At 53.2% G+C, this 69855-nt stretch overlaps 1 protein-coding gene across 2 annotated transcripts; it reads left to right on the forward strand.

Moving 5' to 3' along the window:
- Window positions 1-4465: 4465 nt before the first annotated feature.
- Aacs (acetoacetyl-CoA synthetase) lies at window positions 4466-42946 on the forward strand. Of its 2 annotated transcripts, XM_059249029.1 has the most exons (18): window positions 4466-4729; window positions 10651-10754; window positions 12130-12250; window positions 16374-16487; window positions 20455-20552; window positions 25621-25735; window positions 25807-25888; window positions 29213-29360; window positions 31361-31441; window positions 32300-32424; window positions 33248-33312; window positions 33431-33553; window positions 37843-37956; window positions 38351-38476; window positions 39118-39187; window positions 39371-39429; window positions 40106-40308; window positions 41785-42946. In XM_059249029.1, exons 1-18 carry the CDS (start codon window positions 4597-4599, stop codon window positions 41920-41922), a joined length of 2019 nt encoding a protein of 672 aa, XP_059105012.1. In that variant the 5' UTR covers window positions 4466-4596; the 3' UTR covers window positions 41923-42946. The 2 variants fall into 2 exon arrangements, with proteins under 2 accessions (XP_059105012.1, XP_059105013.1); XM_059249030.1 differs by lacking the exons at window positions 32300-32424; window positions 33248-33312; window positions 33431-33553; window positions 40106-40308.
- Window positions 42947-69855: the final 26909 nt, after the last annotated feature.

The raw sequence follows: 69855 nt of genomic DNA on the forward strand, positions 1-69855 counted from the left end.
TGTGATGCTGGACATCAAACCCAGGACTTCATGCCAACCACCCTAACAACAGAGCCACATCTCCAGGCCATCTGAAGCCTCTCCTGACTCTTCTTCCCTCTCTCTGTGTTAGGAAGGGTATGGTTGGAGAAGAAGAACCTGGAAGGCTCCTCCAGAAGCGGCGGCACCCCTGGGCAGGTAGTCCTGGGCTGTATGTGTGTCTGGGGCACATTCAAGAGGACGAATATGTAGGTCAGCATCTGGCTATTGTGGTTGTAGCTTATTTCTCCTGGGATTCTCTCACAGGGGCTGCATCAGGCTGGGTGGGCAAGATGGAGGAGTTATTAAAAAAAAAAAAAATGAAGAGCCTATTAGGCGGTTACCATTATCTTACCTCCATGAAGACTGGGAAAAGTTTCTGGACAATCCAGGCTTCCTCAGGGTCCCTGCATGCCACCCTGCAGTGAGCAGCCACTGGGCCCTACTTTTTTTTTTTTGGTTTTGGTTTTTTGAGACAGGGTTTCTCTGTGTAGCTTTGCACCTTTCCTGGATCTCACTCTGTAGACCAGGCTGGCCTTGAACTCACAGAGATCTGCCTGGCTCTGCCTCCCGAGTGCTGGGATTAAAGGCATGCGCCACCACCGCCCGGCTTCTGGGCCCTACTTGAAAGAAATATTTCTCAGTTCCCTCAGACTGTGGCTTTCAGTAGACCAGCCATGGCAGCTGTCTTGACCTAGCCGAACTAGGGTTTGGCTCTCACGGAACCTGCCTTCTGCTCATGAAGGCGTGAGGACCTCTTCCAGGTGAACTAACTTCTGGGTGAAAACATACTTCTCAGACCCCCACTGGAGACAGCGCAGGCACACAGACCCAGCGGTGGGCATGTGACTGGGGTGTGTGGATGTCTATCTGTCTGTGTCTGTCAGGGAGGGGATGCATCTGGAAGCCACTTGTGTGCAGCCTACACCCGGAATGAAGCTGGAATCTCTGTGCGTCTGTCATGATGGGCAGATGGAAACTGGTCACCATCTGCTGGCGTGAGAGCCGGAGAGATGGCTCAGTGGTTAGGAACTCTTGCTGTTCTTCGGGAGGACCTGCATTTGGTTCCCAGCATTGACATCTGGCAGCTCCCAACCATCTGTAACTCTAGTTCCAGGGGAGCTGACTCCCCCTTCTGGCCCACACACATGTGGCATTCACACACACACACACACTCTAGTTCCAGGGGATCTAACTCCCTCTTCTGGCCCACACACATGTGGCCTTCACACTCACACACACACACACACACACACACACACACACACACACAGATACATATACATAAAATCTTTTTTTTTAAAGATTTATTTATTACATATACATATACAGTGTTCTGTATTATGTATCCCTGCAGGTCAGATGAGGGCACCAGATCTCATTATAGATGGTTGTGAACCACCATGTGGTTGCTGGGAATTGAACTCAGGACCTCTGGAAGAGCAGTCAGTGCTCTTAAAACCGCTGAGCCATCTCTCCAGCCCCTTACACATAAAATCTTTTAAAAGATCCAATAGTGGAGGCAAAGGCTTGGTAGGACTCCAGTGAGGCTGACAGGATTGCTAAGAGATCAAGTTGGGATAAGAAATATGAGAGGGGAGGGTCTCAAAACTTGTATACTGTTTGGTTTAGTCCTGGGTTGTATAAGAAAGCAGGCCAGTGATTAAAAAAAAAAAAACAAAAAACAGCTTTTTTTCTTTTCTTTCTTTCTTTCTTCTTCTTTTTTTTTAACCTCAGCTCCTGTTTGGGTTCCTGCCCCGACTTCTCTCAGTGATGGACTGTGACCTAGACGTGCAAACCAAAGAAACCCTCTCCTCCCCAAGTTGCTTTCGGCTTACCACAGCAAACCAGAACAATACAGAACCAACTCACAGTTGGGGTGTATTTGACAGTCCTCTCCATGCCCAGATCCACTGCCCGGAGCCAGCTGCCTGTCTAGGAAGCATCATTGTCTCTTGTAACATTATTTACCTTCAGCCCTGGAATACATGTTGTTCATCTCCAGTGCCTAACAAGGAGATGAAGCCAGGTGTTTAGGTCTTGAGGGCTCTACCTGTGTGAACAGAGTAGCGCGGTTTGGTATGGCCACAGACCAGGGCTGGTTCTTTTTTTTTCTTTTTTTCCCTCGAGACAGGGTTTCTCTGTGTAGCTTTGCGCCTTTCCTGGATCTCACTCTGTAGACCAGGCTGGCCTCGAACTCACAAAGATTCGCCTGGTTCTGCCTCCCGAGTGCTGGGATTAAAGGTGTGCGCTACCACCACTCGGCTCAGTCCTGGTTCTTAAGAGGCTGTAGGCCTCTAGTTTGTCTGCTTTTTTCTTCCCTTCATGGCCCAGGTTCTCTCTTGCCCTCTCCCTCCCTGCAACCTGGGGGAAAGCAGGAAGATCTGCACCAGAGGAAATGTTTCCATTTGTCTTTTACACCCGAGTTCTAGAAGCAAAAGAAATCACCCCCTGGGGCTGGGAAGATGGCTAAGTAGGGCTAATGTCTGCTATACAAGCAAGAGAACCCGGGTTTGATCCTCAGAACTTGTGTGAAAAAAATCCAGGTGTGGTGGCACACATCTGTACTCTCAGTCTTGGAGAGGGGAGGTAAAGGCAGGTGGATTCTTGGTATTGTTGGTCAGCCACTCTGGCTTACTTGGTGAGCCTTGGACTGATGAGAGAGCCTGTCTAAAAAAACCAAAGCGTCGGGCGGTGGTGGCGCACGCCTTTAATCCCAGCACTAGGGAGGCAGAGCCAGGCGGATCTCTGTGAGTTCGAGGCCAGCCTGGTCTACAGAGTGAGTTCCAGGACAGGTTCCAAAAGCTACATAGAGACCTTGTCTCGAAAAACCAAAAACCAAAAACCAAACCAAACCAAACCAAAACAAAAAACACAGCAAGAGGCTGGGGAGATGGCTTAGTGGGTAAAAGCACTGGCTGCTCTTCCAGAAGACCCAGGTTTGATTCCCAAGACCCTCATGGTGGCTCACCACCAACTCTAACTCCAGTCTCAGGAAATCTGACACCCTCTTCTGTCCTCCATGGGCACCAGGTACACACGGGGTACACAGACATATATGCAGGCAAAACACCCACGCACACACCAAACAAACAAACACCCCTCCCCACAAACAAGGTGGGAGCCAGGCACAGTGGCACACACTTTTAATCTCATCAGTTGGGAGGCAGAGGCATGCAGATCTCTGTGAGTTCAAGGTCAGCCTGGTCTACATAGTGAGGCCCTGTTTAAAAAAACAAAAAACAAAATAAAACCAAAGTGCCAACTGAGGAATGAAACTCATGATCACACACACACACACACACACACACACACACACACACACACACACACTTGTTTTCAGGTACTTTAGATACCTGATAGGTAGCAAAACACAAAATAGACTAACATTTAGCATCCAGAAGGTTCCCACCACAGCGGAATCCTCCAAGCATACCTTCCCTCTGCTGGAAACTTCTGATGGCCTCATCCCACCCAGAGTCAAAGTCAACACCTCTGGTGCTCCCCAGGACCAACTTCATGGCGTTGTCTTCTACCCCAGGGCTGTGGTACCAAAGACTTGGGCCTTTTTAGAACATTGACTGTGCACAGTGTTTCTGCCTGGGGGCCTGGACACCAGCTGTTCCCTTTGCTTGCAAACCTCTGTAAGATTTCCCAAAGCTCCCTCCTCTCACTTTTAAGCCACTGGGAGAAGTCACACTGAGCCACATCACTAGCCCTCTATTTTTCTTTTTGTTTGGAGACAGGGCTTTATTTAAGGTTGCCCAGGCTGGTCTTGAACTCACTCAGTAGCAAGGATGACCTTGAAACCCAGACCCTCCTGCCTCTTCCTTCCAAGTGCTGGGATTACAGGGTCTTGCTTTGGGGTCCAGGCTGAAGTGAAACTTACCGTCATTCTCCTGCCTCAGTCTCCAGAGTGCTGGGTTTCAGGCTTGCCCCAGTATATGTCCTGTACTTACCGCTTTTATATTCGGTCCTGAGGATGCACCTGGGGTCTCACTTACTCAGTATCTTTTGTTACACTAATATACCCCCACACATCCATTACAACATCCCTGTGGGTGCGTACACACGACACTGCGCGTTTTGGAGAGGTCTTCCCTCCCCCGCAGGCATCTGCCTGCATGCGTTTCCCGCTTGAGACACCTCCGCGGCTAAGTGACTGCAGAAGGAGCAACTTAATCTTGAATAAATGAATGAATGACTGAATGAATGAACGACCCAACGCAAGGAGGGCAGCACCCAGCAGGTGGTTCTGCAACAGGTGAGGGCGTAGACCATGCTCACCGCGCCTGCGCAGGCGAGCACTTCTTTTTGGCAGCGAGCGCTCCCTGTGCAGGCGCGGCGGAGGGTTACAGCGAAGGGCGTGGTTTCAAGAGGCGTGGTTTTTTATGGAGGCGGGGCGAAGCCTGCGCGGGGGCGTGGCCAGGCCGGGTTCTCCGGCAGGCCCGCGCCGGCGCTGGCTCAGTCTCGCGCTGTCGTTCGTCCACGTTGTGCCCAGCCGCTCGGCGCCTTGCGCTCGACCGCCGTCCTCGGAGTCCCAGCCCGGCAAGGTCCCGGCCACGCAACTCCGCAACCATGTCCAAGCTGGCTCAGCTCGGGCGCGAGGAGATTATGGAGTGCCAGGTGATGTGGGAGCCTGACAGTAAGAAGGACACGCAGATGGACCGCTTCCGGGCGGCCGTGGGTGCCGCCTGCGGCCTGGCGCTGGGTGAGTGTGGGGCACGCGGCTAGTACACCCCCGTCCCGGGCCTTCCCGGAAGCGGTTCCCTCCAGAGAGGCCCGCTCTAGCAGTTTCCAGCCTTAGCAGTTGGGATAAGCCTCGGATGGATGGATGGATGGCCAGTGACCCTGTCTTGGGGTTGGAGAAGCCCCCTGGCCTGGGGATAACTTCTCTAGGGAGGTTCCTCTTTGGTCCCTTGATGAATGCCCAGTGTCCCTGTCCTGGAGTTGGAGGAGCCCCCCATTGTCTTGGGGTCCCTCTCTAGGGAGGTCCTTCCCTGTTGCCATGGGCCTCTGGTGGATGGATGGTCCTGGGGTTAGGAGAGCCCCCTGGCTCATGGCCCTCCTCTAGGAGGTGCTGATCTTTTGATGGTGTATCCTTCACTGTTTTGGGGCGCGTCACCTCATACAGAGGCCTCCCTCCTGGCTTCAGCACCTCCCTGCAGGTGAGGCTCGCCCTCTGGAAGTGGCAAACCCCACGCTGGTTCCTCTGATCTTTTGCTAGGTTTGCCTGTTTGGGAAGTGGCTCCTGGGGTCTTGGACTTCCAGCCTGTGGGGGCTTCTTTCTGGTCTGATGTGCAGTTCTTTTTGAGTTCAAGGGATTCATGTGACAGGCTCTCTCCATCTGCCTTTTCTAGGGACCACCTTGAAATCGTTTCTCCTCCCTCCTCCTTTAAGGTTATGGTAGAGTCCTTTCTTATGTTTAAACTCTCCCAGCCCCAGAGAGACCCTCCCTTCCAGCCACCACCCTGCTCTGTCTAGTTGTGGGTGGGGCAGAGGCCCGTCTCTTGGGTGAGGCTCTTTCCATATTCCCTTCCCAGGGATCCATAGGGCTTGGCTAGTTCTGCCTCCTGCTCTCTCAGGTGTCTGCAGAGAGTTTCCAGCTCAAGGTGGCTTTCTTCTTTATTTTCATCTCTTTTACACCCTGCTCCCCCAACCATAGGGACCCCCTTGTTTCTACTGGTTTCAATGTCTGTCTTGTTCCTAGGATCCCCACCCCCTCAGCTTTCCTGCTTTCTTCTGCATGGTTCACCCTGCTGGCTGGCTGGGGTAATCTTGAAGTGCAGGTCTTTTGTTGATGCTGGGTTCGCAGGCCCTCTACAGTCCCTTGTGGATCGTGGAATTGCAGACTTGCCTCTGGAGAGCCTGGAGATGGAAGTGGGGCCTCCACAGGGTCTCTTTTCTTCACTCACGCGGCTCCGCCCCTTCCCTCTCACCTGGAGACAGGTGTCTGCCTGGTCACCTGCAGGGCTTGCAAGCTGTGCGTGTGATCAGTGTGGGTGTGGGATCGGAGAAGCACCTTAACCCAACTCGATCAGTGTCAGGATTGCATCTGTTTCCTGCCCTCCATTCCGAGCCTGGATTTCATCTGTCAACTCTGCCAGCGCTGCTGATGAAGTACTGATGTGGTGCTCTGTGTGGGCCTGCCACTTCAGAACATCACTCCACTGAGGGCAGCCCTTTGAAGTGGGCCAAAACCTTTCTCCCGTAGCCAGAAAGCAGGAGGGAGCTGTAACCTGACACCCTGCGGGGACCTGGCTGCACCACTTCAGAGCTGTGTGACCAGGAACCAGTCATCCAGTTGCCCTAGGCTGTGGTTTCCTCATCTATAAAAGGAGCATAGTGAGAGGACCAGTGTACCCTGGTGGAGAGATGGCAGGCCCAGTCCTGAGCGTGGACCACTGTGCACTGTCCCCTGGCTGGAGCTTTGCTGAGGAATCCCTTAGTGTTAATATCTTCTCTCCAAGTCTCTGGTGGCTGGTGGGTCCAGGGTGGATCTTTAGAAGGCTCTGTTGACTGTCTTGTGTTTAAAAGTTGGGAGGCTGACCAGCCAGGGTGGCTCACACTCAGGTGCGTAGGCAGGAGGATTGCTATGAGTTCAAAGAGTGCCTGGACTACAGAGAGACCCTGTCTCTGAAACAGTTAGGACGAAATAAAGCTGAGAGGCTGGATATGGGAACCTAGAGCCCGTGGTCTGTCTGTCTGTGCAGTGTTGTCGTCCCAGCGTGCCCCCCCCCCCCCAAACAGCTAGGGGAGGGTGTATGGCACGGCTCCTCCCTTTACCCTTTCCTCCTTTCTCCTTCTTCCCTTTCACCTGCCTGGCCCCGACGTTTGGGGATCCTTCAGGTCTAACTCAAATGCCGTCTTCTGAATGTTGTGGCCTTTCTCCATGCGCTTTTTCGTATTGTTTTGCTCCTGCGTTGCTGGTTCGTGTATGGTGAACATTCTTGTGTAGAGTCAGAGCTCCCTAGCTCTCTCTCTCTCTCTCTCTCTCTCTCTCTCTCTCTTTCTTTTGAGACAGGGTCTCACTATGTAATCCTGGTTAGCTTTGAACTCTATATAGATCAGGCTGGCCTTAAGTTCTCAGAGATCCACTTGCCTCTGCCTCTCAAGCGCTGGGATTAAAAGCAGGCATGCACCAGTACATTTGACTGACTTTGAACTCACGATCCTCCAGCCTATACCTCTTGAGTGTTGAGAGTACAGTCATGCACCATCACATCCCAGTATTTCATTTAAAAACTAAGATTTTTGCCGGGCGGTGGTGGCGCACGCCTTTAATCCCAGCACTCGGGAGGCAGAGCCAGGCGGATCTCTGTGAGTTTGAGGCCAGCCTGGGCTACCAAGTGAGTTCCAGGAAAGGCGCAAAACTATACAGAGAAACCCTGCCTCGAAAAACCGGAAAAAAAACAAAACAAAAAAAAAAAAAACTAAGATTTTTAAATGCTAGCACCTGTTTCAGAGTCTCGGTTGAGTGTTAAACACACTGGACCAAATGTGCCTGTGGTCACCTGGGCCTCAGATTGGCCCCCCTGAGTGGATTCCCGGCTCACCCCCTGGTGTGGCTGAGGTAGGAGACAGCAGTGGAAAAGTTTCCACACAAGGTCCTCAGGTGTGGAGTGCCCTTGTGACTACCAGTTCCCCAGGTTTGTGGTGCTGGCCACACCCCTCAATGATGCTGTGCTGAGTGTACTTCTGTTCTCTCGAGGTCCTAGGGCTTGAACCCAGGGTCTCCCACATGCCAGACAGGGTCTCCTAGTGAGCTGCACTCTAACCCTCTTATTTTTATTTTTATTTCTATTTTTTTTATTTTTATTTTTATTTTTTGGTTTTTCAAGACAGGGTTTCTCTGTGTAGCTTTGCGCCTTTCCTGGGACTCACTTGGTAGTCCAGGCTGGCCTCGAACTCACAGAGATTCACCTGGCTCTGCCTCCCGAGTGCTGGGATTAAAGGTGTGCGCCACCACCACCCGGCTATTTTGTTTTTTTTTTTTTGAGACAGGGTCTCTTTACCTAGCCCTGACTGTCCTAGAAGTAACTATGTAGACCAGGCTGGCCTCGAACTCATGGAGATCAGTCTGCCTCTGCCTCCTGAGTGCTGGGATTAAAGATGTGCCTGGCCAGGGTCGTAAATATTATCCAGGCTGGCTTGGAACTTGCTCTGTAGACCAGGCTTGGCTCTTTTGATCCTCCTGCCTCAGCATCCTGAGTAGCTGGGATTACGGACCCCGAGCCACCAGGCCCAGCCTGAACCCACTTTTATGTTTAGAGTAGACCTCTAGTGTCTAGCCATTCTTAGCAACTTGGGAAGCGTTTTTTTTTTTTTTTTTTTTTTTTTTGCATCCAGAGCGTGCCATTTGTGAGGACCCAGCTGACGAAGCCTGAGGGAGGGAGAGGAGCTGTGGGGCCTGTGTGGCTAGTGTTTCCCACAGGTGCATAGAGCTGTCCCTGGGAGCTGCCCCAGCCCTCTGCCTGCCTGAGGTGCTCCACACTACTGCATATTAACTCTCGTGCTGACTAGCCGTGTATGTATGGACTCCGTATACGTCACCAAGGTGCCATGTGCGCTCTTCATGCAGGCGGAGGGGTGGCACCCATGGTGGACGCCTTTGGGTGCCTTTACTCTGCAGGAGCTGTTCTGGGGCACTTCCTAGGTCCTTACCGTGCCCCAGGGAGAAACTGAGGCTCAGAGGAGGTCAGTAATATCTGAGGTCACTCAGATGTAGGTGTTGGTGTTCTTATGTGTCCTATGGGTTTTCACAACAGCCACATCATTACCCCCATTCATCAGACAAGGGCTCAGAGGTAGGGCAGCTCGCCCCAGGCCATTTGCTCCGAAGTGGCAGAGTGGGTGCTGATCGGAGTCACCCAGCCTGACCTGGAGCCAGAGTGAATTCTTTCACTGGTGTGGGAGAATCTGTAGCCGCTTGTCCACAGTTTGAAGTGACCCATGAGGGAAACCGTCCTGGAGAGGCAGAGTGGCCTGTCTGAGCCTGACCGGCAAAGTCACTAGGTCAGCTCTGGCTTCACTGACCCTGCAGTTTCCCAGCATGCTAGATATCTACTTTGTATACATCCTGCCTGGGGCCCCGGAGGAGGTGAGATCTCGTTGCCATGACCCAGGTCCCTTCTTGGAGTCTGGAGCTGCAAAGTCCCACATCTAGCTCTGCTGTGGCTTTCCCACCTGTGAGCTGGCTCTCTCTGCATCTCCAGCCACTCTGCTTTCCTTATGGCATGTGCCGCCTCCCTCCTCCCTCCCCTCCTCCACCCCCCTCCACCCCCCCTCCCTGTTCTCTGCAGCTGTGCGCTCTTGTCCATTAAGCGCCTTAACCTCTGAGCTGGGGAGCAGCTGCCACACCCAGCTTTTAACTTAGCTGGGCAGGATCTGCAGAGGGGAGCTGCTTTGGATGGCTTTGGATATTTTGTAGCCCACCAGTGCCTGCTGCATTCTCTCTCTGACCTCCAGATATGTTTGTCTTGCAGAGGTTAACAGGGTCTCATAAGCACTGAATTTACTTGCATGTGTTGAAGAGTATTGTTTCAGGTAGTTTGGTTGGGTCTCTTCCACATGCTTGTGTTACGCTTGTAACCCAGGCCCCCCTGAACCCCCTGAGTCTGAGGGAGTGAGTTCCAGGTTTCAGCGGTGCCCCACCCTTGTTGAGAGAGCATGTGGGTTCTCCTGAGCCTACGGGACTGGTCTGCATGTAGGGTATCGTCAATGAAACCGGAAATTTCAGGAGTGGCTAAACCAGGCTCTATTTGTGTGGAGGCTTCTCTCTGGCAGCACTCACCTCTCTCAGTGAGCCCTTTGACTCATGGGACTTTGTCTTTTTCCTACTCGGTGGTCATGAGGATCGAACCCAGGGCCTTGTGAATGCTAGGTAAGTCATCTACCACCGAGCTACATCCCAAATCTTCTCTTTCTTACTTTTGAGACAGGGTCTCAGTCAAGTTGCCCAGGCAGACCTTGAACTCATTCTGTAGCCCAGGTTGGCCTTGAACTTCTCTCCCAGGCTTAGTTTTCAAGGGTAGCTGGAATTCTTGCCCCCAAGCCAGGCCCACATGTTAGTTTTGAGTGAACATAATGTCCTGTTAAGAAAACCTGGAATGCCGGGCTGCTGTGGCGCATGCCTTTAAACCTGGCACTCTGGAAGCAAAGCCAGGCGGATCTCTGTGAGTTCAAGGCCAGCCTGGTCTACAGAGTGAGTTCCAGGACGGCTAGAGCTACTCAGAGAGATCCTGTCTTGAACAACCAGGAAAAAAAAATCTTTAAAACCAGAGACAAATGGATGGTGACTGAGGAATGGCACCCGAGGTTGACCTGTGGCCTCCACATGTTCACACGCACACAAACACACAAAGACACCAGGCTGGGTGTGGTGTTGCCCTCCTGTAGTCCCCAGAGGGCTGTAGCAGGTGGATCAAGAGTTTGAGGCCAGCCTGGGCCACGAAGCCATGAAGGGTTTCGTCCTGAGGTTTAGTTCTCCCAATCATTCAGGGGCGCTGGAGTCACTGAGTCATTGGCATGTGGGGTTCTCAGGCGCCGGGCTTCCCGCTGAGGGGCCACCCTCTGAGGCTGGTCTGAAAGGGGTGCTATTTTTTTATTTTTTTGTTTTTTATTTTTTTTTAGGGAATTATGATGACTTGTACCACTGGTCTGTCCGGTCATATTCGGACTTCTGGGCTGAGTTCTGGAAGTTCAGTGGAATAGTCTACTCCCGAATGTATGACGAGGTAAGTGGGTCTGGCCACGCTCTTGTCTCCTATCATGTCGATTGGGGAATACTGAATCATGTCAGCTTTTAAAACTCCCATGTGTGGGCCAGCAACACGGCTCAGTGGGTAAAGGTGCTTGCTGCCAAGCCTAATGACCTGAGTTTGATTCCCCGGGACCCACATGGTGGAAAGAGAGAGAACTGACTCCTACAAGTTGTCCTCAGACCTCCTCATGTGTTCTGTGATACATGCAACACCCCTTACACATGCATATGTTAAAAATGTAAGAGGTGGCGCCAGGGGTGGGGGGGGGATGATTGGAGAGGTGGCTCAGAGGTTAAAAGCATTATTGGCTGTTCTTCCGAGGATCTGGGTTCAATTCCCAGCATCCATACAGCAGCTCACAACAGCCTGTAACTCCAATTAATGTCTGGCTTCTGACATCCATGTAGGCAAAACACCCCCACATACTATAAAATAAAAAAATTAAAAATAGCACACAGGAGGCTGAAACACGATTGCAAGCTTGGAGCCAGCCTGGGCTACATAGGAAGACCCTCTCTCAAATAACCCTAAACAACATAGCATGAGATGTAGTGTGAGTGTGGCTTTGAAATGGGCAGTCGGAGGTATAAGCACATCCCCATTGTTACGGTTATCTAGATTTTGAGGAGGCCTTCCAGAGAACTTTCATTTCCTCCCGATGGTTAGTGAAAGGATGCCCTGGGGAAGGAGTCCCGTATCTGAAGTGCATTTCACTGTCCATTTGTGGCAAAGCCTTCTGTAAGGCCGATGTGTGGCACTCAGAGGAAGAAACCAAGGGCTCAGCACCAAGGGGAAGGCAGCGTCATTTTTCAGAGAATTATGGGCTGGGGCAGGGCCCCAGGCTTGACTCCTGTTTTTGGTGTGTCTGTGGGCCAGGCCTCTCTACTGATTTCTTTTTCTTCATTTTCTTTTGTGCTGGGGATGAACCCGGGACTACGTGATGCTGAGCAGGCGCTCTGCTACTGAGTCACATCCCAGGTCCAGGCAGTATTGCCCCTTCCTTCTTTTTGAGACAGGGTTTCTCTGTGTAGCCCTGGCCCTCTAGGACTTTCTCTGTAGACCAGGCTGGCCTCAAACTCCTAATCCCCTTGCCTCCACCCCCTGAGTGCTGGCATAACAGGCCTGAACTCCCCACTTCCGGCCTGGGCATTTCCTTTACTTCCTCTTCAGCAACTGTCATAAATAGGTGTTCAGTAAACTCTGTTGTAAGGATTTCCGGGGTTGGCTGCCCTGGGTGCAGGGCTGTGCTGTCTCCACAGGTCAGGGTTGGTGTATGGGTGATGTCATAAGGCTCTGGGCTGAGCCCCCCCCCTCCCCCTCCGGCTCCCTTCTGCTTGTCCCTCTGCAGGTCGTGGACACGTCCAAAGGAATTGCAGATGTCCCCGAGTGGTTCAGGGGCAGCCGCCTCAACTATGCCGAGAACCTCCTGCGGCACAAGGAGAATGACAAAGTCGCCCTTTACGTGGCCAGTGAGTCCCTTGGGTGTCCTGGGTGGTAGATGTGTGTGGCCCTGTGGGCGTGGAGGGGCGGCAGGGAGGGTTCCGGCTGGGTATTAGCATGTTGGTATATGCCCTCCTAGCGTAACAGACACCACTGCTGGGACATGGAGAGGGCTTGGTTAGAGATGGAGTCAAGAGTCGCTTCTTTCTAACATTGTCGTGTGTGTGTGTGTGTGTGTGTGTGTGTGTGTGTGTGTGTGTGTGTTGCATATTTTTGTGTGCATGTGCACCTGTGTGCATATTTGTGTGTGCAGTGCACGTGTGTGTGTGTGTGTGTGTCTGGGCATGCTAGCGTTTGAGTTGTTTCCGGTGGCTGGCTGCTCGCTCCCCTTTGAGGAATAACACTTTCTCCTTTCCAGTCAGGCTGCTTGGTCACTGTGGGGGGCGGGCCTTAGTGGAGTGGGTGGAGCTTCCTGTTAGCTTTCTGTTCACTAGTGTGTCTTTCTGGACAGCACCAATATCTACTACCAGTGAGAGCCCTTAGGGTGCGTCAGGGGCTTGGCTCTAATGCTTCTGAAAAGGATCCCATATGTACTGTGCTCTTGGCTGTCACATGCCTACTGTCTGTCCCGCTCTGACTGCTCAGTTTCCTGGTCTCTCTAGTTTCGAGGCTAGGGGGAGGTGGGAGTGGGGTGATCACTGGGCTTTGTGTAGGACTAAGTGAGCTTGAGTGAGTTTGTTTTTTGTTTTTTGTTTTTCCGAGACAGGGTTTCTCTGTGTAACAGCTCTAGCTGTCCTGGAACTCACTCTGTAGACCAGGCTGGCCTGGAACTCACAGAGATCCACCTGGCTCTGCCTCCCGAGTGCTGGGGTTAGAGGGGTGCGCCCCCAGGCCAGGCTAGCATTAGCTTTTTAAGGTCTGTCTTATGGCCTCATCAGTGTTCCCTGAACACCTATAAGGCCCCACTGCCTGGATGTCTGTGTGGGCATCAGCGGCTTGGGAAGGCCGCTCTGCTCCAGGGCCAGGTTCCTGGTTCAACACCACCTTACCGTCCTCTCTGGACCATATAAACACATGTGCTGTACTTGGTGCTCGGATGCTTCATGAGCACTCCGTTTCTTCCACTGCAAAGTGGGAACGGACTTCAAATCTCAAACCTGAAATCCAAATCTTAACAGATCTTAAATCCTAGACCACAAAACTGGCATACCTGACGGTTAGGTTAGGGGAAACTGAACGGCTTCTCGGGGCTTGTGGTGCCGGTATTCCGGTGGGTACTGAACCAAGGGTGATCCCCCATCCCTCTCAGGCTTCCTTCTCTAAAGCCGCTGGCACTTCAGCCTTCGTGCCCCAGTGAGCGCCGGCAGCCCCTCAGCCCCTCAGCCCCTCAGCCCCTCAGCCCCTCAGCCCCTCAGCCCCTCAGCCCCTCAGCCCGGTGCTGGCTTTATCAGCACAGCCGTCTGCACAGAGCATGCCGTCTCTGAGTATTGTCACCAGGGATAAAAATGGCCGGCATTGCAGACACCGCCCACACCGGGACACCAGTTTGGTGCCTCAGGTTCCACAAGTGAGGAAGCTCCCTCACTTGTGGAATTCCGAACCACAGAGCTCCCTGCCTCAAAGATGCTGATGGTCTAGCGTCTTCCCAAGGCCATTGTTTCTCCTTCGAGGAGGACTCCAGTTCCTCCAGGGCGGTGCAGTCCAGTGGCTGGGCAGGTGACAGATCACCTGACGGCCCATCTCAGACAGGTTTGCCCCTCAGGCCTTGTGGCTTTGGCTGGCTGACAGGGGGCTGGCCCACCCTGCCCGAGGAGGCTGTGAGAGCCTCTCCAAGGCTCCCAGGAGTCCTCACAGCATGCGGCTGGCTCCCCACAGTGGGCCCCTGGGGAGATGCTAGATCTTGTTTTTGTGTTGGGATAGGCACACCTGACCTGAGTCTGCGCTCAATTTTACTTCTGCTTAGAGCAGTGGTTCTCAACCTGGGGGGTCAAGTGATCCTTTCACAGGGGTCACATATCAGCTATTTACATTACGATTCATAAGAGTAGCAAAACTACAGTTATGAAGTAGCAATGAAATAACTTTATGGCTGGGGGTCACCAGGACATGAGGAGCTGTATTAAAGGGTCGCAGCATCAGGAAGGTTGAGAACCACTGACTTAGAGACAGTGTCATTCGCTAAGCGGTCCTGGTTGACCTGGAGCCTGGGTTTGAGGTACCGGGTCAGCTGCTGCAGTGTCTTTTATGACCAAGGCTCAGCGGTCACTCGTGGGTCCCACTGGTCACTTGGGCCGGGCCCGTGGAGCTGAGAGGGGCTGTGTGAGCCACCCGCTCCTCTGCCCTTTTTAGCTTCTCTCCTTTCCTCCATCCTCTTCCTGCCTCTCTCCTTCCCTCCCTTCTTTTTTTTCTTTTTGTGGTGCTGGGAATCAAACCCAGGACGGAACGGCTATTTCTCCTCCTTCGTTTTTCTTTCAAGTGTTTTCCCGGATGTTCTTGCATTTTTCAAATATTAGTATCGCTTTGTTTTCCTCCATGGAACAGCTTGTGTTGTTTACACTGGGGGTGCATTGAATTTGTAAATTAGAATCCACATCCTTATATGTTGAGTTACTCTAGCCAAGCAAAAAAACATCTTCCACCAGAAGTCAGCATGGATGTTTTGGCGTAATTTCTTCGGTGAAGACTCTTGCAAGCCTTGGAGAGGCCCTCATAGTGAGGCCTCTGCAGGCAATAGTCATTATTTAATATTCTTTTTTCTTTTTTGGTGGTGGGCAAGTTAACAAGATCTCACTATGTAGCCCTGGCTGGCCCTGGAACTTGCTATTGTAGACTAGGCTGGCTTTAAACTTAGAGGTCTGCCTGCTTCTGCTTCCTGAGTGCTGGGATTCAGAGTGTGTCCCGCCACACCCAGCTCATTTATTTATTTATTTATTTTAATTCACAATTTAACTTTTGCATTAGCTAGCCAGTAAAAAGATGATTGTTGAAGCCAGACTGAAGGTGGACTGCTACTCAGCAAAGGAAAGGAGTAGTTACTGACAAATGCTGAAAACAGGGTAGACAAGCCCTACGTGTGCCACACTGAGGGACCGTAGAAACTGGTAATCCCGCCTGGCGGTGGTGGCACATGCCTTTAATCCCAGCAGTGGGGAGGCAGAGACAGGCGGATCTCTGGGAGTTTGAGGCCAGCCTGGGCTACAGAGCGAGATCCAGGACAGGCTCCAAAGATACACAGAGAAACCCTGTCTTGAAAAAAACCAAAAAAAAGAAAGAAAGAAAGAAAGAAAGAAAGAAAGAAAGAAAGAAAGAAACTGGTAATCCCAAAGATGGGAGGAGAAAGGCCGCCCACCCAAATCATCACGGCCAAATTAATTAAAGCAAGCTTTTTTATTCCTGTACACGGGCTGCCTTCCTCTAAGGCTGGGTTCAAGAGGTCAGCATTGGATGTGAGGAAGACCAGGTCTTTATAGCTCTGGGGTAGGTAGGGGGTTTCCAAATGAGCGATTTGGCCTGCAAAATGGGTGGAGTTCCAGGGCAGAACAGAAGCATAACAAGTTAGTCCTGCATTCTGAAACAAAGACACGAGGTGGTCTTAACAAGGTAGTCATAACAACAGGTAGTCATAACAACCCTTTGACATGGTTGAACAGGCAGTACAGAACCATTTGTAGTTAAAGCTTGTAGGTGGGGCATAGCCCAATCCTTTCATCACTCAGACTGTCCAGATGGATAGCAGATCGGTGATGCCTGGGGGCAGAGGTGACCGTGAGGGATGTGTGATCACAGGATGGCTCTGGTGATGCTGGCCATGCCGTGAAGTGTCACAGGTGACGGCTGTGCACACACTGTCTCCTTATTGGTTTCCCTGCCGGTCTCCATATCACACTCTTGTTCCTGTATAATATAGAGACTGTGGGGTCCTCGCACCTTCTGTCAGTCTGGTTATTTTAATCAGCTTCTCCTCTTGGGGATCCCGCCTTGTGGTCGGAGCCTGGCTTGTACCGGGCTTGGCTCTGGTGTGGAGCGTGTGGAGCGGCGCCACCCTGGGCCCTGTTCTGCATTTTCCCACGTCCGGGTCCTCTGCTCCTGTCCCTGCTGACTCAGGTCCCTCCCTGCATGGCCTGTGGTTGAGTGGTCCTGTTCTCTTCTCAGGGGAAGGCAGAGAGGAGATTGTGAAGGTGACCTTTGAAGAGCTGCGGCAGCAGGTGGCTCTGTTTGCAGCCGCCATGAGGAAGATGGGCGTGAAGAAAGGGGACCGTGTGGTCGGTAAGGGGCTTCCTCTTTTCTCCTCCTCCTCTCCCCTCTTTCCTTCCCCTCCCTCCCTCCCTACCTCTCTCCCTCCCTCCCTTCCTCCTTTTCTTCCTTCCTTTGGTAAACACCTTTTGGTGCTGTGGTGGTTCGATCCCTAGTACCCAAACTCAAGCCAAACCATCAACAGAATGGCCCCGAGGGTGGAGAGACTTGAAACTGGTTTAACCGTGTGTAGAACCCACCCCTGTGTGACTCCAGCCGCATCCACAGGTCAGAGTTGACCGAGAGTGAATTGCAGAATGCGGCCTGGGTGTGGTGGTGCACCCATCATTCCAGAATTTGGGAGGCTGAGGCAGGAGGATTGCAAGTTCCAGACCAGCTCAGGTTACATGGGGAGATCATGTCTCAAAACAAAGCCAGTAAGACCATAAAACAAGACAAAGAAAGAGAAAGCAAGAATCCCCTATCCTACTGTTCTGCGAGGACCAGGAATTCTCTTCATTGTGTTTCCAGAGCAGAAAGGGACAAGGATGTCCAGGTGTGGTCTGAGCAGCTGGTGGGTTAACAGATGCTGGTGGGAGATAGCGCTGCCGTGGGGCAGTGTGGAAGAGGGAAGGGAGCCAGATGGCAGACAGCTGTGCAAAGGCCCTGTGGCTGGTGAGAGCAAGGTGTCTGTAGGAAGGAGGGTGCTGTGACAGATGCCCAGCACTTACCTGTCATGACTTTTTCCACCTCTGCCCGCCCCACCCCGAGTTGCTGACAGCCTTATTCTCAATTCCTCCCCACTTTCGACCACAAGGCAGGAAAAAGATGTGCAGAACCCTAACGCAGTAGGAGTGGGCAGAGGGAGTCTCTGGCCTGGGGCCCAGGAGTTTGTTGGGGACTGTCGTTCAGGAGGCACACTGGAGCCCGCAGCCTCCAGGCCTGGACGTCCCTCCTGAACCTTCGCTGCCTCCCATCAGGTGGTATCACATTTTCCACCAAGAGCAGCTCAGCCACCTTTCCAATTCTCCTTCCATCCTGATTTCCCAGCAGCAGGAAGGCCTGTGGGGAGCTGTCCTTCACCCAACAACTTCAGTTCGTTAATTTCAGGAAGGGTGTGCCTGGGGGGGAGAGGGGGGGACAGCTACTCTTCCAGGGCAGCTCGGGGCTCAGTCCCTAATCCACAGTTGGACAAGGCCACGGGCCAGGGCGATGGTCTGAGTGGTTACGTGCCGATTTTGGCAGGGTACGCCTCTCCTGAGGGGACTGGCCGACAGCAGATGCCAGCTTGTGTTTGCAGAGGGCGGGTCTGCAGCCACAGCATAGGGACCAGATCCAGTGCTGGCCCCCCGGAGTCCTGCAGTTCCTTCTCAGACAGTGGGCAGGACATGGAGTGATCACAGCCTGTGCTGGTTGGCAGGAAAGCCGGTTGGCCGGCTCACCCCACTCTGTCGTTTGTGCCCACGCACTGCTCACGAGGGGCCACCCTGGCAACACTTGGGCAGATTCCTCACCGATCTCCAGTATCAGCTTGACTTTTCTTTGTGGGCTCCTGGCCTGTGATGTCACTTAGATGTTGTTTGTCTGCCCTGCGTTCTCCGGGGACGGGCTCTGTGTCTGTCCCTGAAGATAGGCTGTTTCTGTTCTTGGCCCGACACATGCTGTGGAAGGCCAGGCACACAGCTGGCATCTAATAAATAGCTCTTAGGTGAATGCAAGTGCAGACTGGGCCAGCAGTCAGTTCAGACTTTCATTTGTGTGTTTTTTGAGGCAGGCTCCTGTTATGTGGCCCAGGCTGGCCCGGAACTCTGGTCTTTGTGCATACATCACTGCATGCAGCCAGGGCAGGCTTTGGAGCTTGAAACTTCACTTTTCTGTCTTCTCTTTGGCTCTGTTTCAGCTGTTGCTTTTTGAAGTCGAGCTAAGCAATGCTGAAGCCTCTTCTCATTTTTGTTTTGGTTTTTGTTGTTTGTTTGTTTGGGTTTTTGGTTGTTTGAGACAGGGTTTCTCTGTGTAGCTCTGGCTATCCTGGAACTAGACCAGGCTGGCCTCGAACTCAGAGATCCTCCTGCCTCTGCCTCCCGAGTGCTGGGATTAAAGGTGTGTGCCACTACCACCTAGCTGCCTCTTATTCTTGTTTTTCTTCCCACTAGTTTGGTTTTTTTGGTGCTGGATTCGAACTCAGGGCTGATGCTTGGCAAGGCTTCGCCACTGAGCCAGGAGCCAGCCCATATTTGCATTTTTTTCAAATCCATCTGCAGCAGGTGTTTCTGAGAGAAGGCAACTTAGTGCCAGGAGTGCCTGGGGACATTTGAGAGCCATCCTGGGACTGGGCGCTCTCCCCGGGAGACTGGCTCAAGCAGCCGGGGCTCTTCAGTCAGTCAGGCTGGCTCTTGGCCTGCCCTTCTGTGGCTGTCAGTCAGCTTCCCCCTGCCCTGACTATAGTTCACGTGAAGAGTGATTTAAATATCAAATGGCACAGGAGCCCGCAGGGCTGAGGAGGTGCATTAGACGCTTCACAGCTCTTTGCTTTTGCTTGCGCTGTGGCCCCCAAGGTAGGCCTGATGGCTTAGGAGGGCAGGCTGCTTGTCATGTTAACAGGGAGTTGGCCTGGATTGTGCACTCCCCTAGGCTGTGAGTCCAGCCTCCTTTGGGTAACAACAATGACGAGGCGATTCAGTTCTGCTCACACCAGGCACCAGGGGACGCTCCTGGAGTTGAGGGGACAATACTTGAGCCCTGCCCTCCGAGTGCCTATGGACTAGCAGGGAGCATATGAACTTCGAGAGGCAGAGTGCAAACTGTTATGTCTCTCTGGAGAAGGTCGTTACGGGCCCCATGTGGGTGCCTGGCCACGGCCCTTGTCCCAAGGCCTGTGTTGAAGTGCTTTCTCCCAGAACGCCGGCACTGTCTGTTTAGTTGATGGTGATCCCTCCACCTGAAGATGGTCTCTGTCTCCCTGGATGATGCCAACCTCCCTGGTGATGGGGCCTCCACTCATTCTGCCCCAAGGGTTACACACGGCTCTCCCTGTGCCTGTCCTCACCTGTCCTCTCTATCCCACCCACCCATTGGCCAGACAACACATTTCTTAGAGTATGCGGAGCATTTGGCAAAGCAAAGATGGAGGCAGGGGAGGTTCTTGCCCTCACCTGAGAACCGCATATTAAATAGGTGGTCCACACATGGTCAGGCTGGTACAGTTCTCCCAGCTAGGGGAAGTACCATTGTGGGTTTTTTTTTGTTTTTTTTTTTTTTCGAGACAGTAGTTTTGGTCCCTGTCCTGGATCCTGCTCTGTAGACCAGGCTGGCCTTGAACTCACAGAGATCTGCCTGGCTCTGCTTCCCAAGTGCTGAGATTAGAGGCGTGCGCCACCACTACCCAGCTTACCATTGTGTTTCTTAAGTACCTACTTTAAGGAAGGCCTCCCTGAAGAAGTGCCAAGTGATGTAGGAGTGGAAGGACAGATGTGCACTGAGTGTGGAAGGCTGGTGCGTGTGTAGGTGTGCTCAAGTACAGCAGCTTGTGCAAAGGCCCTGGGGAAGGAGAATCTTAGAACACCCGAAGGACTGAATGAAGTGAGCAGAGTGAGGGAGAAGAGCCGGAAAGGGTAGAGTTGCTTGCAGAGGCCATAGGGGTCCTGTAGTGGTGTTTGCTCTGCTATAGGGCCTGAAGGAGGCGGTACTTCCTGCCATTGTACTTGACCTCTTAAAACGAAAGGGAGAGGGGAAGAGATGGCTTAATGGTTAAGGGCAATGACTGATGTTCCAATGGCAAGGAGCACCTCCTTTGGGCCCTATAGTCCAAGGTCACGGGCAGAGCAAATACTGCTACAGGGTCCCTCTGGTTCACGTGTGGAGAATGGACTAGTGAGGCATGGTAAGTGGACTCGCTGGCATTTCTGCTTCCCAGATACTTCCGGCCTCTCAGGGAAACTTCTGGAAGACTGTTGCTTTGACCCCCTCAACCCAAGGCGAATTTCTCCCCTCCCTCCCACAGGTTATCTACCCAACAGTGCGCATGCCGTGGAGGCCATGCTGGCCGCTGCCAGTATTGGAGCCATCTGGAGTTCCACCTCGCCAGACTTCGGCGTGAATGTGAGTTGGGGTCCTGTTGGAGGGTACCACTGGGTCAAAGAGTGTCCCTGGTGGGCTTGTGGCTCTCTGAGTGGAGCTCTGAGTGTCTCCCTGGGCAGCCGTAAGGGGGAGGGGGAAGGCTGCTGAGTCTGATCTTGGTGCTGGGGATTGAATGATTGAGCGCCTACGGCCTCACACACACCCAGCATGAGCAGGGATCTGGTTTTGACTCATGTAATTTTTTCTTTCTTTCTTTCTTTCTTTCTTTCTTTCTTTCTTTCTTTCTTTCTTTCTTTCTTTTTTCTTTCTTTCTTTCTTTTTTCTTTTTTTTTTTTTTTAAACAAAGTCATATTCTGTAGTTCAGACTGCCCTTGAGTTTGGGGCAATCCTCCTGACTTAGCCTTTTAAGTTCTAGGATTACATGCATAAGCCACCTCACCTGACTTGGGCGTTGGTTTTAAGTTTACAAGCAAACTGGTTCTTGTTTCCTGCCTGCCGATTCTGAGGTTTCCTGAATGTCTGTACTGACTTTTAGGGGTTTCTTTTTTCTTTTATTTTCCAAGACAGGGTTTCTCTGTGTAGTTTTGGTGCCTGTCCTGGATCTCACTCTGTAGACCAGGCTGGCCTCGAACTCACAGAGATCCGCCTGGCTCTGCCTCCCGAATGCTGGGATTAAAGGCGTGCGCCACCACCGCCCGGCTTCAAGGGGTTTCTAAGGGACCATGATGCCGAGGGGTGTGTCCAGAGTGGCTCAGGCTGCTGAAGTGTGCTGTAGCAACTGAGGAAAGCCTGCTTTGGTCATGATCATAGGGTCAGTAGGGCCCTGAACTCGTGGACTCACAAGTGCCAGGAGGAGGTGCCTGCGGTGTCCAAGCCGCCAGCTCTCTTGGGGCCAGCTGCTGGAGGACACGTGGTGTCCAAGCCGCCAGCTCTGGGGCCAGCTGCTTCTGACCCAGGCCGGGTCAGTTGGTGTGGCCAGCAGCTGGGTGCTGGACTGGTAGAGCATGAGCTGAGTTTGGGGTGTGCTCCGTGTCTTATTCTCCAGGGGTGAACGTGTAAACTCACGTCTGCTTTAAGGCATGTTCTCTCGGCAAAGGCTTTTGAAGAATCATTCCATCTTCTCATGGAGGAGGAGTGCTGATTTCTCAGGGCCCATCACTTTGGTCCATGACCCCGTGGGCTGAGGTGATGCCCATGTGTCCTTTTCCACTTCCTGTGCCCTTTCCCATGTATAACCAACCCCAGGACTGTCTAGGATCAGCAAGGATTGGCCTAGATTGGAACTCCACAGGTGGCTACCAGCCCCAGGGGCTGCTGTGGGGTTGTATGAGCTAGTTGGGGTCCAGGCCCATGGCGTCCTCATGGGAGGTTCTAACAAGGTGGCCCTGGGTGCTGTTCTGCTTAGGTCCCTCAGGAGGTGGCCAAGAGTAAGGAGGCAGAAAGGGCTTTGGCTACAAGGCTGCCCACCTGAGGTCTAGAGCCTGGGATGCACTTGTGGGCACTGAGAGCACACAGGAGGTCTGTGTGACTGGGGCCCTCTTAACTGTGGGGTCAGTAAGTATTGGTTCTTGCTCACTAGGAGGGAGAGGGTACTTTGTCATCAGAACCGGGGTAACCTGTGTGGGGGCTGCGGACCTGAGGCAGAGCTCCAGAATTGGCCTTCTGATGGTGGGGGTGATGGTGGTGGTGACGTGCCCTTTAGTGGACTGGACTGCCCTCTTCTGGCCAGATGTTACCACCAGAGGCCTGTGACTCCAAAGGACTGGTTTCTAGTGAGTGGCGTCCAGGCTCTGTCTTGCAGTTTGGAGGCTGCTGGCTGGTGTGTAGTGCTTGTTTGTGTTGTGGACACTAGGGGGCAGCAGGGCTCCACCACCGTCTCCTCCATCCTGCTGCTGTGCTGTGTTTAGCTGCTCAGCTGCAGACTCTAGGGAGGGTCACTCTTCACGGTTCCTCTCCCGGGCCTTACACAGGAAGCCAGCTAGAGCTGCCTGCCCGGGGACATGGCAGCTATGGCCTGGGACAGATAAATGGCATCTTCATGAAAGGCCTCAGGGGCAACCCCGTGCCTGCTGACCCCGTGCCTGCTGGCCTCTGCGTCCTCTGGGGCCCGCTGCTTGCTCATCTCCACACCTGTTCCCTGTGAACTGTGGCCTGGGACAGCTCCAGAGTCCTTGAAGCTGTTGCTTAGACCGTGTCTACCCGACACAGACCACCCTTGTTCAGGGTAAAAACAGCCGGGAGGGGTTTCTGCGGTGGGGAGCAGGTCCCCTTCTCCCATGCACCGTGGTACCCCACTTCGGCTTGTCTCAGTCTCCTACCCACTGCTGCTCGGCCGTGCTCTGTGTGGTGCACACGTGTGGGCTTGTGGGCCGTTGCCCCACAGGAGGTGACCCACCCCGGGCCGTACTTGCCAGCCACTTTGGGTTGTTCTATTTTCCTCTGAACTGGTGGTGATTTTAGAGACATCAGGGAGGCCACCCTCTAAGACGCACGTGCTTAGGGCGCAGCCCGCAGCCTGTTGCTCCCATTCTTACTATACACTTCAGCTGCTTGAGTGTTTTGTGTGTAAATAGGACAGCCACTGTCCTCACTCTGGGTGGCCATCTGTGTGACTCACCATGGGCCACTGGTTTCAACACCTCATTGGTTGCTAAGCACTGGCTCAGGTCAGACCCACGATGGTGGGGTATTCATTGTAGCACAAGGCAGTTCATACAGCACTGGGGACCTCAGCAGGCCGACTGCTCCTTCACATGCTCTGAGCTCTCTCCCTCACCTGCCGGACCTGGGGAGCTGTGATCTGCAGACTCAGCTTGGAAATGCCTGTCGTCTTTGCTGAGTACTATCTCTGCGATTGGGGGTGTCTCTGTGATGTCTGAGCCTTAGGCCTCTGGCTGCTGGGTCTTCCTTATGGCCAGCCGTGAATGGAAGTGGTCCTCTGAGGTGAAGGCCCTGCCCCCTGCTAACACCCTCCCAGGCTAGCTCCTTCCCAACCTCTCTGGCCTTGGGCTTTCTTGCGGACTTGCCGTTCCTTCTGTCTGAACGCACCGTCCCGGGCCCCCGCCTGGCTGTAGGGTTCCCTTCTAGGTGCTGGTGTGATCTGCCCAGGGGCCTCAGCACCCACTTCCGTCCTGACATCTATTCTGTGTGCTGCTTCTTCCACAGAGCAGCCTGTCAGCTGGGAGCCCTGGTGCCTGGGGGTCAGGCTGCCGCCCCAGCGGTGCGTGCCCCTGGCTTCTTGGCTTGCGTTCGTTGCTCGAACGAAGTTCTTAACCTGGTCCTTCTTCTCTGTAAGGCTCCCCAATCCTGGTGCCATGAGTCAAAGGCGGGCATGACTTTGACAAGCTTAGAACATGCAGGTCGAGGGCTTTGAACATTGTTAGTTTTTTGGTTTTTTTTTTTTTTTTTTTTTTTTTTTTTTGGTTTTTGAAACAGGGTTTCTCTGTGTAACAGCCCTGGCTGTCCTGGAACTCACTTTGTAGACCAGGCTGCAGATCCATCTGCCTCTGCCTCTCAAGTGCTGAGATCAAAGGTGTGCGCCATTTTTAAAAAAAATAATCCTGTGTGTATGTTGTGTCTGTGGGCATGCATGACACAACATGCATGCGGAGGTCAGAGGTCAACTTCGTGGAGTCAGTGCTGACCTTTCAGTTTTACCTGGGTTCCAGGATTGAACTCCCGCTGTCAGGCTAGGACCACTGGCACCTTCACCCTCTGGCTTGCTCAGCAGCCAGTTTGTTTTTGAGACAGGGTCTCACTGTGAGCACAGCCTGAACTCAAGATCCTCCGTCTCAGCATGAGCAGCGGGGCCCCCCGCACATTTCTTCTTTGAGCATTGTGAACTCTCTTAGAATTGGAACCGGAAGCAATGATACCAGCAGTTATTTCCCTGTGGCTTTCTGCGTTTGTTCCTGTTTTGGGAGAGTGGGGACCCTTGTGTGCCCGGCACCCGGGAGGTGGAGTGAACCGGCTGTGCGCTGCCCTCTCCTGGCCAGTGTGGCGTTGGGAAAATGACAGCATTGAAGTGAACTCAGATGTTAGGGTGCTTCAGAACTCCGGGTGGGCTGGCAGGGACAGATTGCCAGGCTGCGGAGATGCTGCTGTAGCTGGTGGGTGGGTGCGGGGACGGGGGTGGGGTGGGGTGGGGGGTGGGGGGTGGCCCACCTTGAGCTGTCCCCTGCCTTTTAGATTCCTGCTGAGTCAGCGCCTTTCCCCTGCTGAGAGTCACCCGGGGAGCTCTGGAAACATTGAGTGCTCCAGCAGCTAATTAGTCACACTTAGGGCCCTAATTAACCTAATGGTCCCTCTGCAGGTGGCTGGGCCTGCAGCCAGGTGGGGACCCTGTCTGTGATGCGTGGTGTCACCGTAGATATCCTCTGAGCAGCTGCTGGTGAAGGCACAGGGGGCAGAGGGGTGGAGCCTTCCTGGGTTAAGACGCCTTCCCCTGCCTCACCGGCCTTACTAGCAGGGATGATGGCCTCCTGGTCGTCCTGGATGGGGTAGGAGCTGACTTCTATGCTTTGATCTGTTTCCCTTGGAGTGGTACAGCAAAGGGGTCCCATGGCTGAGCCTGTCTACATTAATTTGTATGGGAGGTAGGAAAGGGCTACCCTTGGTTGGCTGTGGATTCCCTGTGTGTGGTACACAGTTCTCTGGGTAAACCCACCACTCCAGCCAGGGCTTCATTCCTGAGCAGTGCGCACGCGTACAGGAGAATGTGAACACTTGGAGGAGGATGCCGGTTCCTCTTACATCTGGGTTTCACAGAACCTTGTACCCTTCTGGAAGGCAGACGACATACAATATGTAAATGGAGGGCTGTGGTGAGAGGCATTCTGTGTGGTGGGGACCCTTTGGTGGGGCAGTCGGAACCTTTTCTGTTTTACGTCATGCTTCCGAGTCTTGGGGCTTTTTGAATGGCGAGGCCTTCCTTGGTGTGGCCGTCGCTTCCTAGGTGTGGCTGGAGTTTGCGTGGGCTGCCAGCCTGTGTTGGCTGCAAGTGCTGAGGACAGGGGCATTACTCGACACTGACACTGACATTTTCTCCCCTGCATTTATAGTTTCCGATGACCCATCCTCTCGTTTTCAGGGTGTCCTGGACCGGTTTTCTCAAATTCAGCCCAAACTCATCTTCTCAGTGGAGGCTGTGATCTACAACGGCAAGGAGCACAGCCACCTGGAGAAGCTGCAGCGAGTTGTGAAAGGTACTCGGGGTCCTGTCCTGGGCGCGTGCGCAGACAACAGCCGGGCCTGACCTTGTCCACCCCTCCTTCAGGACTGCCTGACCTGCAGAGAGTGGTACTGATCCCCTATGTCCTCCCGAGGGAGAAGATAGACATTTCCAAGATCCCCAACAGGTGAGGAGGAGGCACCACTCTCCAGACTCGGTCCCATCTGTCTGAGGTGGGGAAGCCATTAGCTGAAACCCTCCCTCCCTGTGGTATGGAGCATGGGAGGCCCCCTGATGAGTCTCTCCAGACCCGTCAGCTTCCTTCCTGTCTTGCTGTGGCCCGGGAGGAAGGGCACCAGACCTGCCTTCCTGGCTTGGGTAGAGCAGGCTGGTGTTAGGTAACTTGTGTGCACAGGCACGCTCACACCTGTCACCCAGGTGGCACACTCAGGTTTGTACTTAACACGTGGATGCTGTGTAGACGGACATGTATACGCATAGTGTATGCAGCTAACCGGAATCTGTGGGTTCTTCGTCTGTGGATATGACCATCCGCAGATCGTAAAACTTCGGGAAACACCTGCGTCTGCGCTGAGCATGTGCAGATCTTAGTAGGGCCACCGTTTACACAGCATTCCTATGGTGTGTCCTCTAGAGGTGACTGAAGGCTGGGAGCATGTCCTTTTGCTCTGTCCCCGTTTGCGTATGGGCCAAGGACCTGCAGATTTTAGTCCCTATGGGGTTCTTGAACCTGCGCCCCCCAGAATGCTGGGAAACATTGCTATTTGTTCCTGGGCTGTTGACCCCTCCTTTGCTTTCCTGGCATTGGTAGATTGTCTGTTTTTGTTGTGGACCCTCTGATCTTCTGGGGACAGTGGAAGGGATCTGGTTACCTTTGCGGGGATCTTTCCCTCAGCCTTAGCTCCGGCTACTGGCAGGTGCCTCCCCCCCCCCAAGCTACAATCTGAGGCTGTGGGGAGGGGCTGTGGGGACATGGCAGCCCTCCCCAACCCCTACCCCTGTGCCCTCTGTGAGGAGAGGACTAAGACAGGCAGGCGGTGAGTGACATCGGACTCCCTGGTTTTTGCAGGGTGCTGTCTGGGGCCCTGAAGGATGTGAAGCATGTGTCCTGCCCTCCACAGGTGCAGTCAGAGGGTGAGACACACCTGTGGGTGGGGAAATGCTGACCGCTAGGCCCGCAGGACGCAGCATATCCATCCATCAGGAGGGAACAGTACTCAGGAGCTGTGAGCTGCCTGACTGCTTCTCTGTGAGATCTGAGGTGGCTGCCTCTGTTAGAAATAAGTCAGGGTGCAAAGAAACCTCTGCCTGAAGTGTCCAGAGGTGTGCTCTGATAACTCAGGTGGTGACTGTCCTTTCCTCATTGGCCGGGCTCTGACCTCACAGTCTCATTGGATTTGCTAGTCTGGAAAGAATGGGTGCACAGGAAAATGAGAGAGGAAGTGGGGGAAGGTCACTGCTCCAGGAGAAAAGGGTCACTGCCCCTTGTCATCAGATTCCTGGATTCACATATTTGCACGAAAGTCTTACAAGGTGGGGGAGATAGGAAGATTTGAATTCTTTGTACTAAACACATTGTTTTATAGTATTTGATAGAAAAGATTCATGTTTGAGATTTCTTGCCGGGCGGTGGTGGCACACACCTTTAATCCCAGCACTCGGGAGGCAGAGCCAGGCGGATCTCTGTGAGTTCGAGGTCAGCCTGGGCTACCAAGTGAGTTCCAGGAGAGGCGCAAAGCTACACAGAGATACCCTGTCTCGAAAAACCAAAAAAAAAAAAAAAAAAAAAAAAGAGATTTCTTGCACTCCTGACTGGCCTTGAGGTCTGTCCTTCACAGGGCCCTTGCTACTTGGGAAGAATGCTGAGGGCCAAGTGCATTTTGGCAAGACCTGGCCGTTAGAGTCTCCTGCTCGGGTTCTGGTCCCAGCTGAGTGGCCTCATGACAGTAATTCACTTCTCTGTGCTCTTACCACCCTTTAAATGCCGATGGTGCATCCCTCTGTGAGTTAAATAGGTCAGTGCTGGGACGAGTGCATCGTTAACTATGGGTAACAGTGTGTCCCTGGAAGGCCCAGTGGGTTCTGTCCCTTGAAGCCACCCACGACCACAGCTGTGTGTGAGTCCATTGTGAGCCTGCCCAGGTATGTGCGCCTCTGGACCCAGGCAGGTGCTGACCTGGTAACTTACAGCCGGATGGAGGAGATGTGGTCTCATCCATGTAACCTTAGATTTAGCCCTGGTGTGTCTGTCTGACGGAGGCCAGGATGCCGAGGTGAGGAAAAAAGCCAAGGGTCCTCTCTGTTGATCGGTAACTGATGTAAAGCGAGGTGGTCAGGAGAGCCACATTCGCCGGTTAGTTTTGTTCTGTCTAACGCAGCGGTCCCCTCATCAAACCCCAGGCACCAGGGGACGCCATTGTTTTCTTAAGATTGCTGGCTGTCACGGATAAACCTGAGCAGTGAACTGCTGGTCCAGAGAGCTCAGGGCAGGGACTCCCCTGGTCTTTTCATTTTTAGGAGAGAAACAAAAGCAACGGTTATTTACTGTGACTTATGGAGCCTTTGAAGGAAAGGGCTTTTCTCTGCGGGAAGTGTCCATTAGACGGCACTTCATAGAACAGGGCTTCGGAGGAGGTGTATGTGGGGGTGCGGCTGTCAGGAGCATTTTGGATGTCTTTTTTAAAAGCTCTTCCCTGTCCCTGGTCTCTGAGGCATGTCTTTTCATGCCAGGTGGGGCGGGTTTCAGTGTCATTAGCCTCGGCAAATTGCTGAGTTTAATGACATCCCACCTCCTTGCTTGGAAGAGAGAGTTTGATTCGGAGACCTGCTGTTCCCGTTCTGTTCTGTGGTTCTGGGCCACCCACATCTGGTGGCTTCTGGTGGCCGTGGGCTGAGGCAGGGCGGAACTTAGTTAACAGCTTGGGTTGGTTGTGTTTATTCTGCATCAGATATTTACACATGGCTGCTGGAGGCCCCAGAATGTAATAAATGAGGGTGATACGTATTTGCTTGTGGTAGCTTTGGGCCTGATGCTGCCCTTCTGCCCCTGCCCCAGGGTGGGGGAGATGGGGGGGGAGTGAAGTGCGAACAGGAAGTGGACTAGTCCGCACTGGTCCTGGGGTGTATGGAGAGCTCACTGTGAGCTAGTCTTTCCAGAGGTGTAGAGGGGATTGTCAGTGTGCGCAGGGGGTGGGGGCTGTGTGTCTCTACAGAGCCAGTCCTTGATGCAGGAAACTCCAGCGCCTAATCTTCATGTCCAGTGACTTCTCCTTCAGCATCTTCAATTTGGGAGACTGACTCCTCCCTTCCTCAGGCATAGGGCTTCCATACCCAGTCAACATCCCTGGATACTGGGCAAGCCAGTGCTCCAGGCTCTTAGGGTAGATGAAGAGGGATCTTGGGCCATATCTAGCAGAATGTGGCAGAATTAGCAGGCCTATTCTGGCGTTCTGGAATGTTCACTGTTGGTTTCTCATGCTCCTGCCGACAGCATGTTCCTGGATGACTTCCTGGCAAGCGGGACAGGCGCGCAGGCGCCACAGCTGGAGTTCGAACAGCTGCCCTTCAGCCACCCTCTCTTCATCATGTTCTCCTCGGGCACGACAGGAGCACCCAAGTGCATGGTGCACTCTGCTGGGGTAGGTGTCTTTTCCTAGGCTGGTCTAGCAGTCATCAGCCCACTCCCTCCTGCAGAGACCCCAGGGTGCTGCTTTCCTCTGAGTGGGATGCTTCCGGGAGACCTGGAACTGGCCCAGGGCAGTGGAGCACTACATTCATGGCTAGGGTGGCTGTGATAGTCTGCAGGTGGTGTAGAGCGCGCTGGAGCCTGGGCAGGATGCCTTGCAAATAGGTGAACACAGACTGAGGGAGAGGAGAGTGTTGTCCTGGTGTGTGGGGTCAGAGGTCATCACTGGCTTGTTGCGTGGGTTCCTACGTCCGTGGGAGTGTCTTAGAAAGCAGCATCCCATTCCTTTAGCTTATTCGGGGCCAGGGCTGTGGCTCAGTGGCACGTGTGCACCCTGGGTTCCATCCCCAGCACTGAAAGAAAAACACCAAAGCTCTCGTTTGAGACCCAGGGAACCATGCAACTGTGTCACACCCCCCGCCCCCCAGGAAGGCAGTCAGCACGGGTGTTTAACAATCAAAGGATAAGTGTGAGTGTGGACTTGGAGGAGAAGCAATGTTCTGTTTTGAGCTCAGAACCTGAGGGTGACAGGCAGGTGCACGGTGGTGGAATCCCTGGGAAGACTCATTCTTGGTGCAGATCCATCGTGATTGGATGGAGAACCTCTGGGAGGTGGTTTCTACTGAACAGAATTTGTTTTTTTCTTTTTCTTTTTCTTTCTTTCTTTCTTTTTTTTTTTTTTTTTTTTGTTTGTTTGTTGTTATTTTGATTTTTCTAGAAAGGGTTTTTCTGTGTAGCCCTGGCTGTCCTGGAACTCACTCTGTAGACCAGGCTGGCCTTGAACTCAGATCTGCCTGCCTCTGCCTCCCTGGTGCTGGGACACTGGCCGGTTTCTTATTTGTCTGTGGCTGTGATAAAATACACCAAGGAAGAGCAAGTAAGAGGAGAAAAGGGCTTACCCTGGCTCACAGGTCCCGTCAGGGTGTGGAAGGCATGGCAACAGGAACGCGAGGGCACTTGGTAGTCAGGAAGTAGAGAACAGGAAGTGGGACCAGAATGAAAAATATGCTTCCTTCTGCAAGTCTCCTGAAGTTTCCATAACCTGCCAAACAGCGCCACCTGCTGGTCACCAAGTGTTTACGTCTGTGTGCCTGTGGGGGCATTTCTCCACCTGCAGCAGCTTTGTTTGGAGGTCCTCCTTTGATTTGACCTCTCTTAAGTGTGAGTGTGTGACATGTGGGGTCTTGGGCCAGCCCCGTGGCTCTTCCATAGCCTGTGAACCTCCCCACAAGCCTGGTGCTCACACCTGTGGACCAGGCCCAGGCAGTGAGCTGATCATTCGGGGGCATCAAAGAGTGGCATCCCCAGTCTGTCCTCGGGATCTCCTAGGGGACCCAGTATAGAGACAGGAAGACCAAGGTCAAGGGTGGAGTGATGGCCAGTGGGCACTCACAGTGCTAGCTGGACTCAGCTCTGAGAAGGATGCTCCCCCTGCCCCAGCCTCCAGCCAGAGCTGCTGGGGATGCACATGTGCCAGGTAGGGGTGTGCTGAACTGTTGTGGGGAGCAGGAAGAACCAGGTGCGGGCCTGCGGGAGGGTGTTTTCCTAGGCTGCACATTGTGGATTTGGAGCTGGAACTGTGTTACCAAAGTGGAGGCTGGGTGGGAGGTGTCCCGTGTGGGCCCCTCTGCCATGGTGTCTCTGAGCTCTGTGTCTAGATGTCTTCTCCCAGGAGAGCCCAAGGGCAGGGACACATCTGCTATTGGCCCTTGAGCTGTCTCTCCCATTGCAGTAAAGGTCGCCTCGCTTCTCCGTGAAGTTAGTATGTCTCTGGGATGGGCACTGAGAGCTCATAGGTGGACGTGGTGTCCTGGGACTTCCTGATTGATGCTTGGGTGTCAGGTGGCAGGGTGGCACCAAAGCTGGCCCTTTGAGCCAGAGAACTCCAGTTGGCTTTCTCAGAGAGATGGACGAAGTGTCTCACCCATGCCTTGCTCTCCCTTCCTCCCGCAGGGCACCCTCATCCAGCACCTGAAGGAGCACGTGCTTCACGGCAACATGACAAGCAGCGACATTCTGCTCTACTATACCACGGTGCGTCCTGTAGCCCTCTGCTGCCCCTCCTGTGGCTGGAGGGTACAAGGGATGGCAGGTGGATGCCACATGGCCTAGGGCAGCATGGGGTGCTGGCACTAACCCAGAGCTTGAGTCGGGAGTTGGGGTGTTCCTGTCCAGTCTGGAGAGGTTCCGGAGGATCTAGCAGTGTTTCTTGGGTAGTACGTCTGCACTGGCTCGTGTTTCTTTTTTCACTGCCCGGGACTGAACCCAGGTCCTCAGGCATGCTAGGCAAGTACTCTACCACCGAGCCACATCCCTAGTCCTTTATTTTTTTTTCATTTTGAGATAGCATCTAGCTGAGTTGTCCAGGCTAGATGGAGCTTAGCTCTGTAGACCAGGCTGGCCTTGAACCCCTGACCTCCTGCTGCAGCCTCCCAAATCCTGGGATTACAGGCATGCACCATCACTCCCTGCTTTCTGGGAACTTCCTCACCAGCTGTATGTCCCCACCTCCCAATACTGACCCTAGGGTGCTGCGTAACACTCAGATACCCAGCAAGTCTGCCCAGGCTTCCCTCTGGTCCATGTAGGGGAGCTTGGGTGCCCCCTTTTCCCTCCAGGTTGGAGTTTCCTGCTGGAATTCCTCCCCGCTTTGTGTTTGTTCCAGGTCTGCCCAGATTTTCCCCGGGTAGTTGGAGGAGTAGTCAGTGGGCCTGCGTAGGTCATTTCCTTTTAGAACATTTTCGTTCGTTTGTTTCTTTTAGATTGGGTTTTACAATGTAGTTAAGGCTGGCCCCGAACTTACAGTCCACCAGGCTCTCTCCACTGTCCTCGGGGCCAGGGTTCCAGGCCCGCACCTCTGCCTGGCTTACCTGGTCTTCCTGTTTGCTGCAGGTCGGCTGGATGATGTGGAACTGGATGGTGTCAGCCCTGGCCACTGGAGCATCCTTGGTCCTGTACGATGGCTCCCCGCTGGTCCCGACACCCAACGTGTTGTGGGACCTTGTGGACAGGATAGGGTAGGTACCCTGGGTCCTGGTCTGTTGACCTAAGCTGTCGGGATTGTTGACTTGCTGGGGGAAGCTCAGCCTCACACAGAGCTAACATCCCCATTTCTGTCCCAGAGTTCTCTGTCTTTCTGCTTGGGAGGGTGTGGAGGGTGCTAGAAGCAGAGGGGACGAAAGACAAGACAGACCCCACCCTTGGCCTGTTGCTTGTGGGGTGAGGACCAGTCTTCAGGCTGGGAGGGAACTTTGAGAGGCCAAAGGAGTGGGGTTAGCTCTTGTTTTTTGCTGGCGGCATCCTTAGGACCTCAGAGCTTTTCACTCATGTCCATAAACTAGGAGCGAGTCCTTAGGTTATGGTTCCATCTTCTGATCAACAGCAGAGGGCGCCACCAGCTCTAACTCCCCAGGGTCATTCACTCCCAGGCTCAGACCAGACCCTCTAGGGCTGGTTTTTCTTATTGAGGTGAGGCCAGGGAGAAACGATTTTGGCTAAAGATGGGGCCAGATATCTGCACTTGGGACACAGGGCAGTCAGTCACCCATTTGCAAGGGCCATCTGGCAGTAAGACAGCCTTGCATGGGAGTCCTCACTGTGAGTGGCTTTTTGTCCCCTGGAGGGAGTTGCTCACTTCTCCTTGTCATCAGCCTCTGCTTGTACCAGGCGTCTGTTCCATGTGGATCCCTGCTGGACCAGGCTGGTGATGGGACAGAGCAGGCCTGGAGCTGCAGCAGGAGGGAGGTGGTGGGAGGCTGTGGCTGAAGTCTGTTATGATGTTTGGAAGCTTTGGGGGATCTGAGGAGGCCTGAAGTGCTCTCTCTCCTACCTGTGCTGTAGGATCACCATCCTGGGAACGGGAGCCAAGTGGCTGTCAGTGTTGGAGGAGAAGGACATGAAGCCAGGTGAGTGGCCCCTCAGTCTGTGTTCCCAGGAACTGACATCCATTCTGGCTGTGTCCTGCATGTGAGCGTGGCTGAAGGCAGCGGGCTTGCCTTAACCTCTGGTCATTCTTATCCCCAGTGGAAACTCACAACCTCCACACACTCCACACGATCCTGTCCACTGGTTCACCACTGAAAGCCCAGAGCTACGAGTATGTGTACAGATGCGTTAAGAGCAGCGTGCTCCTCGGCTCCATCTCAGGTAGGGCCAGAAACAGTGGCTGCAGGAGGAACGGGGCAGGGGGAGTGTGGCGTGGCCCTTGGAAGCCATGGATGGGTGCCGAAGTTAGGAGCATCCCAACAGCAGTGTGTTGAGTGACAGCAGGTTGTGGCATTAAAGAGAACTTGCTGTTCTTGAAGAGGACCAGAGTTCGGTTCCTAGCACCCATGTTGGGCAGCTTTAACCACCTATAACTCAAGTTCCAGATCCTTTTTCTGGCATCCTTGGGCTGTCTGTCTTAGTTAGGGTTTCTGTTGCTGTGAAGAGACACCATGACCACATCAACTCTTATAAAAGAAAACACTTAATTGGGGTGGCTTTCATTTTCAGAGGTTCAGTCCTTTATCATCATGATGGGGAGCATGGTGGCATGCGGGCAGACATGGTGCTGGAAAAGAAGCTGCTGCATGTTGATATGCAGGCAACAGGAAGTAGACGGACTCACTGAGTGTGGCTTGAGCATATATGAGACTTCAAAGCCTGTCTCCACAGTGACACACTTCCTTTAACAAAGACCATACCTACTCCAACAAGGCTACATCTCCTAATAGTACCACTCTCTTAGGGGGCCATTTTCTTTAAACTACCACATTCCACTCTATGGCCCCTGTAGCTAGAGTTTTCCTGCCTGGCCCACAGTCAGGACAAATCTCTGTCACTCGCCAGTCCCACAGCAGCTCAGACCCGACCAAGTAAACATAGAGACTTATATTGGTTACAAACTGTATGGCCGTGGCAGGCTTCTTGCTAACTGTTCTTACAGCTTAAATTAATCCATTTCCATTAATCTATATCTTGCCACACATGTCTTGTGGCTTACTGGCATCTTCACATGATGCTGCTTGTCCTGGCGGCGGCTGGCAGTGTCTCTCTGACTCAGCCTTCCACTTCCCAGCTTTATTCTCCTCCTTGTCCCGCCTACACTTCCTGCCTAGCCGATGGCCAATTAGTGTTTTATTTATTGACTAATCAGCAACACATTTGCCATATAGAACATCCCACAGCAGGCCCCCAAAGGTTTGTAGCCATATCATAATACAAAAATGCATTTAGTCCAACTTCAAAAGTCCCCATAGTCTATAACAGTCTCAAACTTATTTAAAAGTCTACAGTTCAGTATCTCTTCTGAGATTCATGCAATCTCTTAATTGTAATCCCCTGTAAAATCAAAATCATAGAGCAGATCTCATACTTCTAACATATAATGGCACGGGATATACATTACCATTCCAAAACTGTATCTCCGTGTCTGACGTAAAGCGCTCTTCAGGTCTCCAACTCCTTTCGGCTTTGTTGACTGCAACACACTTTTCTCTCTTGATCGAGTTCCACTCCCCGTTAACAGCTCTCCTCGGCAGGTATCCCATGGCTCTGGCATCTCCAACATCTTGGGGTCTCCAAGACAATCCAGGCTTCACCTTCACAGCTTCATGAAATGTCCTCTTCTAGGCCTCCATTCAGAGACACACGTGACACATGCCTTAGTGGCTTTCCTTAGGTGTGGAGGCAAATTCCACAACCCCTTTCTTCTGTCTGTAACTCTGAAGCTAGAACCATGTGGCCAAAGCCGCCAAGGTCTGCTGCTTGCTGGGGTTGGAACATGGCCCCTCATTCCATTGCATCTTCACCAGCTTTCTGTCCTTCACTGCCTAAGCTTGACTGTCCTGAAAGTCGCTCTGTAGACCAGGCTGGCCTCGAACTCACAGAGATCCACAAGCCCTCTGCCTTCCGAGTGCTGGGATTAGAGGTGTGCACCACCACACCAGGCTCTTAGCTTAGCTTTAATTCCTTTTCACAGGCTGGAAATTTAGCTGGATGGGATCTTGCCCTGAGGGCACCACTCCCTTTATTCCATTTCCTAATCTGTTTGTCTCCTTGAACACAATAGGAATAGCTCTATTCCACTGCCTGGTGTCCCTTTTCTCAATCTGTACATGTTGTTTTTTTTTTTTTTTTTTTGCTCAGCTTGCTCCTTTTCATTACAAATCTTTATAAGCATGAACACTAGTAACCATACAACAGAGTCTGTACTAGGCTGTTTTGAGATTTCCTCTGCCTCTTGTACTAGGGTGTTTTGAGATTTCCTCTGCCAATGGAATTAATCTAAAACTCTTTAGCCTCAGGCAGACTCTTGGGACAAGGGCTAATGGCAGTTACATTCTTCACCCAAATATCATAAAAATGATCTCTAGGCCACATATTAATATTCTTTTCTTCTGAAACCTCTTGAGCCAGGCCCCTACAGTTCATCAAATCATACTCAGCACCACTGTCTTCCAGGCTCCTACTAGTGTGGCCCATAGCAGCACTTAGAGCATTCCACTGCTTTTCTAATCCACAGCCCCAAGGTCCACATTCCTTCAAACAAAAACATGGCCAGGCCTATCACAGCAGTACCTGAGTCCCTGGTACCGACTTCTGTCTTAGTTAGGGTTTCTGTTGCTGTGAAGAGACACCATGACCGTGGCAACTCTTACAGAAAAAGCATTTAATTGAGGCAGCTTACTTACAGTTGCAGAGGTTCAGTCCATTCTCATCATGGTGGGAAGCATGGCGGTGTGCAGGCAGACATGGTGCTGGCTTCATCTTGATATGCAGGGAACAGGAAGTGGACTGCAACACTGGGAGTAACTTGGACATAGGAGACCTCAAAGCCCGCCCCCACAGTGACACACTTCCTCCAACAAGGCCACACCTACTCCAACAAGGCCACACCTCCTAATAGTGCCACTCACTTTGGGGGCCATTTTCTTTCAAACTACCATATTCTCTGTCTCTCTTTCTCTCTCTCTCTCTCTCTCTCTTTTTTTTTTTTTTTTTTTGGTTTTTCGAGACAGGGTTTCTCTGTGTAGCTTTGCGCCTTTTCCTGGAACTCACTTGGCAGCCCAGGCTGGCCTCGAACTCACAGAGATCCACCTGGCTCTGCCTCCCGAGTGCTGGGATTAAAGGCGTGCGCCACCACCGCCCGGCCTCTTTCTCTCTCTCTTTCTCTCTCCCTCTCTCTCTCTCTCTCTCTCTCTCTCTCTCTCTCTCTCTCTCTCTCACACACACACACACACACACACACACACACACACACACACACTTCAGTGTTCTCTGTGTGGGCTAGTGTTTGATGCATGAGTGTGAGAGCATGTATGTAAGGGTATGAACATACGTATGCATGTAGGCATGTGTGTATGTGTGTGAGGGCTCCCCAGGACATGATTTCAGGTGCATCACACTTCCCTTCAGCAGTGTCTCTGACAGGTCATGCTATCTCAGTGCATAGGAGTCTGTGGATCACGTACGTCTCTTTTCTCTATAAATTTGCCCCTTGTAGGGAGAGCACCATGGTGCCGTCCCCTCTGTCCCCGCTGCTGCTCTGTTCCTTTTGGTTCTGTCTGAAGGTCTGAGCACCTTCAGAGCCGGCTAGGTTTGTCTCCGAATTTCTTTCAATGCACTGGCCTCCTCCTCAGCCCCATTATCGTCCAGCCTCTCTCGCACATCATGTCCTCTGGTCCGTTTCTTCCCGAGACCGCAGTGCATCCTGCTCACCTTGGCTGGGTCTCTGGGATGTCCTGGGTGCTGCCTGGGTGTCTCTTAGCCAGCTTGGCCTGTGTCAGGACCTGGCCCCGTCTTCTTGGTGAGGCCCCTGCCCCATTCCTTTGGTGAGCCTGAAGCCAACCTTGGTGGCGGCGGCAGTGAACATGGGACCCGAGGGTGGACGTAAAGGAGACATAGGCGCAGAGGTGTCTGCTGGGGAGAAGCAGCTGCACAGAGCCTCCAGCCGAGCCTTCCCTTCTGCCGTCACAGAAGGGACACTCAGGTGACTCAGCCCTTCCCACACCTGCCTGTACCTGCAGGAGGAGGCGCTCATCCTTACAGCATGGTGTGGGGCATCTAGGTGTCTAGTGTGAGGATCAGGGTGTCTACACGGACTCTGTGCACCTCCTCTGGACTCCGGGCTGGGACCCACAATCCCACTGTACCCCCGCTGACTTTGCTGTGTGTGTCTAGGTGCGGTGTGGTGAATGTGTCTGTGTGAGGTGTGTGTGTGTGTGCATGTGGGGAGGTGTGTGTGCATGTGGGGAGGTGTGTGTGTGTGAGTGTCGTCAGGTGAGGCTCACATTCATCCATCTTAAGTCTGGGGCTGCCATGTGGAGAGCATTTGCTCTGAGTCCTTGGGTCGGGAGGCTCAGTCAGGGAGGACGTCACCGGACGCTGGGGCAGATACAGAGCTGGGTCCAGTCTCTCCCTGCGGGTCACCTGTCCTCTGCTGTCGCTTGCAGGTGGCACTGACATCATCTCCTGTTTCATGGGCCAAAACTCGTCTGTCCCTGTGTACAAGGGTGAGATTCAAGCCCGGAACCTTGGCATGGCTGTGGAAGCCTGGGACGAGGAAGGTGAATGGCTCCCTGGCGCTTCTGGGATGTGACAAGGGAGAAACATGTACACAGATGTGTCCCTTGCTTGTGGTGATCCTTCATCTCCCTAAGAGGGGCGTGACCGCTCTCCCATGGGGAACACCGTCCTTTCCCGTGGGTGGGGTTTTGCACTCATAGGCTTCCTGACCTCAGCTTCAGAGAAGTAGGTTGAGATGGAGTGCCGTGAGGGCGGTGGTTGGTGGGTATCGGGCTGTGTGTGGATTTTGTTGGGGAGGCCATGGTGCACATGCGGGGTCGGTGGCTTTTGCCTACACACAGCAAAGTTGTGTCCCAAGTAGGAGCAGAAGGAAGGGAGTGCATGCCAGAGTGTGGTCATGAGTATTCCAGGCTCGGTCTTCTCCCCGTATGCCAGGGAAGGCCGTCTGGGGAGAGAGTGGCGAGCTGGTGTGCACCAAGCCCATCCCCTGCCAGCCCACGCACTTCTGGAACGACGAGAACGGCAGCAAGTACAGGAAGGCGTACTTCTCCAAATTCCCGGGTAGGTGGGGCGGGCCGCGGCGGAGTGGGCTGGCGCCAGGCCCTGCCTGGCTGGGGTGGGCTTCTACAGCTCCCGGTGGGGCTCACTATCTCATCAGGGTCCGCTTGAAAACACCCCAAGATCTGTCACTGGGTTCAGTTGACCCTCCCCCACCGCTGCCTCGAAAGCCTCCAGCCACCAGCACTGTGCTGAATGCCACACAAGTCACTGGGAGACAGTGGAGGGCGATACTGTGCCAGATGCGCCACCCACGCCACCCTTACACACTGATGCCCGCAGTTCACCTTGTCAGGCTCCCCTGTCGAGGACCCATGGCCCTGCCTTGCTCAGAACAAGTAGCCTCGAGGTCTTGGTGGAGGGACGCTGCTAACACCCTCATTACCACTGGGGTTGTTGGTCTTGTGTAAACTACATGTGTGCAATCACATGTGCTGAGATTGTAGGCGTGTGCCGCCATATCTGATGCATGCGGTTCACTGTCTCACCCTCCCCGGCCTCCGTGCTCAGCTACACACTGCTTGTTCCTGGACTTAGGAACCCGGTGGCCAGCATCCCTTCCTGTCTGTCCCCGCCCCTGGTGTCTGTCTGGGCGTATCCCAGGCCACCCCTTTCGTGACCAGTCTGTTGGGCCTTTCTTGCAGGTGTCTGGGCACACGGCGACTACTGTAGGATCAACCCGAAGACAGGAGGCATCGTCATGCTGGGCCGGAGGTGAGGTGTCCCTCCCTGCCGTTCCCTCTGAGGCGTGGGGGACACGTCCTGTGAAGTGAGAGGAGAGAAGACAGCGGGTGGCAGCTGGGAGCTAGGGGAGGAGCCGTACTGATGGGCGTGGTGCTTGCCAGGAGGGATGGGGCGTGGCCACATGCTCTAGCCATGCGCCTCTTGCCTCTGCAGTGACGGCACCCTCAACCCCAACGGCGTACGCTTCGGCAGCTCGGAGATCTACAACATTGGTTCGTGCATGTCTCTTGCTACTCTCACTCGGGTCCAGGGTGGTCCCACAGGCACCAGGACCCTGATTCCCAAAGAACTGGTGAGGGTGGACATCCGTGTAGTGGGGTGAGGGTGGGTCTCCATGCATGCATCTTCTCTAATGGCCACACTGTGGTACCTCCTCAAACCTCAGAAAGGGTTAAGGCCACTTGGCCTTCCTTCAGGTTTACATCTTCAGAGCAAGCTCAGAGCATTGGTTCATCTTATCTCTGCTTTCTGGGCAAGGAAACAGGCACAGAGAGGGTGTGTGAATGCTGAGGGTCACACAGCACGGTGTAGGACACCAGATACATCAAAGCTTCTGGTCTAGGCACTTGGTCCTAGCGCAGGCCCCAAAGCCACCCTTCTGGAGAGGTGGCCTCCTTTATCTTGCTGTTGAGATCTGAGCCCCAGGTGGTGGCAGGTCAGCGTGGCCAGGTGAGTGACCTGAACTCAGTTCCTCCCATGCCTGGCCCCTTTCTCCCTGTCAGTGGCATCTTAGTATGTATGACATATGCCCTCCTGTGGGCATCCCTCAGTTCAGGTCAGCTGTAGTATTGCCCAAGTGGCCCGGTGCCCTCCCCTTCTGACAGGTGACGTGGGCGTGCTGGCCTGTCGAGAACTTCCTGTGAGGCCGTTTCCTTTCTGCTTCCACAGTGGAAGCCTTTGACGAGGTGGAGGACAGCCTGTGTGTCCCCCAGTACAACAGGGATGGCGAGGAGCGGGTGGTCCTGTTTCTGAAGATGGCATCTGGGCACACCTTCCAGCCTGACCTCGTGAAGCGCATCCGTGATGCCATCCGCCTCGGCCTGTCTGCTCGCCATGTGCCCAGCCTCATCCTGGAGACTCGAGGCATTCCAGTACGTTGTCTTTGACCTGGGCCTATGAGAGCTGGGGTGACGGCAGCTTGCTCTTACTTCTATGTGGGTACCATGTTGCCTAGCAACCATCTTCTCCCTCATGACAGCATTTCCAGCAGCTTCTGTGGGATGCCATGTTGGGGCTGATGGCCTGAGTATGCCCTGCAGACAGCTGTAGGAATGTGAACTCGGAAGGGAGCTGCAGGTGTGTGTGTTGGGGTTTTGTGGAGCCTGGGGAAGGGGCCTCTGAAGGCTCGCTATTCTGACTCAGTCACATTTGGATTGGGGAATAGGGGCGTGCATGTGCAAATATGTGCACATGTGTGCAAGTGTGTGTGAGCTGCAGTTACCCATACTTCCTGTGAGGCTGCCATTCCATGCCTGTTGGCTGCTGCTCATTTGATGATGGGGGACACTGGGCTTCTGACCTGGGGGCTCCCTGTGCAGATGGAGCATGTGCAGAGCTGGAGATGAACTCGGCGGGGCTGAGCTGGGCGAGACTTCCTGGAGCATGCTGGGAGTAGTCAAGCCACTGACTTGACCGAGAACAACCTGGGTGGTCTGCGCTCTTCCTGGGGAGGTTTTGACAGTGTCTTCATAGCCACCTAGGGGTGGGGAGCAAGAGCCTGAGGTGTACACTGTGAGAATGAGTGCGTGTGAGTGAGTGAGTGTGTGAGTCTGTGAGTTTCCAAGTGTGTGAATGTGTGAGTGAATCTGTGTAAGCAAGTGTGAGTCAGTATATATGTGTCAGTGAATTAGTGTGTGAATAAGCAAGTGTGTGAGTCTGTATGTGTGAGGGAATCAGTGTGAGTAAGGGAGTGTGTGAGTATGTGAGTGTGTGAGTGAATGAGTGAGTGAATCAGTGTGTGAATAAGCAAGTGTGAGTATGTGAATGTGTCAATGAGTCAGTGTGTGAGTGTGAGTGAGTCTGTGTGAGTAAATCAGTGTGTGAATGTGAGTGAATCAGTGTGTGAGTGAGTGAGTGTGTGAGTGAGCGAGCGAGCAGCCTGGCCCTCCTGACACCCTTCTGGGCAGGGACAGGTCTGTCTTTACAGCTCTTTAACATCTGAAGAACACACAGGGACAGGAGAGATCTGTCAGAGGAGATGATACCTGAGACAGGTGTGGTGTCACTCTGGACAAGGGCCATGTGGCACCTGGTATGCCCACCCAGAGCTCCTGGGTGTGGGTCTGGTGCAGTGCCCAGCATTGGAGACACCCACATGCTCATGTGATCTTGACACAGGCCTGGGATCACGTGGCAGGTTCCACAGATGGTGTCAGCGCTGCCTCAATGTCCTTCCCCGCAGGTTCCCACAGGTGTCTGCAGGTGCTGTGGTGTGTGTTCGAAGCCGCTGTGTATCTGGTCTTACGGGTCTTTTTGGAAGCGGATGCGGGTAGAAACGTGAGGCGAGGCCGCCCCGTGTCACCTCTGGTGTAAACACTGCTCTCTTTGTCCCCTGCCTCTTCCCACAGTACACACTCAATGGCAAGAAAGTGGAGGTGGCTGTGAAGCAGGTGATGGCCGGGAGGGCCGTGGAGCACCGGGGGGCCTTCTCCAACCCTGAGACCCTGGACTTGTACCGGAACATCCCGGAGCTGCAGGACTTCTGAGCCAGCAGCTGTCCAGCTGTGCACGTGATGGAACTTAGGGACACTTTAGAGACAGCAGCTGCTCCAGATGGCCCTGGGCGCTGCACATTCCGCGGGCTCGGAAATAGCATTCCTGTTTCGGAGTCACGGGTGGGGACCAGCTCTTCTCTGCTCCAGGATGGGCCTGGCCTTCAGAGACCAGAAGGGCCCATTGAGGCTTGTCTGGGCCCTGCTGCTATAGGTCGGCACACAGCCTTGCAGGTGTGGAGCTGGTGGCGTTTGGTGACGGTACACCGGAGGAGCGATGTGGCCTTCATCCTCTTGAGCCCACTGTCCCATCTCGCTCTATGAAGGTGAAGTCATACCTGCATTCTCTGTCCTGAACGGGCCTGGCTTCCTCTCAAGAGCTGGCTGAAGCCAGGGCTCCTGACCCAATGTGCCTGTCACCGCGCAGCTGGCTGTCGGGACCCCTGGGCTGACGGCTCATGTACTGTCTGCCGTGGCCAGAACACCATTCCAGGGAATTGTGAGGGACGCTCCAGCCAGCCAAGAGCTCGCTGTGCTGTGGCGAGTCCCCTCTGCAGGCAGGTATCCTTGCCCATCTCTGGGTCTTAACGGCACAGTGTTTGAACGGGTCAAATGTTTTAACGTTAGTTGAGGATCTGGTGTCAGGGGCACTTGAATCCCTGGGTGTCTAGCCACCACTTAGGTGTGTGCTAGGATCCCGGGGTCCTTCGGGGATGGAGATGCTGGCCTCCAAGGGCAATGGCCTCATGCTCCCTCTGAATAGTTCCTGGGCTCTTTGTGTTGTGACCGTCCTCTGCACTTGTAAATGGAGTCTCACGCTTTGGTCGTCAGGACTCGACGGTGCTTCTCATCTAGCGTGTGGAGTATGTCACAAATCCTGGTGATCGTTTTTTGTATTTTTTTTTTTTTTAAACTGAGCACAATGTAAAACCTTTTGAAAATATTCTGGATTTTAAGTCTATAAGGGAAAAATGCTATGAAGAATTTTATGGAATAAATTGTGCCATGCACACCTGTACACGCGCAGTATACTTGTGTTTCTCTGAGGTGGTTGGACAGCCATGTGTGGCTGGCTGTACCAGTGTCAGCTCACTGCTGGGCCCTGGAGTCCTGTGGCCCAGCACAGTTGTATAATGGTATTCAACAATGGTCCTAGTGTGTGTTAGGTCAGTGTCTAGGCCTCCTCATACCCTGGGCCTCCCTGCCACCCAGGGCTGGCTGGATGTCTGGATCACAGACCAGTTTTGTCACCCGAGTTTACCTGTGTTGTACCAGCAGCTCGCCACAGACCCCAGCTCAGCCCTGCGTAGCCTTCCCACCACAGAGAGCGGGTGGCAGTACTGATCTCCAGGATGCAGGAGAACCCAGCCCCTCTGTGGACTGGGCCCTGTCATTCCTGGTGCGGCTCTCTGACCTGCTGCCTGGTGGGACCATCTGGCTTGTTTCCACCATGCCTTCCCTCCCTGTTCCTGCGGGAAGAGGTAAGTGATGGAGGCCTGGCCTCGTGTGCCTCTGTCTGCAGAAGGATGGCTTTCCCGGAAGGTCAGGCTGCCTGAGCCCCACAGGCTGTCCTGCTGGGGAGCTTGGGGACCTGAGCACTGAGAGGACCTTTTGCAGTTTCCCATGGGTCATTGCAACAGGGGCTTGAAGCACCAGTAGCTCCAGTTGAGAGGTCAGAGCCCGAGGTGGCCCCATCAGTGTGCACAGGGCTGGCTGCTGGAGGTTCTGGAAGAGCCCCCCTTCCCGGCCTGGTCCTGTTATTTCTTGGCCAGCGCCTCTCTGCCATCTCTAAAGCCTTGATGGGCCTGAGCTCCCATTCATTGCAGCCCCGTGGCCCTGGCCATCCCTGTGGCCACTGGTTCTCTCCCCTTTACCATCTGCTAGTGAGCATCTAACCCCCCAGCCCCACATGTCACATTTGCCCCCACAGGTTCCCAGAGGAGGATGGGCCACGGTGGAGGTGGGGACTCTGAGTCATTCTTCCTGCGTGATTTCTAGGGACCTACACAGTTTCATGTTTCTACCACGGATGTGTCTACGGGCCTTTTCTTTTTGTTCCCCTTTTTATCAGTTTTATTTCTTTATTTTGATGGTATAGGGGATGGAGCTTGGGGCATTGTGTGCTAGGCCAGTGCTATATCACTGAGTTATATGCAAGCCCGTTTTAAAAAGAGACTTATTTTTATTATGTGTTATGAATGCTTTGCTTGTACTATGTCTGTGCATCACATGCATGCAGTACCCGTGGAGGCCAGAAGAGGGCATCAAATCCCTTGGCACTGGCATTCAGGATGGTTGTGAGCCACCATGTGGGTGCTGGGAACTGAACTTGGGGTCTTCTGCAGGAGCGGTTAAGATGCCCTTAACCACTGAGCCAAATTGCCCAGCTGTGCCTCGCTCACCTCTGTGGGAAACCAGGTTCTTGCAAAGGCTGTACACCATAATCCATCGTTTTCTTATTCTGACTCAGCAGGCACTCGGGGTGTGTGACAATTCTATTAGGCCCGCTTTCCCGCGCGGTTGATCTTGCAAATTGAACTTGGGGGTCAGCACCTCTGCTTGGCTTTGGTTTCATGACAGCAATCTGGGGGCCGACGGGGTGCCCCGTGGTGTACCGTTGAGCTTGGGAGTTCCGGCCAGGCAGCCAGTCCCCTCTTTTCCCACCCGCCTGCCCTCTTCCAGCCTGGTGTCTCCGCTCCCCACATGGAAGGCGGAGGAGGTCTTGTGATGGATGGCTACTGTTCACGGTGGCTCTGTCAGCCACTCTGTCAAAGTCACAGTAAATGTTCTGTCTTCTGATCCCGGGTTTATTTTTAGCCAGTCTTCTCGGAGGTGGAGCCACACAAGAGTTCCGGGCTTGACTCTCGCCCTGCAGGCTGGGGTAGGACCGGCCAGTACAATCAGCAATCTCAAGTCCTTGCTAAATGATGTCCTGTTAGATCCCAGGCACACTGGCTGCCTGGACACAAAAGCTTTGAAGGAGTCAGGCCATGCCTAGCTGTGTGTGTTTGACACAGGTCTCATGTAGCTCAGGCTGGCTTCTGTGTAGCCAAGGGCGATCGCGAATTCCTGATCCTCCTGCCTCTATGCTTAGTTTTATACGGCACTGGAGACAGAATTCAGGGCCTTTGCATGCTAGGCAAGTACTCCACCAACCGAGGACCGGGTGGATGTCTCTCTCAGTCTCCTGGCTTTTCCAGGATTGTAAGGCAACCACTGTGGTTGTAGACATGGAAGCTTCGTTTAAAGCAAGAAGAAGAGGTGAGACATGGTCAGACATCGGCACTCTTGGGGGTCCCCAGATACTCTCTGGTCCAGAAATAGATCTGCAGGGGAGTCTGGGAAAAATCAGCAATTTGGCTTTCGTACCCTGGATGGATGAGGAGGAGGAGGGAGCTGGAAAGGTGTCCAGGGTTGGACTTAGCTGTGCATAAATGACGTGGTAAACACCGAGACTGCCCTGGGATGGCTGAGGATGCCTGGGGAGGGGTCTGACACCCCTGTGACGTGCACACGGCTGGCTGAGCCGCTTCCGGCCCTGCCTGGGTGGCTGCCACCTTCGCTGTGGAGGTGGGCGACATTAAAAAAAAATCGGAAGCTAGTCTTTATGCAAATGCACGCCCCACTTTGTCTTCAGATTTTAATTTTTCTATGAATTATTCCGTTTTCCTCCCCCCGTCCCCTTCCCTGTGGAAGAAATCAAATAACCCAGCAGCCTATCAGAGGAATTTTCCAATCTTTCTGTTTTGTTGAGTATCATTCCCGACCAGGACCCCCCTAGGACCGGGAAATAGCCAGATGCATAGTTCCTGTGATGTGTCACTTATACATCAAGCTTACCAGCCATTTTATGTATATGTGAGTCCGAGCACATCCCAGAGAATGCAGGAGAAGCATGAAACAGCTGGGTGGTCAGCCAGGGAAACCTGAAGGCTGGGAAGGTGCCAGCCATGTGTGACCTGAAGGAAGGGTGCTGTAGGCAGAGGGGACAGTTGGCACAAAGTGGGGGGGGGCTCTTCTGGGACCAAGATTGGGGTGTAGGTGCCATTTCCCACTGACCATCCACTGGGCTGCATCTTGACCTGGAGGGCTCCTTGGTCCCATTGTCCCCTCCAAGCCATTAGCAGCCTCTGTCTGTTTCCCAGAGTCCTTCCCACTTGCGGCTCCAGGAAGTATCTGGAGTTGTTCTTTTTGCTTTGATTTTGGAGTTAGGGTCTCCGTGTCTCGACCCCACGGCTTTCCCCAGGCCTCAGCCTCCCAAGGAGGCTGGGATTCCAGATGTGAGCTGGGGCACCCAGTGACACAGCCCAGGGTCTTCTGAGGGGTCACTGGAGCCGCGTTCCTGGTTTTCACCTGGGTCACATGCGGCCACATTGCATCCTGTCCCAGCCCTGAGGGTGAGGGGGCAGGAGTCTGCCGGGTCCAATAATTCTCCCCAGGCATCTCTCTCTCTCTTCCCCTCCAGCCTCATTAGTTAGGGTGGCTCTCTGACTCTGGGGACAATTCTTCCTGCCCAGAGTCTGCAGAGCCTCTTGGTTGTGCATCTCCCATGGGCCTCTTTGGTGCTGGCACGGTCCTACCCCAGGGTCTTTGCACATTCTGCCTCTGTCCCTGGCAGGGCTGCCCCCAGCCTGTGAGGTGAGGCTCCTTCCCTTGCTCTCTGTTAAGACTCACTCTGGCCGGGTGGTGGTGGTGGTGGTGGCGGCGGCGGCGGCGGCAACGCACGCCTTTAATCTCAGCACTTGGAGGCAGAGGCAGGCAGATCTTTGTGAGTTCGAGGCCAGCCTGGGCCTCAGAGTGAGTTCCAGGAAAGCCTCCAAAGCTACACAGAGAAACCCTGTCTCAAAAAACCAACCAACCAACCAAACAAAAAGACTCACTCTGATGTCCCCCTTTCAGTTCCTAACCCTTGCTTAAGCCACCCCCTCCTACTCTAAAAATGCCCCCCCCTCCCCATTTACTCTTGACTTTTCTAACCTAATTTTCTTACAGGTTCTTTATCTATGTGTCCGCCTGTCTCCTGCCCAGGGTACCAGCCTCGCATGCCCAAGGACTTCACTGTGATGCCGGCCGGGTCCCTGGGGCAGAGCAAGTGTGTCACCAAGGAGTGAATGGAGACTGAATGAGTGTTTAGGGAAGACCCCCTCGCGCTGAGCCTCATGGCTTCTCCGAAAACCTCGGCAGCTGTTATATAACTGGCGGTCTGTGGCGCTGTCTGCGCCGGCTCCTCAAGTGGTTATATTTGGTGTTTACAGCCTCCTTTTCCCTCCCGTGAGTTCTGTTGAGAGCTTGGGGAACCCAGCTGGGCTGCCGCAGGGAGATGAGTCTCCTGCTGTGGCCCAGGAGGCCCTGTGGACCTGGAGACACTCGCCTTGGCTGCATCCCAGCAGCCCTGGCTCAGGAGCAGCCCACATGCCGACGTGGGAGGTGAGGCTTGTCCTGCCAATCACAAGAGCGGGAGAAAGCAAGGGTCAGCGTGGAAGAGAGCCACGGACACTGTGTGCCTAGCTGTGTGTTCTCAATCCGCATGCTTGACATCTCTGAGCCTCGTCATCCTTTGTTTGTAGAGCTGGGATGAGTCAAACACCCCTTTGAGGAAGTCACTCAGGGGAGTCACTCCCCGCACAAGGCTGGAACTTTTGAGGTTGCAGGGAAAGCAGGAAGGGAGAACCACCCTGTATATCTTGCAAGGTTCAAGTCCTGACTTCTGCTGGGCATACTGTGCACTCACACAACAGCAAACCCTCCTTGTGTCCAGCCCACCCTCGGTGGGTTTCTTTTATATCTGTTCACAGAAACAAGAGGGATGTGGTGGGGGCAGCCCATGCCACTGGCCTTGGTAACAAAAATGGGTCTTTTCTTCAAACATCTCGTCTCCTTTGTTCTATACTAAATGAGATTTAATTCCAATTGGCCATTCAGAGTAAAGATCCACAGAGTCCGGTAAGATGGCCCAGCAGGTAAGGGAACTTGCTGACAAGGCTGATGACCTGGGTTCGATCCCCGGGACCTACATGTAGAAAGAGGAAGCTGGCTCGGCTGGCTTTAACAAGTTGTCCTCTGACCTCTGTTCTTGTGCAGTGGCAAGCGTGCACACACTCACACAGACACACACAGTCAATGGAGGGCAAGCGTGCACACTCACCTAGACACACAATCAATGGAGGGCAAGTGTGCACACTCATAAGACACAATCAATGGAGGGCAAGTGTGCACACTCACACAGACACACAGTCAATGGAGGGCAAGTGTGTACACTCACACAGACACAGTCAATGGAGGGCAAACATGCACACTCACACAGACACAGTCAATGGAGGGCAAGTGTGCACACTCACCTAGATACACAATCAATGGAGGGCAAGCGTGCACACTCACAAGACACAATCAATGGAGGGCAAGTGTGCACACTCATAAGACACAATCAATGGAGGGCAAGCGTGCACACTCACACAGACACACACAATCAATGTAGGGCAAGCATGCACACTCACCTAGACACACACACAGTCAATGTAGGGCAAGCATGCACACTCACCTAGACACACAATCAATGGAGGGCAAGCATGCACACTCACCTAGACACACACAATCAATGTAGCTTAAAAACTGAAAAAGAATGAAAGCACTCCTGGCTGAAAACAGCTGTAGTAGAGGCTTGCGAGAGAGAGGTGTTGTCTGTGGCCAACGTTGCAGCTCCTTTGAGGGGGAACTTCCCTCTGTCCTTCCCACTCTGTTTTCACGGTGCTCTGCTACTTGACACACAGGCCAATGAGACAGGAGTGGACAGGACGCAGGTAATGTGGGAATGGCTGCTGTGCCCGGACCTGCCCCCTGAGGTTTGCTGTGCTATGTTGGAGATGCTGGGATCCTGGAGTCCTCACAGCGGCCAGGAACGTCTGGCGGACACCAGCCCAGGGCAGCTGATCATTTACCAGACGGCAGGTGTGTTGTATGATATCTTGTTTGTGTTCTGACAAATAAAGCTTGCCTGGAGATCAGAGGGCCAGAGCTAGCCACTAGTTAGTTAATCATCGAGGCCAGGCAGTGGTGGCTCACACCTTTAATCCCAGCACTTGGGAGGAGGAAGCAGGAAGATCAGGAGTTCAAGGCCACCCTGGGCTACATGAGCTTGAACCAGTCTAAAAGAGAAACAGAGCTCACACTTTTGATCCCAGTACTAGGGAGGTGTAGACAAGAATATAAGGCGGTGGAGACAGGATCTCGGCCCCATTCCGTCTGAGGATTCCTAGAGACAGGATCGTGCCCATTCGGTGTGAGATTTCGTAGAGGTAAGAAGTCTCTAGTGGCTGCTGCTCTGATCTTTCAGCTTTCACTCTCCATGTCTGACTCTGGGTTTTTGTTGTTAAGACTAATTAGGAGCCGGGCGGTGGTGGCGCACGCCTTTAATCCCAGCACTCGGGAGGCAGAGCCAGGCGGATCTCTGTGAGTTCGAGGCCAGCCTGGGCTACCAAGTGAGTTCCAGGAAAGGCGCAAAGCTACACAGAGAAACCCTGTCTTGAAAAACCAAAAAAAAAAAAAAAAAAAAAAAAAAAAAAGACTAATTAGGATCGCGCATCACAGATGTAAGAATACAAATAAGGCATTCTTGAAATCGCTGAGCCGGGATGCTTGTTAGGCAGCTTTGCTGGCTGTCACCGACACAATCAGACACCATCAGAGCGCCACACAGAGATCTTGCTCTATGATGAGGCCCCCTTGTCCCGCTTTGCCCCAACCCTGTAAGTTCAAGGCCATGCCTTGGGCACTGCCCAGTGGGGAATGACCTTGCTTTGTGTGGGCTGACACAGAGGCAGGCCTAGACATAAAAGGGGCTGTGTGTCACAAATTATTCTTCTTTCTGAGGGAAGTGCCACTCCGTGGCCAGGCATCGAAACAGTGGACATGCAGAGGCCTAAGGTGGTGGGGCAGGTGGCTATGGTGAGAACTTACCTTGGGGTGAATCAGGCGTCACTGTGTCCTGGATGTCCCAGCATGTCTTAAGGAGCTGGGCAACACCGTACTGACTCACAGATGTCATCCGGTCTCTCAAACACGCCGCGGGAGCTCACAAGGGACTCTCCCCAACGGTGGCCACCATCAAGTGGGGCTGTCATTGCCTTGTCTGAGTGACCTCCCCATTGATAAGGGGACCCTGGCTTTCCTGAGAGCTTTCACAATCATTGTCTGTCCTCAGAACCCGTGGGGCTCCGTGGGCAAAGCTCTTTTCAGATGGGCACGAAGAACAGTTGGGACACACGTAGAGTTGGAGAGGAGAGAGAGTGGTATAGAAATAATGTATGTAGAGCACTCATGTATGAAATTGTGTGTGTGTGTGTGTGTGTGTGTGTGTGTGTGTGTGTGTGTGTCCAAGTTGGGCATGGGAGTCAGACCTCTCACCCCAGTACATGGGAGGCTGAAGCAGGGGGATGAGGAGTTCCAACTTGCCTTAGAAAACCCCACCCAAAGAAACCAAACCAAACTTTTCTTGAGATGGAAGAAGACCACTGAACTATAAGAGAGATCCTGGGGGTGGTCAGGGGCTGAGAGTGAACTTGGGATGGTTAGGAGATGAGAGGCCCTGGGGTGGTCAGGGGTTAACAGAGGGCCTAGTGTGGTCACGCCTTGAGGGAGAGCCTGAGGTTTTTCAGGTCTCTGTTCAAGCTCCACCTGTTCCATTTGGTTGCTGTGGGGCAAATCAAGCCTCAGTTTCCTCCTTTGCTAAATGAGGTAAAACACTCCCATCTAACGGGGCGGGGGTGCGTGGCTGGTCTCACTGGAACATACTATAAACAGCAAGACAGAGTCGGCAGTTTTAGCTCATCGGATATTTGGTGACCCTCTGCCAGATGTGAGCTCCCATGCTCATGGTTTCCCCCTGAAGCTCATGATGGGGACAGGCATGCTGGAAGAACGTACTAGAAAATTCCAGAATGACACTCTTGAGTGCCGGACATACCCTGGGCTGTGACTGCGCTCAGAGTGTTCCCCATGATAACTTGGGGCAGTTGGAGGTCTAGGGTGAAGGCGATGGACTTGGGTGCAGTCTGGACAGAGTCGGATCCTCCCAGGTCCAGAGCCGGTCAATTATAGTCCATCCCTGGGCACAGTGACCATCTAATGGTAGGCATGCTGGTGGGCCCCTTTGCTCTACCTCGGTAGGAATTGTGGGTAGGCAAGGAGACATTCTTCCAGTGCCCTAGAGTGCCCAAGACGCAGGGCCTGGGCTGGAGACCCACAGGCTTACAGCTCAATGAGAGATCCAGGGACTCACTGTTCTAGGGTTAAGCCAGAGACTCACACCTCCCAGTGCTCATGTTGGAGGCTCATTGCTCAGTGCTCTAACCACCAGTGGTCCCGGTACTTGGCAGTTGCTGTAATTCCCAGTTTCCCTCATCATCAGCAGCATCGGCATCAGCAGCATCAGCATCAGCAGCATCAGCATCAGCAGCAGCAGCAGCGGCAGCAGCGGTAGCAGCAGCAGGCAGTGTGCCTGCTTATGTTACAGCGCCTGGATAGTTCTCAGGTGCTGGGACCCGTGACAGTGTCACAGCTCTCCTGCCCTAGCATGTTGAGACCCTTGGCTCTTAAGTCTTGGCAGTAATCAGCATCTAATCTGTCCTCTCATGTCATCTATCTTCAGCCTATACTCCACCATTACGTGCGTTCTCTTCCTCTGGCCCTCTGTTTCTGGGGTCACCTCTGTGTCTCCTTGCATCTGCCCCAGATACCGCCTGGAACTCTTCAGCTCCCCTCCTGCCACTGCTGGTGGTGTGGCGGCCACCGCCTCTGCCGCTGTGGTCACTACACAGACAAACGTCCACTCTCTCCTCTTTGTGTGGCTAGCTCGACCACTTCTAATGGTAAATCTCGAAAGTGGGCACGGAGGGGCTGGAGAGATGGCTCAGTAGTTGAATTCTTTCTCTTGGACCAGAGTTTGGTTCCCAGCACCCATGTCAGATGGATCACAACTGCTTGTAACTCCAGCTGCTGGGGATCAGGCGCCCCCTTCTGGTCTCTGTGGCTACTGCACTCATGTGCACACGCATACACAAATCTTAAAAAAAAAGAAAACCCACCAGGGAAGGTCTAATAGCTGTCAATGAGGGAGTATAATCACCCGGACCCCAACATCTTAGCCTGTTTTAAGGAAAACACTAAAGGGGGCATTTGCAATTAAGGTTCATGATCAACATCAAGAGTGATTTATTTGTGTTCAGTAGGCTCTGCTCTTGGCCACACGCCCTCAAGGAGACTTTTGGGCCATTTTATCATCACTGTGACCTTACTTCTTGCCAATAGTTCCTGCTCTTCTACTGCTGAGAAGAACCTTTGAGTGAACCTTGAAGGTTTTGAGTTACGGCACCAGCTGGACCTGAGGCCACAGACCCTGCAAGCCCCGAGTTCTTACTCACTCAGGGGTTGGTCATTATGAATATGGCATTGCTGAGCCCCATGGTTCAGGAAGAAACTTACAGCTTCCTGTTGGCTAAATGCATTTGTTTACAGCTGGGTTCTCTCTGAAGATCACGTGGGACCACAGATGTCCAGCACTTTTCTTCCTTCCACAGACAATCCCAAGATCTCCCTACCCTGCTCTGGGCTAAAGACTGCTTCTTGAATCACCCAGGGCTGTGGGCTCCTCACACCCTAGAAACTAATCAGCACGAATCGTGGTGTGACACTAAATACCCTCTCATTTCCCCACAGGAAGTACTCCTGAACAAAGAAGAAGAGAGAATAAATAGAATTTATGAGGGATAAAAATTATTTAAAATGCATATAGGCAGATGTGGTCAAGAGAAAGGGCATGCAGATGAGAGAAATCCGTGGTGTCCTGAGGGGCCAGTCCCCATGTGCAGACAGAAGGATGCTGGATTTCTCCAAAGGGTCTGGATTCAAACACTGTGAGAGGGGCTGGCAAGGTACTCAGAGCATGTTCTTAGTCTATTCCAGGTTGTGGGTAGACCTCCAGCACCAAGACAGCAGCAGCAGCAGCAGCAGCAGAGAGATGGCTTAGAGGTTAAAAGCCCTGTAACAGTCTGTAACCTGAGCTCTGCAGGATTTGATGCCCCTTCTGGCCTTTGTGGGTACTGCATACATGTAGTGCACATACAGACATAGTCATACACATAAAATAAATCAATATAAAAAAATGAAAAAATATTAGGTGATGACATTGCAGGTGTTAATAATGTGCAAATTTCATTGTAAACATCTTGATACTTACCGATTTGGAGTGGATAATAAGCTAATACCCACTGTGGGTATCTTTTGTGATGGAGCTGGGGATGTACTCCACCATTAAAGGCTGAGGCTACAACCAGAACTTCAAGGAAGCAGAGGAGCCACATCTGGAGCTGTGAAGTAGTGAAGAGGCCACTGGCCACCACCACTAGTGGGTGGGAATTTGAATGTGCACATCTTTATGGGCTTGTATTGGGCAGCCCCTGAGTTGTTTTGGTGCTTTGCCCCATAGTGTGGGTTTGAAGCTGCACCTTGAAGCCTGGCCACCCACAGATACACCCTGGGGACTGACCATGCATGACTGCACCCTGAGGATTGACCACGCATAAGTAAAACAGCTTAGACAAGACTTTCCTTTTCTCCATTTTCCTTCCTCCTTTCGCGAGTGCTTGTGTGTGTGTGTGTGTGTGTGTGTGTGTGTGTGTGTGTGTGTGTCTGCTTGCATTTGCACACACAGAGGCTGAAGCAGGACACCAAGTGTCCGCCATCACTTTCCTTACTGCCTGAAGGCAGGATCTCTCATGAATGAGAAGCCCCCTGTTTTGGGCTGGGCTAGCTAGCTGTCTCTGCCCCACAATGCGAAGGTTATAGGCATCTGTAGCCACATCTGGCTTTTTACAGGGGTGCCGGAGATTCAGACTCAATGCTTCATGGCTGCACGGCAATGCTCTCACCCGCTGAGCCGTCTCTCCACCCTCTCCCCTTTCTTCCTTCCCTTCCCCCTCTCCCTCTGCAATGCTGAGGATGGAACACACCCATACTGAGCCACACTCCAGCCCCAAGCCATTGCTTTTCCCCAGTGAAATGCTGCAGGTGGTCCCCCCTTTTGCCTCAGGGAAACTGATGAAACTGAACAAGGACTACTCCAAGGGTAGGGCCATGGGCATCTTTCAAATTGTCACATAGAAGGACATACTTCCATGGCATGGGAGAGGCTCCGAATAGAATAGACAACTCTGTAAGAAGCAGGGGAGTGGGGAAGCAATGCTTGTAGGCAGACTTTTCTGTCCCACTAGCTGCTCCCCAAATAACCACACAGAGACTTAACATTATAAATGCTCAGCCAATAGCTTAGGCTTGTTTTTAGCTATCTCTCATAAATTAATCCATTTCTAGTAACTATGTGCTGCCCCGAGGTTTGTTTACCTCATCTATGTACTTCCCATCCTGCTTGCTCTGCATCTCGTGGCGTTTCCCCTCGACTCTGCCTTTCTTCCTCCCGTCATTCTTTCTGCCCCCCAAATCCTGCCTAACCATCGGCCAATCAGCTTCTTATTAACAGTGAGAGCAACACATCTTCACAGTGTACAGAAGGATGATTCCACAGCAAATGCTATCACACGATGCCCTCACTGGGGGATGGATACAGAGTGCAGGGAGAAGGGTATGAGTGCACACCAAGACACTCCAACTTGGGCCCCAAGGTTTTGCTTTCTCAATATCCGTGTCTTGAGTCTCTGTTGGGAACATGTGATTTGGAAAACTACTTCATCCTCAAAAAGCCAGCATAACGGAAGAAGCAATTTGTGTTTTGTTTCTCTTCTCCCTTTTGACGTACATTCTGAGTTGTTGGGCTGCGTGTTAAGTACTCCCGACTGACTGTCCATTCAGGGCTCTCGTTGGACCTGCCTCTATCATCCAGGCTGCTTTTGGCTGCAAGTCATGGACGTTTGCCCAGATGGCGGAGTTGAAGTACCACCGTGCGTCATCTCAGAGGACGTCTGTGTCTACAGCTCTGCTGTAGATGACACCATGGTTAAGAGGTCAGAATCTGTCTTTTTTTTTCTGCCACCTGGAGCTGGTGGTGGGCGCTGTCATATGTGGTTACCTGAGTCCTTCCCATCACACCCTCACTCAACAAGGTGTCAAGAAGGACCTTTGCCTCTCATTCAGTGAAACCCTTTCTGCCTTTTCTTTAGTTTACATTTGGGTGGTTGAGGCAAGGTCTGCAGATATCTGAAAGGCTGCTGAAGTGAACCCAACCTAGTGGTCCAGGTGGGCGATGTGAGGCTCTGTGGATTTTGACACTTTGAGTGTGTGTGTGTGTGTGTTCTGGCCTTGCTCATGACTATCAGCCTCATTCTCTTTCTAGTACATCTTAAAATTGTTCTCAAGTTCCAACCATGGGGTGCCTTCACTGCTGACTCTTTTAAATTATTATTTGAAAGTCAGTATTTTATGTATGTAAGTGTTATCTACAATGTATGTCTGTGCATCACATGTGTAGTACCCACAGCGACCAGTAGAGGACATTGGATCCCTTAGAATTGGAGTTACAGATAGTTGTGAATGGGAATTGAACCTGAGTTCTTGGGAAGGACAGCACTGTTCTCAACTTCTGATCCATCTCTCCAGGCCCCTGACCGACTCTTTCTTATACACCTTCTGCCCTGCTGCTGAGCAGTGGAAGGACTGCAAGGCATTTCCTTCTTAAGCACCTCACCCCCACTAGCCAGGTCTTTGTGTGTGTGTGTGTGTGTGTGTGTGTGTGTGTGTGTGTGTGTGTGTGTAGCACATTACTCTCTTATGTGGCCTCTACATGGACTCCAATCCCTTCTGAATGTATGTGGTGGCTCGCACCTTTAACTCCAGCACTTGGGAGGCAGAGGCAAGTGGATCTCTATAAGATTGAGGTTAGCCTGGTCTACATAGTGTGTTCCGGGTGAGGTAGGACTACACGGTGAGACAATGTCTCAATTTTTTTAAAAATGCTATTATTGTTTTGACTATGAATTGGGGGTGGGGGTGGTTGATATGTACCACTGCACGTGTACAGTGGTCAGTTCTCTCCTTCCAGTGTGGACCCCAGGCATTGAAGTCAGGCATATGGGGCCAGCCCCTTTTCCTGTTGAACTACCTTGCCTTCCCTTCTTCAGGGCTCAATTCACAGGCTTATGGGGGTTTCCGCCACCTCGTTAACCTGCTGTCTGACCCCGAGATTCCTTCCTTTCTATTTTCCTTCTTTCCTTCCACGGGTTCCCCGTGGCAAGCCTGGTACATAGGTCTAGCCAGGTCCCCAGCTGTTGGGGATGGACAGAAGGTGGTATTCCCATAGGGAGAGCCAGAGTGATAACAGTGCTCTGTAGAATAAAACCCAGGAAGGAGGCTGGGGATGTGGCTCAGTGGCCTAACATGCACAAAGCCCTGGGTTCGATCCAGAGCACCGCATACAACTAACTGTAGGTGCAAGGCTGCCATTCCAGAACTCGAGGCAGAGAAGGCAGCAGGGTCAGGAATCTGAGGCTTTGAACACCTCAGAAAAAGAAAAGAGGGCCCTTTATCTCCATCTTGTGTCGGACGTCTTGAAATACCCGACTCTTAGCGCATTCCTGATTCCTGTTATTTAAGTTAGATGGTCTTCTATTTCGGGAGCCCCTCCGCCCCCAGCATTCTCGGTTCCCGGGGCGAGAGCCTACGCCGCCTGGAGAGGCAGTGCCAGCTTTGGCCACAAGATGGCAATGTTACTCTTTGACCGCAGCCCAGCGGCACCTGGGCGGCGCTTTAGAGGCGAGGCCGGGGAGGATCGGGAGAGGACAGCCACCTGCTTGCTAGGTAGGGGTGGCCTGAGCTCTATACCTCAGGACCAGGCTAGCTCTCCCTCCCCACACCACAGAACTAGGGGGAAGGGTCATTTCTGGCCTCAGCTTCTCCAGGTGCGCACAGAACCTTGGGGGGCCTGCCTGGTTCCCAGATCATCAGGCTGGAGCTGAGACTGGGGGTGGGGGTGGGGGGTTTGAGGTTGGGTAGGGATGAGAAGATGAATTTGCTGAGGGAGCGATGGGGGCCTTCTGGTTATACTGTCAGCTCCTCAGCCTTTCTGGGCCCTTTATTGCACCCCCCCCCAAGCTTAGAATTTCCATAAATACCATCTTAAACCCAGGCTTGGCTAAATGCAGAAATTCTTACCCAGTGGAGGCACAGGACAAAGCAGGGCTCCCACCGCTCAAAGGAGCTCAGAAAAGGTTAGGAGTTTATACAAAATCACACAGCAGCTCTCTCTCAAAAAACAGACCCCTCTTTCCTCTTTGTGGGATTAACTCATCACCTGTGAGTGTCGGGGGAGAGCACTCCAGTCTAGCTCTACCCTAGATAAACAGAACAGCTCTCTGGGGTGTGATGGGGTGCCTCAGAGCAGAAGTGTGTGTGTGTGTGTGTGTGTGTGTGTGTGTGTGTGTGTGTGTGGTGGGTAAGGTCACTGATGCCTTCCATCACACCTGGGACTTGATGGGTCTTGGCTTGTGGCCTTGCTGGGTGGATTCATGCCTGCCTTCCGTGCGCTATCCTTCCACCAATGAAGCCACACAGAATGACCCCTGATCCATTTTATAACATGATTTCTCATTGGTCACAGATCCTAGTCTCGATGATCTTGGTCAAGTCCACCCTGGCCTCCCTCTGGCTATGGCTGCAGCCTGGCGTACCTGCATCATGGAGCTGCTGTTTACCGGCTATTCCTCAGGAGCAGCAGGCCCACTGTGTTTCCTTTCCATGTGCCCAGGCCTTGCACACAGTAGGTGCTCAGTTCAGCGGTATTCATGAGTAAAAGAGGTGTCTGGAGCAGCACACAGGAGATCCTGAGGCTGGGCAGCACCCCCACAGGCACAGTCACTGAGAGGGAATAGATAGACCCTCCAAACCCAAGGAGAAGTCGAGAACCCACTGTCCAGCCATTGATGCCTCCCCCCCCCCCCCCCCCCCCCCCGATCCCCCAGGAGCTCCTTGGCCAGGCTAGGAGCTCCTGTGGAAGGCTGGCTGTAGGCAGAGTAGAATTCCTTCCTGGTAGCTAACCTGGCCTAAGACCAGGCACCTGCTTCTTGCTCTTTCTTCTTTTATTGTGGGAGAGCCTGGAGCTGCCTGGGCTAATGACCCCCTACTAATGAAGCAGGTCGGCCAGCCCCCTCACCAGCTGGGAAGGCTGGAGTGTTCCAATGCCTGCCTGCCTGCCCTTGGAGGGAAATCAGACTCCCAGGGATAATGGCTGCAGTAAGCATGGGAGTGCTGCCTTTGGTGATCAGGTCAGGGGCTTTCTGGGCATTACTGGGGACACCAGCTAGAGGCTGCCCGGGCTTCATGTTTCAGGTTGGGAAACAGGCTTATGAGTTCTGTCTGCCCTAGGCTGCCCAGGCAGAGCTGGGTTCTCAGCTAAGGACGCTGGACTGAAGTCTGCATCACCCCAGCTGACCGATTTGAAGTTTGACCCATTTTTCCACGCAAAGCCGGGACACCAGAAACTGGTGGCCGGTGTGACCGGGTTGGGCAGGGCAAGACCCAGGCAGGCGGATTCCACAGCCACTGGCCTTGTAGCCTGCTGGAGGGAACTTCCATGGTCTCTCAGGGCGACTAGAGAAGCCCCTTAGGGTTTCCCTGTTTCAACCTGTGGCCTGGACTAGGCTAGTGCTTGTGCTTCCAGAGGGACAGTAGTTTCTATGCCCCTGTTACCTGCGATTGCATTCCCACGCTGGCTGAAGCCTGGCCCACCTCGTGGATGAATCCGATGACTGCCCTGATGGGGAATTCGTGGCCCAGGCTTAGCACACTGCAGATACCCCAGCACCCTAGGAGCACCCTGGTCTGCCTGGGGCTGGCAGACACTCTTGAGGGCCCTCTCAGGCCACACCTCATCCATCCATCACGTGCCCTGTCTGTGCTCAGCCTCGCAATCTGTCCCTGGCAGACACCTCCTCTGCGAGGGGACGCCCATCGTTGCGCCCCCAACACACCCTGGGAACCCGGTCCGGTCCACACTCTACATGCTCTCTCTGTCCCCACTACCTACTCCGGTCTCCACAGGCCTCTGCGGCCCTGCGCCCTCCCCTGGGAGAGAGTGGCACGTCCTGCCGCTTAACCGCTGGGTGGCCGCTTGGTGTCTTGGCCCCGGGGGAGGGTACCTCCCCGCCTCCCCTTTTGCTATCCTTTTCCACCTCCGGGAGCGTGTTCCTCCTCCCTCCTTCTTCTATACCCCATTCCTCTTCTTCCTCCCTTCCCTTCCTCTCCTTCTTCCCCCTCCTCCCCTCTCAACTCCATCCTCCTCCCTCTTCTTCTAGCCCCGTTCCTCCTTCTCCCTTTCCCTCCTCCTCCCTCCTCCCTTCCCTTTCTCCCTCCTCCTCCTTTCCTGTCCTCCTCCCCCCTCCTCCCTGCTGGCTGCTCCCCTCCTCCTTCTCCCTCCTCCTTCCCCTCCTCCCTGCTCGGCTCGCTCACTCTCGCGCTGGCTAGAGGGGCGGCCGGCAGCTGGCGCTGGCCGAGGCGGCGGCGGCGGGATGGGACGCGCGCTGGGGCGCAGGAGCCGCGGCGCCGGCGGGGGCCGCGCAACTCGGGCCAAGTGCAGGGCGGGCGCGCGCTGAGCCCGGGCGCCGCCGTCTGCAGCCGGGCGGCCGAGCGCGGAGCCGAGAGGTGCGGGAGGCGGCGGCGGCGGCGGCGGCAGCGGCGCAGGAGCGAGCGGAGCCCGGCGCCGGCTCCCGGGAGGACCATGCGGGCCCCGGCCGCGTCGCTCGGGCTGCTGCTGGCGCTGAGCGCGCTCCGCTGCGCAGGTAACGCGGCCGCGTCCCCTCCCCGACCCCGCGCGCAAAGTTGCTGCCTGGGTCCCAAGTCCCGGGCGGCCGCCGCCTCCTGGCTCTTGGCGGGGCTGGGAAGCCTCGGGCGGCCCAAGCCCCGCGCGCGTTCCCTTTGCCTCCTCTCCAGTCTCAGCTGCCCTTCGCATCCTTCTGGGGCTCCGGGAGCCACAGGCAGGGCTCCCCGGATTCCCTTCCTCACTTGGCTGGGCACCCGGGTCCGGGGGTCGGCGGGGGATGTCGTGGCCCAGCGTCTGTGGACCGTTGTCCTGTTGCCTGGACACCTGCGGGGCCTGGAGGTCGTCTCGGCCGGCGATGTCTAGCTTGGCCGTAGTCCCTCCCGCGCCCGGTTGCCCTCCTGTCTCCAGCTTCCCAAAGCCACCCACTCCCCCCCAAGTGGCTCCCGAAGGCAACCAGGTGACCCCGCTGCTCGCCCCCTGGAAGCGCAGGTCGCCCCAGCGCCCTGACCCGTGGGCTGTCAGGACCTCGGAGCGTGGTCCAGCAGCCCGGGGTCGTGCAGGCATCTGGTGATGTCTAAGGTGTCAGTGTTCAAAGCCCTTGCCCCGGGATCGGGGAGCCCGGCTCCAAGCTGGGACCCGCGCAGCTGTCGCCTAAAGCCCGCGAATGGGGAAGTCAGAATAGCCAGGTATTTGCTGTTTGCAGCCTGGGCTGGAGTTGGCTCAACTCGGCCACCTCGGATGTTGCTACGTGTTGGTTGTAGAAGAAGCTTATCCTAAAATGACAGTACCTCCCCCTCCCCCACCCCAGGCAAGGGAAGACGATCCCAAAGGCTGGGAAGAAGCGACAGTCACGAGCCATGTTCATGTGCGTGCGAGGGCTGTGTTCTCCAGACCTTTAAACACACACGTTTGGGGAGCAGGTAGCTTTAGACTCAGAGCATCCCTTTCCGTTCCTTAAACCAACCAACCGTACGGATACCCAGAATGCAGAAGGAAAAAAAAAAAAAAACAAAAAAACGCAACCTCAACTTTGCGGCTCTGGCTGCCTGGGTGAGGTCCCACTTAGGAGCAAGCCTGGATGCCGACTTGTTTATAAGGATGACTGTGCATGGGGGAAAAAGTAAATATTGCCTTCCTCCCCGATGCCCTCAAGTGACCCCAAATATTTACTAAGACTTTCCTCTTGGAGAGATAGTGGTCAGCCCGGAGCTTTGGTTGGGCCCCCGGAGGACGTTGCGCTGGTCTTAAAAGTGGAGGGAGGGCTCTTCTTTGGCGTGGTTAATGAGCAGCCGAGGGCTCTTTGGCTCTTGGCACTGATCTGCGGCCTGGAGTGGGGCACTGACGGGGTCCAGGCCGCTTCCTCAGAGCGGAAGCCCGGAGATGCGGTTGCCAAAGTGCACAGTCTCTCGGACTTGAAAATTGCAGTGTAGTGGCTATTTTCTCTCTCCATGGGGGTCAGCGTTCGCCTGGCTGTGTTCAAGAGCGGTTGGAGGAGGAAGCTGCTTGCCTCTTGTCTTGTGCCAGAATGAGTCCCCTCACCCTGTCCAGCCCCACCCAACCACGGAAGAGCCTGTGCATGGCTCTGGGCGGCTTGTGGTGGGAGGGAGAGGAAGGACGTGCCACCCCTGGGAACCCATTCCTGGCCCTCCGAGGATGCTGTCAGCACAGCCACCAAAGCAGAGTTTTCCATGCTTGGGGTCCTTGGTCGCCCGTGCCTTCCACCGGTTCCCACCAGGGACATAAAGAGAACACAGTTTGCTAAGTCTATATTTAGCTCCAAAGCAAGGGTAATGTTCCTGAGAGAGCTGCCTACTCTTGGTTGATTGGGAGTTAACCAGCTTCGTCTAGAACTGGCTGCGTTTTCTAGATCATTTCTGGACCAACCTTGGACTGGCTGAGGTCCTGGGAGAGGGGCTTGGGAGAGAGAGAGAGAGTTCAGCTGTGAGGAGGCGCTCTCATTGCACACACGCTGTTGCCTGTGCCCCCTCCCTGCGTGGGCAGCTACCCCGGGAAGGAGTGGTGGGCGGACTTCTTGGAGCCTCGTGAGGGCTGAAGCATACGGAATTGTACATGGTTGGAGTCAGCACAAATCCTCCGGCTTAGCGACCAGGGGGCCCCATCATTTAAACCATGTTTGTGCATGCTGTGGCTTTGGAAGTTAGGGATGCAGTTACAGACCACGTCTCCTGGGGGGAAATTGACAAGTCTTGCTTTGTTGACCCTTGATGCTTTTATTTTGGGGGAGGGGTGTCTGTGGAATGGGGTGGGTGGGGTGCACCCCCCCCCCCCAGCCTTGTTAGTGACAAGTTCGCAAATGTAGGGACGGCGCTGTTGGCTTGCAAGTCACAGGGCTTAGCCCTGCCTGGTCCCCGTGCAGTGGCGAGTGGTCTATTTGTTTCTCATTTACACCGGGTCTTGAGAAGGGGTGGCCCTGTGGTGTGGGGGAAGTGGGGGTGGGTGGGGGGAAAATGCTAATTCTGTCGCAGCCTCCGGTGATTTAATGGCATTGGGGACCTTCCCAGAGTAAATCATCTGGCGCCCCTCCTCCCGCCAGTGGCAGGAACTGGGAGGCGTGGGGCTTCCTCAGGAGCTCCGCTTGGGTGACAAAGAGCGCAGCGGTTGCCATGATCCAAAGGACAAAAAAAGAAGCCCCTCATTTGCTGGCTCGGAGTCTGGGAGGGTGGTCTCGGCCAGTAAAGCCCTTTAAGGGTTTCCTTCTCAGAGACCCCCCAAGTTCCGGGTAGCCCTTTCTCTCTTGGGTCTCAGTTTGAGAGGGATGGAGAGAGTCCTTTTTCCTGAAGGCTGTGGCTCTCGGGCCCCCGGGGCCTGTGAGGAGGAGGAGGAGGGGCTTAGGTACCACCCTCAGCTCTTGGGAGGAAGTGGTCCAGAGTAGGAAGGGGCCTCTGAGCACAGCTCTGCGGCAGGTAGGGGTCTGCGGCCAGGCCAGAGGATGTCTTCTCAACTCATGGCCCTGGACTTTCTAACCTTACACCTAGCGCTTGGCTGGCTAAGGCGTTTTCCACCTAAGGAGTCCCCGGCTATGACAGCGACCACCCTTTTGACAACCTGAAAGATAGGGGCAGGAGTCAGAAGGGTGTAGGTGCTGTTGGGTGTGGGGGCTTTGGGCCTGCGCTCTGTGTGGCTGGCAGGTTCTATGAGCCTTTTCTGCTAGGAGCACCAGAGAGCATGCTCCTCTGCAGGTGGGCCAGCGAGGGCTATTTACGTTTATGGGTGAAGATGTTTACAGGGGAGGCTAAGCCATCTAACTTCCATCTGTATGCCCTGGCATGTGCACCCTCCCAAATAATACTTTTAAAAAAATAAATAAAGGGTAGATATTGGCCGGCCCATGCATGCACACCTGCCTCCTGGTCCTTTGAGGTTTCTCGTTCTATGCTCTCGCGCCTTTGCATGTGTATGGAGGTCAGAGGTCAACATCAGGTGATGTCCTCCATCACCACTCTACCTTGCTTTTTGAGACAGTCTCTCACTGAATCTGGAGCTCACCAATTAGTCTAGGCTGTCTGGCCAGGGAGCTGAAGGGATCCCTCCTGTCTCTGGGGTACCGGGGTTTCAGAGTACGCGGCTGCACCTGGCTTTTTAGATGGGCACTGCAGGATCGAACTCAGGTCCTCACGCTTGCCTGGAAACACTTTCCTGACAGCCACCTCCACAGCCTCTAGTTCTTCCTCTGGAAGGTGTCCTAGCATCAGTAGTGACCTAGGCTGGCTCTGCCTGTGGACTATCCTGAGCCCTTTCTAGATGTGGCTTCCCTGACTTGCAACAATCCTCTCAGGGTAGGCACTTGTGTTTTGCAGATGAGGAAACTGAAGCTGGAGAGGTGCCAGGGTGGGGTGACCGCTCCAGATGTGCACAGCAGCATTTGCATCTCAGGGTTTTCTCTTAGCTACTGTGTACTCTATGTGAACACTCATTCCAGGATACTTCACTTATTTTTAACGGATGATGATGATGGTGATGTGTGTGTAGGGGCGTCAGGCACCCCGGTGCCTATGTGAAGGTCATAACCTGCAAGAGTTGCTTCTCTTCTTCCACCTTTAAGTCGGTTCCGGGGCTTGAACTCAGGTCACCAAGCTTTGCAGCAAGTGCCCTTTACCCACTGAGCCATCTTGCTGGTCCTGGGTTTTTGGGCTTTGGTGTTGGTTTGGACCCAGGAACATAATAGGGTTGTGTCTCTCTCCCGAGGGGAAAGCTGTGTCTCTGTTTGGGAGAGGTGTGTCTTTTCTCAAGTTGGCTCAGTAGAAGCTCCCACGGTTGGTCACAGAGGTGCCTGGTATTGGGGAAGACAGAGCAGGTGAGGAAGACCCACCTGTGGAGGGGCTGGCCACTTTTGGGGACATCTGTCATGGCAGTCTCATTTTTAACTTGCTTGCATGAAAAAAGAAAATCACAGTAAGCGAAATAGGTCGGATTCAGAAAGGCAAATATCACATATTTTCTCTGATTTGTAGATCCTAGATTTTATATGGGCACATAAAGTGGTCCATGCACATGGGATGTAAAAGCAGAAGGGAGTCTGTGGGAATGAATGGTAATTATGGGAGGGGAGGGGGAGGAAGGGGAGGGCGTGTGGGTGTGGCCAAAGTGCAGATGTACTTATTTGGAAATGTCTATGAAAGCTGTTACTTTTTTTTTTTTTTTTTTTTGGAGACAGGGTTTCTCTGTGTAGCTTTGGAGCCTGTCCTAGAACTCACTGTGTGGACCAGGCTGGCCTTGAACTCACAGAGATCCATGTGACTCTGCCTCCCGAGTGCTGGGATTAAAGGCACGTGCACCACCACTGCCCCGGTCCGCCATTACTATTTTCAATGAACATATGTCACTTAAAAAAAATTTAAAACACAAAATTGGTGATGGGCATGGCAGTGCATACCTTTAAAGCCAGCACTCAGGAGGCAGAGACAGGTGGATCTCCATGAGTTCAAGGTCAGTGTGGTCTATATAGTGAGTTCCAGGTCAGAGATATACTGTGAGACCCTGAATGAAACAATAAAATCCATTGAGGGGCTGGAGAGAAAGCGATATTGGTTAAGTTCTTGGCTTTTAAGCATGAGATCTGAGTGAGTTCCCTAGAACCCACATCAAAAGGCCAGGTGTGGGGTGCATTCTTGTAACCCCAGCCCCGGGGACGTGGAAACAGGAGGAGGATCCATGGGGCACAATGGCTGGCCAGCCTAGCCTACTGGATGCATTCCAGACCAGTAAGAGGCCTCATAAAAACAAAAACAAACAAAAACAAATAAAAAACCCAAGGTGGATAGCATTTGAGAAATGACATCCCCAATTCATCCTCTGGTTACCATTTGCACATGCAAGCACGTGTAAACACCCCTCCCCACCACATGTATCAACAACAACCCCTCCCTTTCAGCTGGGGCCATCAGTGTCTCCGTTCAGGTTTGAGATATTGGCAGTATTGGCTTAGTCCCTTGGCCTCTCCAAAACTCCATTTCCTCGTCTGGAAGATTGGCCCTGAACTACTTCTTTAAAGATCTCATTATGGGACTGGGGGACCCTAGCAAGCACAAGGCTTGTGCTAAGTTTCCAGGAGTGGGGCTCTACCCATGGGCAGAGCTACAGGGAGAAGCCACAAGCCATGAGCCACCCACCAACCAGCTTAAAAAAAATGCTGTGTCTTCGGGCTGGAGAGACAGTTTAGCTGTTAAAAAAGTGAATTTCCTGTTCTTCCGGAGGACCCCAGGGTTTAGTTCCCAGCACCCAGGTTGGCTGGCTCACAGCTTCCTGTAACTCCAGCTCCAGAGGAACCAATGCCTTTTTCTCACTTCCTCCGACACCTGTGGCATACGCATGTTTGGGCACATGTACATGCACACATAAATAAAAATAAAGTATTAAAAGATAATACTGGGCATTGCGTATAGCTGAGGCTGGCCTTGAACTTGAGAGCTGGGATTACAGAGTTGCACCACCTTGCCCAGCTCACGAAGGGGCGTCTTGATGCAAGACTTCATTGGGGTTCTTGAGCAGCTCTTGGGGTGAGATTGGATATATCCTAGGTAGGGATACTGAGGCACAGAGAATCCTAGGGATGGACAGCATGGTGTGTGTGTGTGTGTGTGTGTGTGTGTGTGTGTGTGTGTGTGTGTGTGTGTGTGTGCAGAATGGGGTCTCTTCTTGAAGCTCCTGACTTCTGCCCTGATAGTACCTCCTTGGTCAGGAGCCTGCTGCGTTTCCCTGACCTCAGTCTTGGGGGGCTGTGAGTTTGGGGTGTGTAGGACAGACTGGATGATGATGGGGAAGCCCAGGAATGCACCAGCAGAAGTGTCTGACGGAGAGTGACTGGTGATGGAGCTAATGAGACTTCTTGGTAGAAGCAACACTATTTAAAGATGTTCCTGGGGCTGGATGCAGTAGTAAGACCATTGGCTGCTGCACTGGCTGCTCCTGTGGAGGACGGGGTTCTGTTCCCAGCACCCCACATGCTCACAACCATCTGTGACTTCAGCTCTAGGGGCTCTGACACCATGACCTTTTGACCTCCCCAGGCACCGGGCACATGTGTGGTGCACAGACATACACTCAGGCAAGACTCTTCTTATATTAAAAAGTAAAATAAAATTTGGAGGCTGGAGAGTTGGCTCAGTGGTTAAAGGCACTTCTTGTTGTTGTTGCTGCAAAAAAACCCATGTTTGATTCCCAGCACTCACGTGGAGGCTCACCACCTCCTTGGGAACCAAGCATGGATGTTGTGCACAGACCCACATGCAAGCCATACACATAAAGTGATATAAAAAAATCTAATGAGTAAATAAAATTTCTTTCTTATTTTCTCATATTTTTGTCTATCATCTATCTATCTATCTATCTATCTATCTATCTATCTATCTATCTATCTATCTATCTTCCTACCTACCTATCTTCCTACCTATCTACCTACCTACCTACCTACCTATCTCCCTCTCTCTCCATATCTATCTATCTATCTATCTATCTATCTATCTATCTATCTATCTATCTATCTATCTATCTATCTACCTATCTATCTATCATCTAGCTATCATCTAGCTATCATCCATCATATGTGGTGCTACAGTGCATGTGTGGAGGTCAGAGGTCAACTTGCCGGCATTGGTTCGGTTCTTTCCTTTTACCATGTGGGTCCCTGGGATTGAACTGGCTTTGCAGCAAGTTCTTTTAGCCATCTTGCTGGCCTCTGTTTTCTCTCTCTGAGATATTTACTCCGTTATTTATTTAAATCAAATTTGCTCTTTAACAGTTGCAGCCATACGTTTAGAGAGGCAACAGGTTTCTTTCTTTCTCTTTCTTTCTTTTTTTCTTTTTCTTTTTGGCCTGAGACCTAAATTACCAAAAAGAACCGACTCCTGGAGAGGGCTCCAGGCAGAGGAATGGGGACCCAGGCGTCTCTCTGCACAGTGCTTGGAACACAGAGGCTCCGGATACTGTGTCCATCCACTCGCCCACTCCCTCACTCAGTACTCACTCACTTGCTCCTCATCCAACCATCACATAGTCATCATCACTGGGCGCTCGGGATGCCACAGGGGACAGAAGAGCCACTTCAGTCTCACGGGTGGGGCTGTCAGTCTCAGAAGCAGGCAATAAAGCGAGGGGGAGATAAACACCTGCTCAGTGGCGCAGGGAGAGGCAAGGCTGGGGGCCAGTTGGGTTCTCCATCCAGCGCTTGATTCTGCATCTCCCACACAAGGCTTGGTGCATGCTCCCCTGCCTGGGGAAAGAGAGAAAAGTCTCATCCTTTCTATTTAATTCCAGTGCCTTCTCTTTGTGCAGCCACCTGGTTCTGCCTTCAGGGTGCTTGAACCAAATTTTCCTGATGCCAGGCTCCTTGGGTGTTGTATGCCCTCCCTCTCCCTATGCTCCACGGTCCCCAAATAGTTACATAAGAAATCGATGAGGTCGAGTCAGGCTCACCAAGGTTTTTATGACTGAGGGTGATTGATTGTGAGCCTCACTCTGAGCCTGGAGTCTCATAGCTGTAGTCTGAATTAACCCACTGAGAACTCACTCCGGTGGCTGGTTCAGTCCCCTGAGCTGGGGAAGGGTGGCTTGTGAGCATCACTCCTCAGGGTCAGCTCTGCGATCCTGTCCTCCAGCTGGGGGGTCCTTGTGTGCTGTGCCAGCCTCTGTGGGCGCTCCTGGGGTTGCTAAGGAGCCAGGTTGATGGGGGTGTGGGGATGTTCCTGGTTTCCGCTGGCCACCTGTGGGTGGCCATCTGACCTGGAGACCTTACCTCTTAGCTGCTGCCATTTAAGAACCAGAGGCTGTCATTATCACAGGTTTGGGGGTTCCCACAAGAAATGGTAAGCTCTGAAGTCCATCATGGTGGCTCATGGTTGTAATCTCAGCGTGCAGGGGGCAGAGGCAGAAGGATCACTGCACGTTCAAGCCTAGCCTGGACTACATAGTTTCAGAATAGCCTGTGCTACATAATAAGGTCCTGATACACACACACACACACACACACACACACACACACACACAGTGATTGGGAAGTGTGAGCAATGTTCATCTAACCCCTCGACTGTACTGAGACTCAGTTTCTCCATCTGTAAAGTGGGCTGCTGCCAACCTTCTTCCTTACAACCTTCCTCCAATCTGCCTCACCCCTCACACACGTTCTTATGAATTCTGACATGTTTTTATTGCACTTTTCTGAGACTAATGACACCAGTGACAGTCCCTGACCTAGGGTGTGGCATGAAGGCAGCAGGCATGAAGCCATCGGTAACTGGGAACGTGGCTTCCTCATAGGAGGCTCTGCAGGAGATACCACAGACAAGGGTGCTGGGAGAGGATGGCTTGTCCTCTTCAGCCGGTTCCAACAGTGGCATTTGAGCCGAGGCCTAAAGAGGAGAGTGGGGAGGCTAGGTGGGTGTGTTAGGGTTCTCTAGAGTAACAGCTTATAGAATGAATCTGTCTGTCTGTCTCCATCCATCTATCTATCTATCTATCTATCTATCTATCTATCTATCTATCTATCTATCTATCTACCTACCTACCTACCTACCTACCTACCTAAAGGGGATTTATTGGAATGACTTACAGGCTGCAGTCCAGCTAATCCAACAATGTCTGACAGTGGATGGGAAGTCCAAGAATCTAGCAGTTGCTCATTCCACAAGGCTGGATGTCTCAGCTGGTCTTAAGCCTACACTGGACTCCCAAAGAAGTAGGTAGGCTTCAATGCCTAGGCAGGCGAGGGCAAGCAGGCAGAGAACAAAAGCTTCTTTTTCCATGTCCTTATACAGGCTCCCAGAAGGTATGACCCAGATTAAAGTGTGTGTCTTCCTACCTCAAAGGTATGGAGTAGGAGTGGATGCACCCACTTCAAACCAAGCAAAAAGTCTCTCACGGGTGTGCCCTCCACTTCTGGACTGTGGTTCATTCTAGAGGCAGTCGAGTGGGCAACCAAGAACAGCCTTCCCAGTGGGGAACGTGAAGAAAAGTGTTTGAAGGGACAGCAGAGACAGAGCCCCAAGGTGGCATGTGCTTCGCAGGGACAAAGAGCAGAAAGGAAGCCAATGAGGTTTGTCTACGCAAGGAAGAGACAAGTGTGGGGGATAAGGGTTGACAAGATGGCCCAGTGGGTGAGGGGGCTTGCTGCCAAGCAAGACTCCTGTGTTTGAGCCTTAGAATGCACACAATGGGAGGAAAGAACAGAGTCCTGCAAAGTGACCTCTGACCTCCACCCATGTACCATGGCACACGTGTGCAAACACACACACACACACACAGTATTGCAAAAATAAATAGATAGATAGATAAATAGATGATAGATAGATAGATGATAAATAGATGATAGATAGATAGATGATAAATAGATGATAGATAGATAGATAGATAGGTAGGTAGGTAGATAGATAAGTAAGAATGGGAAATGAGGCCAAGGTGGTGACAGGACTCAAGAGGCCTCTGATGATGAGCGATGTTGACAGGTGTGAGAAGGATGGAGTCGGGAGACCCCACTGGTTACTGCAATTGTCCAGGCAAATGATGGTGAAGACCTGGCAGGGACCCGCAGCTGCTGAGACTTGGGGCACATTTTGAAAATCGATCCTGGGATTTACTGATTAGATTTCTTCGATAAATATTTCCCTGGGTGGGCTGGGAGAGGGGCTCAGTTGGCAAAGGGCTTCTCTTACGAACATGAG

Source organism: Peromyscus eremicus, chromosome 23 (genome assembly GCF_949786415.1).
Source record: "Peromyscus eremicus chromosome 23, PerEre_H2_v1, whole genome shotgun sequence".
NCBI lineage: Eukaryota > Metazoa > Chordata > Mammalia > Rodentia > Cricetidae > Peromyscus > Peromyscus eremicus.

Coding starts and splice junctions, on each gene's coding strand:
- Aacs (XM_059249029.1), top strand. CDS start 4,597: ATGTCCAAGCTGGCTCAGCTCGGGCGCGAGGAGATTATGGAGTGCCAG. Junction 12,251..16,373: donor AGTCGCCCTTTACGTGGCCA/GTGAGTCCCTTG, acceptor TTCTCTTCTCAG/GGGAAGGCAGAGAGGAGATT. Junction 29,361..31,360: donor GCATGGTGCACTCTGCTGGG/GTAGGTGTCTTT, acceptor TTCCTCCCGCAG/GGCACCCTCATCCAGCACCT.